General features: G+C 48.1%; 2 protein-coding genes and 1 long non-coding RNA gene across 11 annotated transcripts; 2 read left to right on the top strand and 1 right to left on the bottom strand.

The window, feature by feature from the left end:
• The first annotated feature begins 2,670 nt into the window (after nt 1–2,670).
• On the top strand, nt 2,671–19,406 carry LOC310881155 (G-protein coupled receptor 83-like). 6 transcript variants are annotated; one of them, XM_083798042.1, is made up of 8 exons: nt 2,675–2,869; nt 3,513–3,593; nt 4,079–4,266; nt 5,695–5,836; nt 6,583–6,699; nt 7,329–7,454; nt 8,560–8,693; nt 12,460–19,166. In XM_083798042.1, the coding sequence occupies exons 4-8, from the start codon at nt 5,723–5,725 to the stop codon at nt 13,052–13,054; spliced, it is 1,086 nt and encodes a 361-aa protein (XP_083654168.1). In that variant the 5' UTR covers nt 2,675–2,869; nt 3,513–3,593; nt 4,079–4,266; nt 5,695–5,722; the 3' UTR covers nt 13,055–19,166. The 6 variants fall into 6 exon arrangements, 5 of the variants coding, with proteins under 5 accessions (XP_083654170.1, XP_083654168.1, XP_083654169.1 ...); XM_083798043.1 differs by lacking the exon at nt 3,513–3,593; XM_083798044.1 differs by lacking the exons at nt 3,513–3,593; nt 4,079–4,266 and having other exon boundaries at nt 2,671–2,869; nt 12,460–19,167.
• A 6,833-nt stretch (nt 19,407–26,239) lies between these two features.
• On the bottom strand, nt 26,240–41,981 carry EDA2R (ectodysplasin A2 receptor). Of its 4 annotated transcripts, none has more exons than XM_083798038.1 (10): nt 41,716–41,981; nt 41,572–41,657; nt 36,419–36,528; nt 35,558–35,736; nt 34,578–34,663; nt 34,113–34,277; nt 33,467–33,613; nt 32,570–33,084; nt 31,731–31,779; nt 26,240–31,307 (listed from the first exon to the last, which is right to left on the bottom strand). In XM_083798038.1, exons 3-10 carry the CDS (start codon nt 36,503–36,505, stop codon nt 31,012–31,014), a joined length of 1,524 nt encoding a protein of 507 aa, XP_083654164.1. In that variant the 5' UTR covers nt 36,506–36,528; nt 41,572–41,657; nt 41,716–41,981; the 3' UTR covers nt 26,240–31,011. The 4 variants fall into 4 exon arrangements, with proteins under 4 accessions (XP_083654164.1, XP_083654163.1, XP_083654165.1 ...); XM_083798037.1 differs by having other exon boundaries at nt 41,572–41,700; nt 41,774–41,825; XM_083798039.1 differs by lacking the exon at nt 41,716–41,981 and having other exon boundaries at nt 41,572–41,692.
• A 5,425-nt stretch (nt 41,982–47,406) lies between these two features.
• On the top strand, nt 47,407–63,524 carry LOC310881156. Its single transcript, XR_014572144.1, has 2 exons — nt 47,407–54,457; nt 56,317–63,524. It is a non-coding gene; the product is annotated as an uncharacterized lncRNA (long non-coding RNA).
• The last annotated feature ends 6,408 nt before the right edge of the window (nt 63,525–69,932 follow it).

The following is a 69,932-nucleotide window of genomic DNA, read 5'->3' as shown; positions in this document are numbered from 1 at the left end:
AGAAAGCAAGTAATAATATGTCTCAGGTAAGACAAGTATGAGAGGATAATGAAATGGCTCTTGAGATGCATGGGAATCCCGCAGTCCTGATAAGAATGACTTCTGGGAAAAAAAAAAAAGAGTACAAGGTCATCTTGTTTTAATGATAATAAGTGTAGAGAAGGTCCTTTTTACACCCCTCAGGTAAGAAAATATAGTAAGTACTAGGCTTCATCCAGGTCCAGCTTTAGTTGAAAGCAACTGGAGTTTTGTTACAGCCTTGGACTGGAGCAGCACTGAGACCCTGGGAAGCAATAAATAATAAATTTTGAGCAAAGAACTGGTTCCCTTGAAACACATGTATCCAATATACACATTTTTCCTCTCACGGGAGGAATTCCTACTTTAGCCTAGTGTCTCTCTCCTCCTCTTCTATTTACTAGGAAGTTCTTCACCGGTTTCTCAAAAAGCCTCTCAAAAGTCTGATGCAGCAGAAGCTGGCATGCTCGGTCTATTTCCAACAGACATCCAAACTGCAAACAACAGTAAAAATATTTAAATGATCGCCTCTGTTTACTTGCTTTGGCAGCTGGCAGTGAGTCAGGTAGCATGTCCATGGCCAGCTTCCATTGCATGGTAACACAGAGAAAGCCTGACTTTAGGAAAGAGAAAAAGGCGGTGCGTGGTGCTGGCAACCTGGGGAGAGGAAGGTCCCTGGGCGGCGGGGGAGGCAGCAGCCCTGTGGCCAGGGCACCGAGGTGCCAGCACCAGCGAAGGACCACAGCTTCGCTAACAACCGCGTAATGCAGACCCCAAAGGGCTTGTCAGGCCCGGCTGGTGTTTGCCTTGTGTCGAGACTATTTCAGCTTCCTTCAGCTGAGATAGAAAGGTTCACCTACCGTTAGATGGCTGACATCTAACTTAATTTTAGTTTTCATGTATCTTTATACAACTGAGTGGTTTTTTTAACCTAAAACCATTACACTGTATATGACAGAAGTCTAGTGCAATCAAGGAGTTGTGTTGTAATTAAACTTCTGGACCAGAAAGAAAGATGTGTTAACAACAAAATGGTCAGTGATAGCACCAAGGAGACCAAGATGGGAGGAAAAGGGAGGTGGGCTATGGAAAGGAAAACAACACTGGTAAGAAGCAAAAATTATGCAGAGGGAAAGGAGGGAAAGCAGCCATGGACAGTATCAGATCATAGGGGAGACTGGAAGTGGACAGAAAACCAAAACTTTTTTTTTTTTAATAAGGTGTGAGCTACACACGCATACACAGGGTGGAAAATGAGAAAGACAGTAATCTCCACTTCAAAAATATGTTTTCTAAAATCTTTAACTGAAACCTCAGCTGCCTTTGTGTTTTTGCAAATCTGTGTCAAAATCTGTCAAGAGGGATCCAGGCATGGGAAAAAGCACTTGTCTAAGAAGAATGCATCAGTGCTGCAAATCCACTAAGAGCCCCACTTCAGAAATTCAGACCTGGAGATTTTTGTGATTTTTTTTTCCTTTCCCGCTAATTGCTTTGCCAGCATCTCTGCACAGCCAGATGCTCCATACCGAAAGGTCAGTGGAGGCCCCTGTCCGTGTTCGATGCCCACCCGCCGGCCCCATGCCCGCCGCCTCAGCCAGCAGCCTGGCCGCGGGCTGCGCTGCAGCACCCGCCGTGCCCTCGCCGGGACTGCACGCAGCCTGGCCCCGTGCTTCCCAGCCTGGGGACTTGATCCAGAGCCCAGTGAAGACAACGCGAAGATCCTCACTGAGCTCATTGGTCTTCCAGTCAAGCTTCTTGGCAATTTCCTTTCAGAAAGGTGCCATAGGCACTAACTTTCTGTGCCAGCTGGTCTGGGAATTGATGTGTGGCGGAGACCAGGCTTTATCCTTGGCATCAGGGTGTGTGTGTTCTGGCAGCCCACACCGAGGAGAAACCAAGGCACCGTTCTAGCTCCTGTAAATGACTTTTGAGACCAACCAAATCTCTTGGAGTAAGAAGAAAAGAATCTTGTTTTTTTTTTCACAAGAACTGATGAACAGCTTCTGTTCAAAAGGAAGTGACAATTTTACTACACGTATCAAGCATCCTATCTGCTTTTTCTTACACTTTCAAAGTGAAAGAATAGCATGAACCTTGTAAAGCACTCTTCACTCTTCTAAAATGTCATAGAGGAACACGTGAGTTGTGATTCCCATAGGGCTCTCTCTATCGGAAACTTCTGTCTTTGGACCTCTCCTTTCTGTGCCTGCAAAGCATACGCGAACCCGCGGCACAGAATAAACCAAAGAATCGCTAATCCCCGGCGTTGCTCCCTAACTCCACTCGCACATGCCGGGAGATGAATCCTGTGCCCCGGCGCTCGGGTCCTCCCGGCAGCCGCGCTCTGAAATGAATGTCAGAGCAAACCTCCGGCGAAGGCTCCGGGAGCCGGCGGCAGGGAGCCCCCCAGCTCACGCCCGCTGCGGGAAGGGCCGCGGCCGAGGGAGCTGCCCTCGGGCCGCTCCGGGGGGGAGCTCCGCGCCCGATCCGTCCCTGGCACCCCCCGGGCGCCCCCCGCGCCCCCGGGCTGCGGCCCGGGGAGGGGCCGGGGAGGGGCCGGGCCGTGGCGGCGGCTGCCCGCGGTGGGGGAGCGCCGCCCCCCGCCTGCTGCCGGGGCGGGGGCTCCGGGGCTTCGGCAGCGCCCCCGCAGCAGCGCCGCGGCTCGCGGCCGGCCTCGCTTCGCCTCCAGCCCTCCGCGGCTGCTCGGGGGCGGAGCGGAGCCCCCGGGCCGGGCCGGCCCGCACCCCCCCGGCGTGCTCCGGGGGCCGGCGGCAGGACCCGCGGGGGCGGCTGGCGAGCCCCGGGGGCTTCCCGAGGAAAGGATGCGAGCGGGAGGATGGCACGAGGGGACGTAAGTGGCGGCGGGTATTAGGTTTTGTTTCCTCCTGTGTTTTGGGTTTTGTTAGGGAACTGTGTATAACTTGTGCTTGCGACGCGCGTGCTCTTCTTTAAAGATTTATCCGGTGCAGGGAGTGAGGTGTTGATTTATATTGAGAATTCAAGTAATTTGACAGACTGTGGCTGGAAAGATGTATTTAAATTCTTTGGAATGAAGGGTTAATATTTCTGCATCAGGAAGAAATTACTGCTAAAGCAGGTAGGTGTATTCAGGCAGCCTCTTGCAACCAGATAGTAGAAGAGCCAGGAAAAGTTGGACTGAGGTGGGATCTTCCTCCCCGGTCCTTCAGATTATATTAAGTTATATAGTTGTATAATTTTCAGTTGAAAGCTGAACTCTCATATTGCATGGAGCCATAGTGTTCCAGCTCATCAGGGTAATCTGCATTTAAACACTTTCTCAGGAAGACAGGGTGGCCATCTCTGCTGCACCTGTGGTCTAAAGCAACAGCCAGTGCTGACAGCTTCAACAATCACCTCAAATAACGTTTTAGTGGATACAGAAAGATCTGAGGAGAAAATCCATGTCAGAAAATCAAGTTGTAGCTCCGTCATCTTTTTAAGCTCTTCCATTCCCCTTGTCTATTTGTTCCTAGAGCCTTCCTTGGAAGAAATAAGGTTCAGCCATGGAGTGGGCCATTTAATTTTCAGCTGGAACAGCTTCTTGATTTGTACAGGTACCGAGACATAGGCACAAAAGAAAAGTAGTAACCAAGTCCCCCTTCGTCACCCACGTTTAAGGCCGTGGCTCCCTGATCACTGTGAACTACCTAGAGTGCAGGTCGTGCAGGTAGTGCGTGAGAAATAGGCTTCTCAGTCACGTGTGCACTTCAGAAAACCTGTCTGCACATTTTTTAAATTAAATAATCAGTCCTGAGATTTTTCTTGATCTGGTTTGACCCATGTATTGTAGTAGTTCCTTGAAACTCAGCTTCCATTAAAAGCCTCTCTCTCAGGGTAACAAAGACAATTGTACACGTGAGATGCAGGGAAGGCAGTAGGTGTTTTCATCTGTCATACCACAGCATCTCTCAGGCTTAGTGATGGCATTTCATTGCAGCATGAATATCCCAGATGTGCTTGTTCAAAGATGAAAGTGGTTCTGCTGGAGCTGACTAAAATTGTCTTTCTTTGTTACACGTACACTGCGCTACCCCTACAGATCACCGGGGCTTCCTTTCATTGCCCAGCCGTGCACCATAAAGAATGATCGCCTCAGCGTATACCACAGCAGACAGCAGAGGCATGGAGAAGCATGTGCGCCTTTCCCAGATGTGATAAACCTCACAGGTCTTTTAACACCCCAAGTGGAGCAGAGAGACTGTCTGCTCTCCCCTTGCAGAAGTCCAGGTGAATGCAGTTCTGGATGCTCTCATTTCTGGTGTGAGCATCAAGTCTTTTCTGAGTTGTGCCAAGCTCCTAGTCTCAGAGATGTGTCGCTGCAATGAGTCCCCTGTGCCAGCCATCTTCTTCAAACAGAATGAATGATCCCTTCTCACTTGCAGCTCTCATTTCAGTGTCATAGCAGCACCCCAGCACCATGTCTTGTGAGAAAGTCAGATTAGGACCTGCTCTAGGGCTGGGCAGATACTGAAACAGAGAATAATGAGGTCAGGTGTGGAGACTGTGATTTTCTGCCTGTTGCATTACAGATGCTTTGCTGTAGCAGAATCCACGAGCATTTGTCATGCTTCCTGTCCTTTCAGGGTTATTTCACTCATAAATTTGCCCAGGAAACAGCCACTGCCTGTATTCAAAACTACTACTTCTCTTTGTCTCCTGCATAATGCCACCCTCCTCCCACCCCAAGTTGTTTAACATTCTCTGCTTTTGAGAGGTATCTTCTCATAGGTCCTCTGTATTCCCAACACTCACCAGTGTAAGCAGACAAGCCAAAGGAGGGGTTATTATGGGAATGTATGAGTAAGAATGCACATATGCAGTCTCCTGCAGCTTACCTCTGTAAGAAAACTGTTGATCCCTGATTCTTGCTCAGTGATATTTGCAGCTGAGGTCCAGAGGCACAAGCAGACAGTGTGTTAGAGCTCGGGATCTGCTGAAAGCCTGCTTCAGGCCCACCACCTGCTACGCAGCGAGTTCGCTGCCCTCAGCAGCCTGACAGTTTGCTGTCTGGGGAGGTATTTCAGGGAGCTTTTAGAGATCTGAAAGCACTGATTATTAATCCTGCACTCCGTATGAGGTCCATTGATTTGTGCACACAGTCATGGAGCTTGACGGGAATTGCATGTACAAAACAAACAGGCTCTCCTCTCCGAGAACCTGAAAGAGTTTCTAAACAACTTTCTCCTCCTGTATGCAGCATATCCAGAAATACTGGTGTGCGTGGTTCATAAGTTCCACCCAGCACCAACAGATCAGTGCAATCTAAAATCATCAGAAATACGTAAAAACAGTAAAAGGAGGCCTAAAAGTGAGTAAGCAGAGATTTTTTTTTTGTCTAGTGAATTGTTCTGGTGCATGTAGCATTATATACTGGTTTGTATATGGTATAAGTATATAGTCTGGAACTTGCATGCCACTTTTATTGCTAAGGCTCACCTTTTGCAGGAGAGACCATTTTCTCACTGAAAATGAAATGCTGTAAGCAGAATTCAGCTGTTGTTTAGAAGAGAAAATATGAAGTAGACCAAAGTCAACTTCTGATGTGATTTCCACATTCTGAACCACTTTGGGATAATTGCTTGGGTTAGATGCAGACAAAAGCTTCTTTTGCTCTTAAAAATGGTATCCCAAATGGCTCTGTCTTTGTTTCAACAGGAAAGAACCAGGTGTTTTGAAGTAGAGGATGAAAGCACCAACTGAGCAGCCTTCTCTGAAAGTTGGAGGAAAAGTGTACTCAGCTGAGAACAAATTAAAACAAGCTGACATGGAATTAAAACAACTTCAAGCTCCATCTGAGGTTTTCCTTCATTTACTTCATGTAATAACTAATTATTCTTTTCAGCCAACCTGTTCTTGATATATGAAGGGGTTGAGGGTGTGCAGTGCCAAACCAGCCCCTTTCCAGTGTGCCTGTTGAAAATGCTCCTCAGTGCTGCTTCTGCCCCTGAGGAACCCATCACACCTTAGAGGCTCCCTTTGGCTTTGCACGTAAAGATATTGTTCATAATGCCAACTGCATCTTCATCAGCTTCCTAGAGAACCGAGCAGTTGAAGCTGATGGATCACTTGCTATGTCAGCTAGAGCTGTGGTCCCAGCTGCCCTGAGTGATCACAGTCTGGGTAACCTGCCATGCCTCACTCCCTGCTTCGGTCGTACGGGCCACAGATGAGGGGTTTTCTTGGGGAGTTTGACCATTACTCTTCCTTGGTCAAACTCATGTCAGTCTACCAAGCAACTAACAGGACCACCTTCAATTGGACAGACAGCCGCATTGTGGAGTGGGAGAAATTTGCTGAGCTGGCTAAATATGAGCCAGAGTCCCAGAAGCCAACAGTGAAGGCTCTCCTTATCGTGGCGTACTCGGTGATTATCATCATGTCTCTCTTTGGGAACATGCTGGTGTGCCACGTGGTGCTGAAGAACAAGAGGATGCACTCAGCCACCAGCCTTTTCATTGTCAATCTTGCGGTCTCTGACATTATGATCACGCTGCTCAACACGCCTTTTACCTTGGTAAGTGGCATGCTGTGTTGTCCTTTCAGCCAGGAGGGGAGTCTCATGGAAATGCTCTGTCTGGCGGTCGCAGGCTCTCTGCGCATGCAATTCTAGGACTGAGGCATGAACCCAACAGAAATAAGTCTGATAGACAACTCTGCCAGGCAAGTAAAACTCTGGTCAGCAAACTGTGCGCTCCCCTTGCTCTTCCAGACTCTGTATTTCCTAAAAGACTCTGAAGTCTCTCCAGGTATGCTGCTGAACTGACACAAATCAGAAGAGTTTGGGGAATGGAGAATAGGTGTCTGGGTATGTATGTGATGTTAACATACATGCTGGGGAATTACAAGGTCAAACTTAAGACTTAGTGGGTCAAAACAACTTGAATGCTGGTTGTACTTAGGTAACTGGAAGAAAGATGGCAAATTCTTCAGATCTACCAGCTGGGTAAAGTCTTTAGTGAAAGCTCTCCAGACCTGCAGGGGGTGGTTGTGTGAGCGAACCATGGTCCACTTTTTCCAAATATAATTGTCAGTATAATCAAAAAGTTATTACCATTGCTCACAAATGATGTTTATGTGATTAAGCCAGGAGGGCTGCAACAGGACCACTCATTTCAACTATGTTTTTTAACCTTATAAACTCTTCTGTAAAGCGTTTTGAAATCCAACATAGCTAGTTGGGTTTCAGGTGAGGCTGCCCAGACGGCCAACCAAAAAGCATGAGCTGGCTCTGGTGCTGTCCAGGGGCTTTCCCTACGGATTTGCTTACTGATGGCTTGTTTTCCCTTCAGGTTCGGTTTGTGAACAGCACGTGGATCTTTGGGAAGGCCATGTGCCACATCAGCCGCTTTGTGCAGTACTGCTCGCTCCACGTTTCCACGCTGACTCTAACAGCCATCGCCCTGGACAGGCACCAGGTGAGGCACTGCTTGTCTGCGCTTCCCTTGCAAGGCTCCTCCCAAGCCCCTGCCAGCCTCGGCTGAGCCGGTGGTTCAGGCTTTATTTTAAATGGGGGCCTTGAAAGACAGCCGAGCCACTGCTGAATGCAACCCATTTGTTCAGCTATACAGGGATTTTTTTCAAGTTTTTCAGCTTTCTATCCCTAAAACCATAAAACACTGGTCTGTATCATCCTGAGCTTAAATTCTGACCTCATCACCTGTTTGTTGTTTTGTTCTTTTCCCACTGGGCATTTGCTGCATCATCAAGCTGCAGGGCAGATTGAGTTGGTAGCAATTCTCATCTCACTGTAGCAGTGAGTAAAAAGCAATCCTGACGTTAAAGTTCTAAAGTAGAGGATTGAAGTGTAACTGTGGGACTGATGCTGGACCATAAAGGGGAGTGGCAGAGTGAGAAACTTCTGCTGGCAACACTGGGAGGACACGTCGGAGCTGTGAGAAGACTTTTCCTGCCATCTGCCTACAGCCAAGCTGCATCAGTTGCTTACTTACTGTAATAAATACTCAATGTACTGCAAGTAGACAAAAGAGGAGGTAGACCGGGCCAGTGCTTATTTCTAGCAGTCACTCTCCTTTCCTGTATTATATATACACCTATCAGCAAAAATTATATTCTTCAGACTGAGCTTTTATAAGCTCTTTATCTTTTAATCTAACTCAGGAAATTTCGTAAAAGGTGAGTTAATCCTCAAAACATGGGAGAAGGGCTCAGCTTGATAGGTTTAGCTAGTACAGAAGACATTTCGTTATGTAATTCATATAGAATAAATGAACGTACTCATTACTGAAGAGACTTGTGTAGATTTTTTTTTAAAGTAACCTACAATTGAAAGAAAATTAGTCTCACAGAAGAAAATAGAGAAAAAGTTTATTTGAAAGCACTTCTGAAAAGTTGAAAGGTTGCCATTTTCTAGGTCACTCTAATAAGCAGGACATCTTCCTAATCATGGATGTTATTTTCTTAATAGCATTAGATCATGTGAAAAATACCTCTGCTGTGTGTACTGGTGGAGGGACTTTGCTTTCCCATGAGATAAGAGTCACTGTGAAGTCTTTATTACAGGTCATTCTGAACCCACTAAAGCAAAGGATGTCACTAACAAAAGGAGCGCTGAGCATTTCTGTTATCTGGCTGATGGCAACCTGTTTCTCCCTGCCACATGCCGTCTATCAAAAGCTTTTCCAGTATAACTACAGGTGAGTTACTCCCTGGCACATCTGACCCCTTCCAAGCAAGACGTCCTGCAGCCTTCAGCTGCAGTGGTGGTGGCTTGTAGCAGGCAGAGCTCCTGGAGGGGCTCCCAGGTTCGGGGGGGGGAAGGCAAGAACTTGGTGGAATCAGCGGGAATTTGTGTGTGAATAAAATCTAACTTCCTACAGCAGAGGTGGCTGCTGCGAAGAGCCTCTTGGCTCACTTCAGTGCACATACGTGCTCAGGACCTCGGTTTGTTTTCATCTCCCAAAAATCAGGACGAGCGGGTTAGTCTCACCTGTGCAGCCTCGTGCTGGTGGTAGGCTGTGAGGTGCAGGTGGGCAGGCGGTGCGGCTCCGCTGGGGCACAGCAGCGTGGGGCCTCCTTGAGTTTCATCACACCTTCAGGGTGGGGTCTGTCCCCAGTTTCTTCTCCCAAGGGTCTTTCCTCTTCCCTCCTCACACTTACGCAGATTTCAGTGCCAGGAAGACCATGTCTATTCAGCTTGCCCAGTACCCAGACAAGGAGGAAGTGGAGAGCAGGTGCAGCAGTTTGAAAAAGAAAGAAAATAAAACCTATCACGTAAACATCTGGTACTTGCTTTAGCAAGACTATACAGAAAACCACCCAGATAACTATTTCTAGTATGCTTCTTTGTCTTCCCTAGCAATGAAGAGGGCTCTTTGCTTGGCTGAACACAACAACAAAAGCTATTAAAAGAAGGTAAAGTGGAATTTCACACCCACGTGAAGACTTCTGAAGTATCAGAAGAAAGTGAAGGTTCTGCTCTGGAGAAAAAAAATAAAAATAAAAAATATGCTGATCTTCTCATCTACCTGTTAGTCTAGTGAGGGCTTTCATTGTTAGGAAGCCACCTTTTCTACTAGGGAGAAATAAAGAATCAGAAGTCTCGTTTGGGTTTGCCCTTGCAATCTGTTGTTCCTCCACATTATCCAATCTACTGTGCTCCTCTTGTCCTCATGAGCCTCAAGAGTGGCACTTGGCAGGAATGCCTATGGACCCATGCTAAGCTTTAGCCCTGGGTGTGTGGCATAGGTCAGGAGAGCCCACAACCCACAGCACGCCTGTGGTGTCAGTGCTACCTCCCGGCCACAAAGTAGGCCATAATGCTACACTGCGTGTGGTTTTCGTGGTGCCGCTTCATACTGCTGGTGCCTGCGTTTTGCAGGAATGCCGGGCTCAGGGCCAAGGGACTGGAATTTTCGGCTTGAGAGCCGAGTACCAGGGAGCAGAGTAAGAAGACAGCAAGAGAAGGATTTTTGTTGTAGATATTGAGCTTCTGCGTAAAGGACAAACGTCTTTCTTCCTACAGTACGGCCACTTCTATCAGTGTGACAGGGAGACCATTCAACTATTCGCTCAGGCTTTTTATAGCTGTTTGCGTACAGGAGGTTATACAAAATAGGAGAGTAATCAGGGCTTTCACAGCTCTTCCTTGCTTGTGCTTATGATTTATTTGCTGAGAGATGCCTTATGGGGGGATATAAGATCTTCAACTGCTTAGACTTTGTAAACAAAGTGCTGGGTTACTCCAGTGCTTGCATTGCTTCGCAGCTGCGCTCAGGCTATTACTGAACAAATTGCTTATGAATGAACAAATGCCGCTATCTCTTTCACTGCACCTGTCTCTGCTTGTCCTTTAGCGTGCCCAGAGGAAACCTAGCCTCGAGCTGGCATGAGGCAGCTCGGCGATATAAGGACTTCCAGGACACGTTATTCTCATCACTGTTTTCCATTGAATAAAAATCCGGTTGTAATATCGCCCATAATAGGTCCTGCGGGGCAGGGGCCCCTGCGGCAGCCGAGCAGGGAGCTGTTCCTGGGGATGGGCTCCAGCAGCGCCGGATCCCGCTGGCTGCGGCGTGCGGTGGCGCGGCCAAATCCGTGGTGACCCCGGGCTCCACCAACACACAGCGGCCTCTCCGGCCTCGCTCTCTGCCAGCCGCCGTCCTTGAGCAGGCGGGAGCTGCTTCTCACGCCTGCACCACCTGTGGGCCAGCCGGCAGCCCCAGGGCATGGCCTGGCCTCCCCGTGCCCCGCAGGAGGAAGCGCGTCTGCTCTCCTCTCCTCTCCTCTCCTCTCCCACGAGCATCCTCGGAGCCCGTTGCGGCTCCGCTCGGAGGAGCTCTGCTCCCCTGCCCTTCGTACTACCTCTTCACAGGCGCAGCTCCGCTCACTGAAGTCCTTTTCCAAGCAATCTTCTATTTGTGGCACAAAAGCCAACTCCGAGGGTTGAAAACAGGATATTAAAGATACTAATCAATACTGCAGCAAATAATGTGGCTTGAGGGAGGCTAACAAGTGAACAGAGGACAAGGTTTGAGGAGAAAAGGGCAAAAGGGAGTAAAAGAAAAAAAGCAGGGAAAAAAAAAGAAAGAAAAGGAGAGAACATCCGCAGGAAATAAATTTCTGAGTGCCCCTTCCTCTTAAGGTGTTATTGTTTCCAGTCATCTGCTGTGCCGTGTGGAGGAACGCTTGGTTCTCTGCAGGGGCTGTTGAGGTACGTGTGCTGAGAGCAGCAACGCAGTGAGAAATGCTAACAGAGCATGTGTCTGTTGTGCTGAATTTGGCAGATTAGTTAATCTCTGTTGAATTAAGCTATCAGATATAGTTAAACTACTTTTTAAAATTTGTTTTTTAATTAATTAATTAATTAATTATTTTTGTTAGTTAGCCACCAGAAGTTAAACTGTGGTTAAACCGCGTTAAGCAACCCCGTTTTCCAGTAACTGTGCCTGTTTTACGAGGCAGCAGTAAGGTCCCTGGAGGAAACACGGCGGGCAGGACATGAAGCCGTGCTCTCGGGGGTGCAGACGGCTCTGCAGGGGGCACCTGAGCGCTCCCCGGCGCAGCTCTCGGCCTCCAGCCCCGGCTGCCCGCGGTGGGGTCCTGGGCAGGAGGGCGGCTGCAGCAGTGCGGGCAGCGGCTGCAGGTCCAGCGTGGCAAAGACAAGTCAGAGCTAGGGCAAGCAGGCTGCAGCGATGACCCAAGCGTGTCCTGAAGCTCCGCTGCGTCCCAGTAGTATCGGGTCAGTTGTGCGTGGCCAGACAACAGTTTGAACAGGCCATCCGCAATAGGAGTAATGCATCCTGGGCTGGATTTCTGGGTGGACACGTTTAGGGAAACCTGGGCATCATGTGTGCCTTACCTGGGTGTGCAGGAATCACATACGAGACGGGAGAAGAGCAGGGAGCTCAGTGGTGCTCGCCCACTATCCCCTCTCCTCCTGCATTGGGATTTTCAGGAAGAGAAAGGTGACACTGCTGTGTCTGTGCCCAGGCACGCGCAGGGAAGGGGCAGAGCTGATCAGTTCAGTGCTTCTTCCACAGGAGCCCCTTTTGTAAAAGCGGCCTTCAGGAGCAACTTCTTGCCATGTTAAGGGGACTCATTCAATTAAAATCCACTGCAGCTTCAAAGAAGAAACTCCACATTGTCTTTCTAAGACTTTCTTGTATCAGACAACATGACAATTTAGGAGGAAAGGTGATACAAATAAATACACAGTAGCCAGTCTGCCTCAGTGAGAAAGATGTGGAGAACATCATGAGAGAAGGCTTTCTGGGAAACAGAAAATAGGCAATTTTGAGTAAGCTTTGGTTGAGATTAGCAATATCTGGCCCTCTGTCAGCATTACAAGCCTGAGGATGTGGTTGTGGGTGGTGTGCAAGCCCCACTATGGTTTGCCAAATTAGTAGCATCCATTTACAAAGCAATGTCCACATGCTATATACATATTTCTTTGTTTTCAAGGGAAGCCACTGTCCGGAGCTTGTGCGTCCCCGATTTTCCTGAGCCTGCAGAACTGGTCTGGAAGTATCTGGACCTGTCTACCTTTCTCCTCCTCTACCTCCTGCCCCTGCTTATCATCACTGTCACCTACACACGCCTGGCTAAGAAGCTGTGGCTCCGCAACGCCATTGGAGACATCACCACGCAGCAGTATATCACCCACCACAAGAACAAGAAGAAGAGCATCAAGATGCTGATGCTGGTGGTGGTGGTCTTTGCCGTCTGCTGGTTCCCTCTCAACTGCTACGTGGTGCTCATCTCCAGCCTAGGCATCAAGACGAAGAACTCCCTCTATTTTGCTCTGCACTGGTTTGCCATGAGCAGCACCTGCTACAATCCTTTCATCTACTGCTGGCTGAACGAGAGCTTCCGCTCGGAGCTCAAGTCCCTGCTCTGCATGTGCCAGAAGGTGCCTCCGCCTCGGGACAACGTGCTGCCGCCTGTTATCACGTCCTGCCGAGAGGCATGGATGGAGCAGGCCAGGTGCAGGAAGGGACCTTCCTCCCAGACCATTTGCTCCACTGTCAATGCCCAGACAGCCAACACCGATCTGTGAGCCAAAGGGCAGAGGTGAGTTGGTTGGTGGACATCAAAGGGCATCTCCCTGTTTCTTCTCAGGAATCCGTGTTGCTGCTCTGGTTTGTTATTACTGTTTTTCACATATTATTTACTGGTATCACAGTAGTACCTGCTTTACTCAGTGCTGTGGAAACACAGCCTTTCAAACACCCTCCCTCCAACCCTGCAGTTGAAACTGGTCCAAGGAGCAGGCAAGAATGCAGGGGACATGGGATGACGTGGATGGGGTGGTTGCTTTCCAGGAGACTCCCATCATTTTAACAGCACAGGCTGTGGGACCCCAGTTTCCTGCATTGCTGGTCTGTGTCAGAGCCTGTAATGTGTGCCGTGATACCAGCAGGGCTTTGCAGAGCTGCAGAAGTGTGCAGGTTTTGACATGTTTGAAGGAAGGACTTTGACATCCAGGTAGACTTTGTCCACAGATGATTTCGCCAGATAATTTATACCAAAGCCTCCCAGCAGAGTGAAGCGTAAGGTAAGTCAGCAGCGGTTTCCATGTGAAGTACGGCTGCTCTTCCTCCCCTTGCGCTTTCCTCCCTGGCACTGTCCTACCCCCTTGCTGCTTTGGGATCTCCAGAGCAAACAGCTGGAAACTGCCCAGGAGTGCTGGTGGGGCTGGGAGCACGCAGCAGCGTGAGCAGGCAGCGGGGCGCCAGCGGGAGCAGCGCGGGATGGCGCTGCCGGCACTACCAGGGGGTGTAGAGCTCCAGCAGGGCTATGCGGGTAAAGGTAAGGGAAGAATTTAATTTGGCTGCTAGAGCCACATGAATAACTGTGTTGAAAGGCAGGGCATGAATGCAGGCAACACTGGCTCCATGGGATTTCCAGAGGAACAAGTGGATGGAGCGACGTGCCGTGTCCAGCACACAGAGCTCCGAGCAACCAAACCTCCACCCTCGGTGGCAGCTGGGGAGCAGAGCCGGTGAGCAGGAAGAGATCGTTCCCACACTGCGGCTTAGACTGGAGCTGTGCTTCATAATTAGACACAATTTCATTTAGTCCAGTAAGGATTCCTTCTAATTTCTATTATAAATCCATTAATTCATCAAATAAACCTACACAGGAACTAAAGGCCACAAAATATTGCATCAGGGCTGTAGCATTCACTAACTGAAGAATGAAATTATTCTACATAATTACTAATTGTTGTAAGAGAAATTCATTTAGACAGCTGAATTGACTCAGAGTAAGAGGGAAAGTTTTGTTTACAATCCTGGGAAAAATATAATTTAATTTAGACGTGCTTGGGAGGTAGATGAAGAAAAGAAGATGGAACAAAGGAAAGAGAGAGAGAGGAAAAAGAAAAAAGAAAAAGACAAGGACAAGAGACAAAGAGGCAGACAGAAATCAGATTTGCTATGTGATTTTGCAAGCAGTGTTGAGCAGTGGTTGGGCATTGGGAACAGGATCTGCTTCTGACCTAGCCAGAGCTGTCCCCTCCCCATCATGCCACCCCTCTAATAAATTGTACCAAGACTGGAGATCAAGAAAGGCTGGAATAGTCCCACAAAATGCACTGCTCTAAAGTAGAGAACCTTTAAACCAAGCCTAAAAATGTGTTCATTGTGCTCTCTGCAAGTTGTTTTCAGTATGTCTTTTCATAGTCCACTTCATGTGTGCACACAAAACACATGGTTTCGAAGAGATCCATCTTTCTACATCTTCTTTCAATGTTCTTGGTATATTTCAGGCTTCTGTGAAATAACCATAGCAACAATGTTAACATGATATATTCCATGAGAAACATGGCTCTCACTGTAATTCTGTATTTTCTTGTGATGTTTGTCCAAGAGTGCTGGTACAGACTGGCTGCCCATTTCCCTAGAAAGAACCACACTTCTGGGGAGCAGCGAGCCAGCCCTGGGGTCGTACCTGCCTGGCATCCTCTCGGTACAAGAAGTGGTCTGGGAGCACCTGTCACTTCTGTTGGCTATGGGAGTATCAGAAGTCTCTCAGAAATCTCTTAAGCTTGTCTCAAGTCCATCTTTAAGATTTATTAGTGTTGGTTTTTTTTTCCTTTCTTTTTTTTTTTTTTCTTCTTTCTATCTTTAAATGGCTTCATGATCTTTTTCTGGAGGAATCAAAGACCTCAGTCCAAAGTAGGTCTCTGTTCATGCCTTGATTTCCTGCCAGTCCTCCTGCCATGCATTTAGCTGTCTCTTGCTATGAAAAGTAACTTAGCTTTTTTCCTTAGATCTGTAAACTGTAGCATGTCTTTATTGCTGAGATTTTTCTCCCCTAAATGGGCATGATGTAAGAGCTGTCTGTATTGCATCTTTGTAATGACTTTGCTATCTGGACTGACAATTATCAATGCCTGAATGAGATTCAAAACCTCACACGTTTTACTCATTACCTAGGGGCTCTCATATCACTTGAGGATGGATGCACTGGCTAATCAGCTTGCAAGGAAAGGTTAGGATGCATGACTTGAAAAAAAAAAGGAAAAAAAAAAAAGAAAAAAGAAAAAAAAAGAGAAAGAAAAAAAAAGGAGGAAAGCTGAGCTGTGTTGTTTGACTTCGGAAGGTACAGTGACTGAGGGGGAAGAGGGTGCACCTCTGCTGAAATGCAGGAGCAAGGCTTGCTCCTACCATTAGAAGGCTTACCTGGCCAATGTTCAGAAGAAAAAAAAATTAAGAAATCTGCTTTTGCTAAAATGTGTCAGGGTCTGAGCCTACTCAGCAGGTAAATAGAAGCTGAAGTGCTTAACGCTTTGTCTTCAGACACACGCTCACAGGTGGGAATGGCTTCCTGAACGGCGCCCCAGGCAGCTGCGTGTGCTGCATCACGGCCGTGGCCAGTCCTTCCCCCGGGTGCTGCTGTCCCCCCGCTGCCCCAGCAGGCTGCCGGGGGCTGGTTGTGGCTGCTGCAGGCACCTGGATGGGCAACGTAGGTGTGACCTGTGCCGTCAGTTCCCCGCGGCCCTTCTGGCCCCGCACGCTCTCATAGCTGGGGTGGTGGGGTGGGGTGGGCTGCTGTGGAGTGGGCAGAGTGGTCCCAGGCAGCCCCACCGCCGCACAAGCCCTTTCCTGTCCCTTGCCAGGCTGAACCGGCCTCTGCTGCCCTGGCTGTGGCCCTCGCCAGCACGCAGGTGACTCAGATTTATCACTGTGGGAGGCAAGATCCCGAGGGTGAGCCTGGAGGACAGAGTCCTAAGACAGCGACTTACCGGAGCCTGCTCCACAGGAACTACCCGAGCACACGCAAATCAGTATGCAAAGATTCAGCAGGGAAATGTCTGAGTGATTAACAACCCAGATTTACTCATGTTAGCTCATGCCAAATGTATCCAACTGCCTTCAGCAGAGTTGCTGATGAAGGCGATAACAGAGAACACAGTGCAGAGGATACCTGAATTCCAGAGGCAAATCCCCTTATATAGCCCCACCACATAATGAACAAAGAAACCACAAAATGCCAACTAGATGAGGAAAAGCAAAGCAGAAAAAATGCACAATGAGTCAGAAAATTAGCTCAGGAAGGAGAAGCAGAATAGAATTATTAGCAGTTAGCTCTTCAAGTTGAAAACAGTACAGAAAGTCTGTTCAGAGGAATAAATGGAAATGTTCTCAGTTAGATCCAGATCAAGCCCTGAGAAGTGGGAATGCAGCTGGGCCAGCATCAGAGACCATCCTCTTGCACTACTATAAAAATTAGCAGATTTGTTCATGCTGATACCCAGAGGGAGAAGAGGGAGAAAAACCCCCAAACCTCACACAGGAAGTTTGGATGCAAAGTGCACACCTGGAATTAGCAGCTGGAAAATAACGAACAGACAGCCGCTGCCATGGCCAGCCGAGAAGAGTTTCTCCCGCAAGTCAGGGAAGATTGCTCTACCCTCTCACCGACTGAAAAGCAAACGCCCATTTCCCTCAAGCTATCACCTCCTACATCGTGGTGGGGAGAAAAATTCGTCTGATCTCCCCAGATTTTGGATGAAGCCCAAGCAGGAATACTGAAGGGATAAGGATCTGGTTCCTATGCCCAGCAGAGCGCTGCAGTCAGCTCTCATTTTAAAGATTCAAGGCTTTTCACAAAGCTGTCCTGTCCCACCGCCGCTCAGCAGTAGTCCCTACCCAAATCCCATGGATGTTCCTACGTCCTGAGTTCGATCTCCAAGCACTCCCGAGGGCACACACCTTTCCAATAACAGCTGCTCCACGTAGCTTGTCCTGATCAGCTTCTGTGCAAAGCAGGTACGCCAGAGGCCGTACTGTTGGCCGTGCTGCGTTCCAGGTGTCTGTGCAGGAACAGGACTGCAGTCCCTGGGGTTGCCTGGCAGAGCTGTCGGGACGAGCAGGCGTGCAGGAGCAGATCCCCGGATGCTGCCGAAGCCCCGGTGAGGGTCTGCCCGAAGCACCGAGCTGCACGAGGAGGGGGGTGGCATGGGGTCAGCGTGGAGGCGGTCACCGTGCCCAGAGGAAGGCGTGCGGGCGGCTGTGCCTGACGTGCTGCGCTGCAGCAAGCCCTTCCTAAGGGGCTGCTGGATGTCTCCCTCCAGATCAAAGCCAAAACATTTCTTGCTTCACCTCCTGTCTCCCTTCTCTGTATTTACTCCTTTGCCCCCAGTAATAGGGGTTAAAGTAACACCTTTGCTCTATACAAAAAAGGTTTTCTCTTCTGTGAGTCAAGAGTGGCTAATAATGCCTTGTCTGGCAACGCTAAATCGCGTGATGGTCCTGCTCTCTGCAATGAGCCGCCAGTGAAGAGCAGCTGTCACTTATCAGAGGTGACAGGGAAAAATATAATAATAATAATAATGATAATCAACGGGCTGAATCCCACAGAAACCAAGTGCTTGGTTTTATAACAATAGTCTGTCACTTTGAGAGGCCTTTTTTTGGAGATGCCTTTTTTTTTGTTGTTTCTATGACAGCCCTCATAAAAATCTCCTTGGCAGATAAGAACAGACAAATTGCTTTATAAAATTGGATTGATGGACCATCTAATTTGTCTGCTGGAGACAAAAACAATTGCTTTATGGGGTACCATAAGAGACAATCATAGGGAGTGTCCCGTTTAATGGAATTCCTGCTTATTGACTTGAAATTAATGCTGCTTTAGTGTATATAAGTTTATATCCTCACCAAGTGTCTTGTCTGTCTGACCTATCTGCATGCTTTCCTGGTGCACATAAGTAGCTAATCCATATCATGTCCTGGCAGGCTGTCGAACATCGGCGGTCTCTTGCAGAAAGGATTTCCACTCTGGCAAGGAGCTCCGCTGGGTAGTTGTAGCTGAAAGCTGCAGTGATTTTCAAGACATTATGGCTGACAGCTTCACGCCATTCTAGCAGAACTGCACCAGATGCTTCTGCCAGACCCACAAAGTCTTGCAGCTTCTTCTTTTTTTTTTTTTTTTTTTAGTTGGTTGGAAGCAGGAGTGCTGAGATACTAACAGGCCGACTCCCGTTCTTACCCCTGCCCTCAGAGTGGTTCCAAAGAATGTTTTTCAGTGTGGTGATAGGCACTTTATGTACATAAATGTATATATATAGAGAGAGAGACTTTGTTCAAATCCCCACTTGTAGCCAGCTTTAGTATGGTAATCAGTGTAATTCCAAGGTTGCCAGACTTTGGATGTTGTTAAGGGAATAATTTATGATACATTGCAAAAATGATGGTGGGCAAGTGTTTGAGCAACAGATCTTATTCCTTTTCTCAGGAAAGAAATGATTGCTGGCTGCCACATCTTGTCTTGGGCAATTTCAAACAGGAGTTAAGTGACCAATGGCCTAAACCTTTTGCAGATTCTTTCTCCCTTCATTGCTCTCAAATCCTGTTTGCCTTGGTTCTGAAGGGGAACAGGGGGGAGTGTGTTGGAGAGGCTTGTCCCCAGCCGCTGTGGCTTTCCTCCGTGCTTTTGCAGGCATGGTGACACCGAGCTCTGGTGGAGCAGCCGTGAGCAGCAGTACAGCCGGCAGCAGCACGTGTTTCTTTCCCTCTTCTAGTCATTGAGGAAGACAAAGAAGACTGAACAAAATACAATATACTGCAGATGGAAGAAATGTACAAAGCAAGCAAGAAAGAAGTTTTGGCAAAGTTTTTTCTCCTTATGAAACAATTTATTTTCTAATTTTCTCCCCCAAATCTCCAGATAACCATCTAGAACACTGCTGAAGCCTCCTGTGGAAGCAGCTCGAGAAAGGATGCTCACAGCTCCTGGGGGTCTCCTGAAAAGAGATTTTCTTCCTTCTCCTGCTGCTGTGACTGTGCGTGGTGGTTTCAGGTTATCTGCTAACTCGAGGCACGTGGCAGGGTGGAGCTGCTGGCACAGCAAACATCCACTGCTCCTCAGCCTGCCTGAAATACATCTTTGTTGTTAGTTCAGGATTTGTGTTTGATTATCCAGCTCTGGTCACTGCCCACTGCAGTGAATGTGTAGTAAAAAGGGAGCGAGGCAGCACCGTGCCCCCAGCCTGCTTGCTGGCCTCTGCCACCAAACCATCTCATGAGCAGAGCAACTCCACTGGGATGGGCACGTTCCCCACCTGATATTCCCCGGTTTTGCTTTTGGAAATGGGGGTGGAGAGGGATTTTGAAATAAACGCGTGCTTATAGCTCCTTGTGGCACAGTTCAGTACATGTTTCAGGGGCAGCCCCTGATGAACCCCGCAGAGAGCAAACACCCTCTGTCATGGGAAGGCCATCCTGAACCAAGGCAGCATTTCCCTCCCCATGATATCAGCTGCGAGACAAATGAAATACTGGACTTTAACCCTCCTTTATGCATTGGTTCACTTGGATAACACATTGTTAAGTTCAGAGAAATGGCTGATTTTCAGCTGCACAAGCTGCCCATGGCAAAGCACCTGCTGAAGCGGCAGCAGAGGGAAGCAATGCTGGCTGCTGCCCAGCTGCTGCTCAGGCAGCCTGGACTTGGGGACCCCCCGCCATCAAGCGCCCCCCCAGCACATCCAGAGCACCTTTAGGGAGAAGGCGAGATTTTTAAGTGGGGCTGAGAAAAAGCAGCCACAGGCACTGCAGAGCAGGCAAACTGCCACCGGGCACCAGGGGACGAAGGTACCCTCTGAAACTTGGCTTATTTGCAACACCCCTACTCTGTCTGAGCTGCTTGAGCAAAGCAAACAAACCTGAAGTCTATTACATCTGTATTAATGGGGTTTAAAACTACCTGCACCAACACAGTAGAGTTAGCTGCACTGATAGCCTAAGATTCATTTTCTGTAGCCTTAGTCCATCACTCCAAGTAATTTGCCTGCAACAGACACTCTTCAGGCTTGACTCAGTCAAGCATCACTCAGCATGGTTTGTCCTCCCACAGCAAGTACAGGGTGATTTCCTTTTCCCTTGCAGCTGAAATCACTGTTGAAATCACTCTACAGCTGCTGCCAACACTTTTCCCATTGCAAGAAAAATAAAGAAGATAACCCCACACCTCCTGAACCTGCTTGGTGAGGTTGCTTCTCATTGCTTAGCACATTTTATTCCAGCACTTCCCATTTGTTATTTGATTCCAAACTGAAAAACTAGAGCAGGACAGCAATTTCAAAAACAGCAAAATAAGAATGGCACCAAGCTAAGGCCTGGCATCATGTGCTTCACCAAGCTGTTGTTTAAAAAGCTTGTTTCACTACTGGGTACCAGTCTCCCCACCTTCAATGTGTTTACCAGGGGCCAGCACCAGCCTTTGCTGCTCCGCCGAGTTGCCGCCCGCAGCCCCTGCAGCCCAGCAGCAGCTCCTGCTCAGACGAACACAGCAGGTGCTCAAGCAGCAGCGGTGGTGTTGTTGGACTAGCCAGGTGTAGGCAATTACTTTAACAGTGATGAACTGTCAGAAGCCTGGAAAAGAGAGAACAACCTTACTACTCCAGCATGGGAGAAAACATGGGTGTTGTGGTGACTGTCCCTGCAGGCTCCCAGAGGAGGAGCCCTGCCCGCTGGGAACCTTGGGGAGCTCCAGCGCCTTCCTTCCCCTCCTCCCCTGCCTGCCTGCCTCACCCCTCTCCCTCAAGCTCTCTGCCCGGCGGTTGTTGCTGTCCTCCCGGGCCGCTCTTTGCCTGTGCAAGATGAGTGACAGCTGCCGGGGACAGGCAGAAGGTGATTTACCAGTTTTTCCTGAAGCTAAGTTGTCAGTGATTTTCTTTCGCCCTCGCATTTCCTCTGCCATTGTGAAGGAAGGCGAGGCTGAGCGTGAAGGTAGGAAGACCTCCAGTGTTTTTCTGCTTTTTGCTTTACGCATTGCTAAAACGTTCTCTGCCCCCCGCCTCCTGCTATGAATTGGAGGATAGGAGCCTTTCCTCCACTACATTTTATGTATTTTTGTATACATTTTTGTATATACATGTACACTGCTGACGCTGGGCCGACCTCCTCCTTCCTAAACCCGCTCCCTGGTGCGTGTGCCAGGACTGGGCACTGTACGGGCAGCCCCTGGGCACGGCCGGGGCGGGCGGCTGGCGGCAGGGGCCCGGCGGTGCTCGCGGCAGCCCCGATGGGGAGCCTGCCCCTGCTCCTTGCTGGGGTCGCTTGTGCCATGGGTGGCCTCTGGAAGTGGCCTCTGGGCTCTCAGATGCGGCGTGTGCTCGCTGCTCCTGCTTGCTTCAAATTAACTGTAGGAGGTAAGAAATTCTGAAAGCTGGGCCTACTGTTATTGTGTTTGATTGGGGTATTTATTTGTAATCTGGTAATTTCTTAAAAGCAGCTCAGGGGATGAGGTGAGGGAGAGTTTGAAGAGGTACTGAATGGCTTGCAAAAGCACATTATTTATTTTCTAAAACTGTGCTCCCCAGTGCAGCTGCATTCCGATCCAAAATCAGCCCATTATCCAGTCTATTGGCTCCCGTTAAGGTAATAACTGCTGCACAGAAATAGGCTGGCCAGTCTCAAAAAGACTCATTTACCACCAGGACTCGGAGGAGGAATACAGGAATTTCACTGGGATGATAATGTATTTTTTATGAACAGTAATAATTACTGGCATCAGGCTGTCCCTGAAGAAAAACAGTGTTTATTTTTCATGAGCAGGGCTTTCTGATTGGAGCAGCGATGCTTTCCCCTAAAAATGAACTTCTGCTGCCAACAAAAGGCAGCGTGCCCTCGTTTTTAATCTGCTGCTCCCAGCTTGGTTCCAGTGGGGGGGCTTTGCGCTCATGGCTGTCCCCCCGTGCTCTGAGCAGTGAGTGCACTCCTCAGCCCCGGCTGTGCAGCCAGGGGGCATGGGCTGGGGGGGCTCAGGCCGGGGGGGGCTCCCCTTCAGACCAGGCTCGGCCCCAGGCCTGCCTGGGGCTTCCCCTGCGCCATGAAGCGCCAGCACTGTGGCTGCGCTCCCGGCTCGGGCAGCACAAAACATTTGGAGAAGCTGCACCCCAAACACATGAGTCATGAAGCTTTTTGGCTGCCTTTGGAAAGCTGCGTCTGGAGAGTCCCTGTGAGCCAGCCCAGGGGGTTGCGAGGTGAGTTTACCTGGAGCAGAAGAAAAATGATTTTCTGTCTCCTGGCAAGCACAGTCAATAATCCAATAATATGCTATAAAATGTGTGTTTTCATTCACATGTAATTGCCCTTATGTCCTGCGGAGAAGTAATGAGAACCACACACACAGGGGGAAAACTGTGTAAAATATAAAATGGAAAAATCAGAGAATGAACAATAAAAATATCATCTGTCGGGAAGGAGAGAAAGGAAAGAAACTTGGCCCTGGAAATTCAGTTCTCTCTAATGGATTTAAGCCTTCATTTTTAGCAACCAAAATTTAACTAACTGTTCTCTAACCTCCCCTGTAGAGGAGACAGGAACGCAGAGAAAATGGTGCAGGGCGCATTTGAGAGGTTCAGTGCCACAATTACTCTGTCAAGGAGAGCACGGACATGCACAGCTGTGAAAGATGAGCCCAGCAGGAGAAGTGGTTTATTACTGTGCTAAGTGAGACCAATTCCTACCAGGATGAGTAATTCACATGCAAGAAGTATCGGCAGACAAGAAGAGATGACAAACATCACCAAGGCCCTGTCCTTCCTGAAATTAAAAAGCACAAGCTGAAATTTAATTACTGGCTTTCTGCTTGACTTTTTCCTGTGTGAAAGCACTTCCCCCCTGCCGTTGCACCCTCACGGTTGGGGAGCGCACAAGCAGCGGGGCTGGCTGCTACCTCCCACCTGTGCCCCCCAGTGCCAAGCAGTGGCTCACTGCTAACGCAGCGATGCCTCATGGGGACACGGGGCTGGCACAGGCACTGGTGGTGGTGCTGGCACGGAGGCAGCTGGCGGTGTGTGCCCACCTTCAGGGCTACAGCCAGCCCGGCGCGGAGGACTGAGGGAAACTTCTGCTGGAAGGTGAGCATCTGAGCTCAGGTGTGGTTGGGTGCCCAGCTGCCACGCTTAATTCTACCAAATTATCCATGCTGCCTAAGTTGATGCTAATGACTTGGCTGAAGATGCCTTCAATAGGCGTAAAAATCTGATGGACCACCTTTCACCATCTGAATGTCGGCTGAGCAGGACGGTGCTGCTGAGGTTAGAGCCTAGAACCGGCACCCACGCAGCGACGGAGGGCACTGGACAAGGAGGAATCAGACATGCCAATGGCCAAGCCTTGAGGTCTTGAGAAATACTCTCTGATCATTTATGAAAGATTCTAGTGACTGTCATATAATTGTGTGTAATCAGGCATCATTGTGTGCTAATGAACAGCTGTGCCATGTTAAACCCCTGCGGAGCCACTGTTCTGCTTACCATGGGTGGTTTTGCTGCTTCTTGTTTGTGCACGCTCAAACAGCTTTGGGAGGCCCCAGGTTGCTCCTTGTCCACTTCTACCACATTTTATAAGCTCCAGCAAGCTAACTGCATGTTGCTCTTCTGCCTGTTACTACTCTTCTGCCTGGTCTTATGGTCCCTTTTCCTGCCCTCTCCTCCATTTGAGCACGGGTTTTTGGTCTGTATTTTCATGTAACGTTGTTTTTAATCCAGATCCTCTCAGACCAAAAATAGACAAGCAAACACAGGGTTTGAGGGGCAAAAATTTATTATAAAAGTACTCGCTGGGTGCATCCAGACTCTGTACACAAGAGAAAACCTTAGAAAGCTCATCTGCTATTACCATTCATAGCTTGGGCAGTCATTGTTCATACAGTAACTACAGGGCTCACTGCTGGTTGTGGCTGTAGGCTGCCAAGCAGGATTCCAGCACAAGTGTTTTGCTGATGGTAACACCTCCTTCAGCCTGACCTGACCTCTCCCATCAGCTCTCCTGTGCCACCCGGCACTCGCCGGGCAGAAGGATGTGCCCTCAGATGCGAGTTCCCTGTGAGAAAGATGCAAAGACCCCCTTGACTGGCCAGGCCACCTCAGTAGTTCCTAGGTAAAGTACATTCAGGGTTCCCAGGCCTACACAAGGACGTTGAGAGCCCCTGATCTCCATGCCTGCAGTTACTTCATCGGGGGACGAACGTGCTGTGTTTCAACACCCCACATCTTTCAGCCAGGCTCTTTAAAGCAAACCCCCTTGGTAAGGAATATTCAGCTTGGCAGGATCACTAGCTGTGCACTGGGGCTGCTGTCAAACACAGGATGCACTTTTGCATTCCTGCTTGAGACCAGCTCAGGAGACTGCCCAGTGCACGTGCTTTGCGTGGGCCAAAGGGCATTTACTGGCATCCTCCTCTGGAACTGGAGGCTTGTCAAGCAGTTGGCCCATGTGCTTTGAATGCCTTCGCAGCAGCTTTGTGTCCCAGCTGGAGATGCTCCTCCCAGAGGCAGCTGAGGTGGGGACCACGCGTACCCCAGCATCTTGATATGCTGCCAGATTCTGCAAGTCATGGCTGATGGGGCACCAGAACGGCAAAGGTAGGACTGTCTTATTCTGAACACCTAGGGGCTGGTTTTCAACCCCACACTTCTCCTTACATGGAATATTTTCCTCTTGCCAGCTCTCATCCTCAGATGTCGGCTATTATCACAGTGCTGAGAACAAGAATCCCAAGTACTTAGAGGAGAATGTGGCTTCGCATCACTCCTTAAACATCGGCCAAAAATGAGAGAGCAGACAGTGCAAATGCCCCAAGGCAAGCACAGCAGGGTGTAAACCTCTTGTTCAGAGGGAACTCCTGGTCTGGGTGTAAGCCTCTCCTCTGCATGGGAGTGGTCACCCCAGGTTATTCTCCCTAAGAGCAAAGAAAAAGGCCCAAACCACCCCCACCTCACCTACTGCTGCATGGTGTCCGCAGCCCCCAAACCCAAGAGTCACTGGAAGATAAGGCAAGGTGTATTCTGATTTTCCATCCCATCATGCAAGAGTCTGTGAACCCAAAGTCTTGCTCTCCCACTGAGCTGGCCCCAGCTTTCTCCTCCAGACCAGCCTTTCTGCTGCAAGCTGCTGGACGTGGGCTGGGCAGCAGAGGTGTTGGGATCACTTTTCCTGCGGGCCTTCAGGAAGGCTGCTTGCAGTCAGTACAGCCACTAATGCATTTCACTGTGTACTTGGAGAATATTATTTCAAGCATGTGTGAAAACAGGCAGCATACACCCAAGATGCTCCAAGCAAAAGGCTTCTTTGGAAGCCACACATGCTGAATGCCTTTACTGATTCTGTACTTTTGCATTCAGTGATGAGTGTTTTCCTGTGCCTTGATTTCAGAAGCTTCTTTATTGACACTAATTGTATTGCTTCAGTGGTACAGGCTCACTGGACAACACAGATGGGTATTCCTTATAACTCAAACAAGCTACACTAGTACAAGAACCTACAAAGCATGAGAGGGTTTGAGCAAGTATAATAACTTTAATTAGAACAGAAAGTCATATCCTACACTCTAATAATTATTTTAAAGAACAGAGTTCAGGGGCATGAACAGACTTAGTAAGGACTGTAATTACAAGCTGACAGAACAACTGCTCCTTGTTGAAGCTGCAGGAACAGGGGACTCCTTGGGCAGCATTTATGGGGTCTCTGCCTCTTCCCCCTCCCCAGGAGTTGGGCCCACAGACAAACCCCACCCAGGATTTGGCCCTTCTGAGGGAGACCAGGCCTGCAAAACAAGTAACAGCTGCTGTGTGACACCAAACACGAAAAGGATATGAGCACACAACTCCGCTTCTGCCCCCAGCCTGTGTTTCAGCAGTGTGGGCACTGGGTCAGGCTCCTCCACATCCAACAGAGTGGGACCCATGGGCAGGAAGGACAGAATTAAAACTCATGGCGCATCATCACCTCCAACTCTGGAATTTATTTAACTACAAGCACACAGCATTCAACAGCACTATGTCTGGGTGGAATGTGGGGAACTCAGACACCTCTTGTTTAACAAAACTTAGGAGTTTCAGTCACTGTTTTATTTGAATACAAACTTCACGCCAAAAAAACAATGGAAACAAACTTCAGAATTACAATGCTAATGACAAAGGATTTACAAAAATATAAATAACCTATTCATAACCTTAAAGAAAACAGAACATCCACCATAAAAATTATCATGTATTCCCAGCGGTAAACTATGACTACAGAAAAATTATTTTTTTAGTTTTAGAAAAGCACCAGAATTCGCATTAAGTAATCTAAAACACACAGGGCATCTCCCCCTAGCACTTGCAGACTTTTCAGAGTGTGCCCATATTGTAAAAAGTTTTCTTCAGTACTGCCCACTTGTGTGAGAGTGTAGTGAATTCTTATAAGCACCCTGTTCAAGAATAGCACCCAAGGATGTACTAATTGCTTCTTTATTTTAATAAGATTTAAATACATGCCTATTTTTAAGTGTACGCCTAGGAGCTTTCAGAACAGGGCTGGACTGAAACCCACCACAAATTCTTCTGTAAATCAGACTTCCAGACAGGACTGGTGTCAAAACAATTGCTTGTAAAAAAATAATAAGAAAAAAATCTCACCACCCAAGAGTATTTCCATTGTTCAGTCACAGCTAAAGTTTGCATAGATACTGGATTATTTTATTTCTTTCAGTTCTTTTTGAACCATGCCAGCTTGGCTTTGGTAGCTTCCTGAAGCTGAAATGCACTATGAGAATTTCCTTCCCTTACATTCCATTTATTGTGCTGAAAATACCATTAAGAAAAAGCAGAAAAGTCAAGTACCAAGTCTATTGGTTCCCAGCTAAAGAAACTCAAGCTTGCCCAGCTGCCCAGTGATGGCCACCGCTTGCCAGTGTCCAAATTGCAGCACCAGAGCCTGTCTTTCAGACTCTTGTGGTCCCCCTTCTTCCGAGGACTTCAGCTAGACTTGTGAAAGATCAGCCCAAAGTGCCTTGAGCTGGCTAAATTAAAGGCCATGTAAACACAGCTGATTCTCAGACTGCTGACAGCACAGCTGGATGGCAGCTGCTGGCCACGGACATCAGCACAGGTGGGAGCAGCCCTGGGACATGAGCTGCGGTGCCCACTGCCATTAAAAAGCCCACTCCACAATACTACAGTGTGGGACTGAGCACCCATGAAGCACCATCCACAGAAGCTCACACTGAGACTGTGTAAAAGGCTCCGAGCAGGCTTGAGACTTCTCAAGAGCAGTTAAAACAGTTAAAACACAGCTACCCACAGACCTGCCGCAAGGCGGCCACCCCAGCGCTCCCACTGCGCCAGGCAGGGCTGGCGGAGCAGCCCCACGTGCCGCCTCCTCAGCACCACGGCGAGGTAGGTTTTGAATGTGAACAACATTGCTCAAATGGCTAAAATATAAGTTTCCCTTAAAAACTGTTAGGGGAATGGGGTTGATTCCTTAAAAGAACAACAACAACAAAAAACCAACAACAAATGCAGACCCCACCTACACCTACAGGAACACCCAGCAAGAGCAGAAAGGGACAGAGACCACTGGCCCCCAACGAGGCTCTGCAGCACACAAGTGATGACATCCTTTTTATTCACTCCATTTCTAGTTTACCAGGCTGTTGCTAGCCACTGTTTGCTCCCAATCCCACGGCGTTGCACTGGACAGGAGGAGCCCGCTCCGCCATCCTGCACCCCACTGGATGGGCAGGGACACACACACAGGGACACGCAGGACAATCCACCTACACCTGCTTCAAGTTCAAAGCCATACCTGATTAGTTAAGCTGCATGGATGTTTTTACTTGTACATCTGTAGGTGAATTAATCTTCATTCCCGTTGGAAGTGTGTCCATAAAGAGATTAAAAATGAGATTTTGTTACATGATTAATCCGAACACACTCTCCCTGCCACAGATAAACCTCAGATGGAAAAACCTTATCCCCAGGCTGCATTTACACTAGAAATACTTTTTTCTGACTGCTCCATAACAGACCAAGTACATCACCCCTGCCAAAAACGGGTACAAGGTCTAACATTTCTGGTTCTCACAAAGCAAAGAGCAATAAAACGACCATGACTCCGAAAGAAATAAACAGCGGAGGAGATAAAGTGTCACATCCAGTTGAAGCTGTCCATGCCTCCTGTTATCTGACCACATCCTGAGTGTGTTCAAGTCTTAACTGCATTTAGCAGGAGAAAAGGGGGGAAAAAAACAGAGCAGCTATTAATACTGCTGTTTGGGCAGATCTGAGCAAAGGGCTGTGTTCCCAGAAGGTCGGTTGCTTTTTCCAAGTACTGTGGTCAGATAAAAGGCAAAGCCTGGGGATGCCCTGGCGGTGGCGGGCAGGGTAACAGTGCCGCTTGCTGGCAGCCACCATGCCGCCAGGGTCGAGCACAGCGCGGCCAGCCCCGGTGCAGGAGGAAGAAGTGCTCAGAGCCAGCCGTCAGCTGCAGCCTTTAGTAGGGACACACACACGGCGAGCACCGTGGCTCAAACCTCCTGCGGGTCCTGGGGCGCAGGCACTCAGGGCACTGAGCCCTGCGGGAGCCACGCCGCGTACAGGGGCTGGGAGTGGAGGCTGCGAGGGGACAGCAGCACCAGGGAAGGATGGAAATGGCATGAGGTGTCCAACAGACCCCAAGGACAGGGCAGAAAAAGCTGGGCAGTGAAACTAACTCAGCAGGCACAAAACGGCGTAGAAAGAGGGGAAGAAACAAGACAGACTTGTTCTCCCTGACACATGGCAGCAGAGGCAAAAACCTGCCCCTGCTGACCTAAAGGCATTTTTGACTCTGATCTTCAGGGGGATCAGGCACTGTCCTGGTTGAGTAAGCACTGTGGGTCCATTCCAATGCTCATCTGAGCTCCTCAGAGGAGGGTGTAAAAGGCTTTGGTAGTCCTGGTGCAACAGGCAGGGACAAAGCTGGGGGCTGACACCTCCTGCCTTCCTTGGCAAGCAACCAGCTCGCACCAGGCCTCCTGCCCCGGCTGCAGAGGCAGCGAACACCCGCTGGAGCCAGGCACCGGGCAAGGACCGCTCAGCTGCTCCGCGCCATGACCTCAGTGGGACAGGCATCCCCGTCCCGGGCGCGGGAGGCGGCGGCGCAGCAGGGCCAGGCGCGTGCCGGGTGGCCGGGGCAGCTTCCCCAGCTGACGGCGGCCCCACATTCCCATCCGCCCCCGCAGGGCCGCTCCCTGCGCCTCGCCTGCTGCGCAAGGATTCGCCCCCGACAAAAATCCTGGAGCGGGAAGCTTGCAGAGACACTGCTGCCGGCAGGCAGGGCACAGCTTCCCACCGCAGGTCTTCTCCAGCCTCATGAGCCACTCCACCACAGACCCGCAAGCCCCACTTGTCAGACCGCCCGGCCAAACCCCGTGTGACACGGGGAGACCCTGAAGCTGGTGGCAGACGGATGAGAACAACAGCACGGCAGCCACCAGACCTGCAAGCTGCCCTGAAGCTCCACAACAAAAACTGAGGGGAGCCTCACACAGGCGAAACTGCTGCAAGCTCTGACAAATCCTCCAGGAACAAACTAAATGCAGAAGGGTGTTCCCTGCATAAGAGCTACTCCCAAAAATGAGAAAATTAGCTTGTTTTTAGGCAGAAAAAAAAAAAAGAATATTCTAAAGCAAGCCTGCTCTGCCACAGGAACTTCAACACTCACTGCAGCACAGTCGCAGTCTTCAGTCTGTAGATGACCCCTGTATGCCTGGCACTGGCACGGCACCAGCTGTTCCGTGCAGAAGGCAAAGGAGGGTCCCTGCCTCTGGCACTCTGTGCTGCACCCCACATCAGCCTGCAATGCCTGACCCACACCGAGGAGGCCGTCGGTGGATGTACCAACACAGCTGAGTAGAGGCAGTCACCAGCAGACCAGGGAGCAAAAACTGCCCTGGGCAGGGAGCAGCACAGCACCGCACCTAACACAACTGTACATCAAAGTACCCTGGTGATCAACTTGGAACTTCTTTAAGAAAACTATATAATTTCAAGTAAAAGAAATGAATTTAAACATGCCACATGCTGCACTGGCACAGAGACTGACTGCTCAGCTCTCCCTGCCACAGCAGCAATGGTCACACAGGTCCTCCTTCAGGAGGAGTGCCTCCAGTACACACGGAGGAGCAAACAAAATTTCAACTCGAAGTAGCAACAGGAACCCAGAAAAAAAAAAACCACAGTATTGGCCAAAGGAAAACGTTCTGAAAAGCTGGAATGGGAGAGAAGTGATTATTGGCCCTATAAGAGAGTGGCACACAACCAAGCCCAAGCCCCTGCATAGCGTGTGGCCAGGGACCTCACAGAATTCATCCCGATGCCAGCAACTCGCAAAGGACAGGGCTTATTACACACTGATGGGCAGCACAGCAATTGTGACACCGCTCTGCTGCTGGACATGGGTGTAAGTACAGATGAAGAAAAATGAACTCAGAGGTGCTGAGCACAACCTGCCCCAAAGGGGCAGGAGTGACAGCTGTGAGAATACACAGTACTACTGTCACCTCCCCAGCTCCTCCACTCTTCTCCAAGGAGGGAGACTCCTCATGTGCTTCTATTCCACAATGCAAAGACCCTCTCCACATACTCTCCACATGCACATTAGAGAGATTGCGTGACCACAGGGCTACCAGATCCTCTCCCGTACCAGTACACACAATGCTTGAAGTTTCCTCCGTCCCTTCCGTCTTATCCTAGCACTGGTGGCCCTGAATCTGGCTGAGAGCAAAGTGGTCACACAGCAGGAGCAAGGCATCAAACCGCTGCAGTCGCTGCAGAGCCTGGGCCAGATGAGGGACTGTGACCGAGTCTCCTGAGTAGGTGAAGTGAGCAACGAGCTGCTCAAATCCAGATATCCGTCCCAGCAACTGGGGTGTGACCCCCAGCTCCAGTGCCACGTGGCTGAAGTTCTTCACACCGTTCAAGGACGGGTCTAACAAGAAGGCAAGTGACTGCACCAAGGAATGGGGCAGCTCTGCAACAGGGAGACCTGGGGGCAGCAATACAGTAAAGTGGGGTTAGAAACCATGTCCAGCTTGGGTGAGAATAAGCAGTAGCTAGATTCAAACCCCCATCCCTGCCAAGCTGGTGAAACATCTACTTGTCATGGCACGGATCTCCTCCAATATTGCTTTCAGAGCTCAGCAACACAGAACTGGATCAGTCCTGGGACGGCTGCCAACAGGCGGTAACTAGGGGTCCATTCACCACACACCCTCAAGCCGCTTAGAACAGTACTGCAGGAAATCTAACCTGGAAATTAGCACCAAAGGCAGTGAAAGTTCCCACATCCCTGCAATGAGTGGCACCTCCGCACAGCCAAGGTAGGCTTTTGAAGGAGCTCCTTTTCAAAATCTGCATCTTTGCCACCCCAATACATGGTGAGCAAAAATGAAGCTGGGAAGACACTTACCCTTCATTGTGTTATTGATCTGAGTCACAAGGCTCTGGGCATCATTCACCTGGCAAGATAAAGGCACTGAGGTTGGGGACAGTCTGACAGCAACAATGCCTGTCAGTCCTCCCAGGGCCACCACAGAGGTTCAAAGCAATGGCACTTGTCATTTCAGCATTACTACCCCAGGAGCTAACAACCGCCTAGGGCCTCCCAGCAAACTACTTCCATGAACAGAGACCTGGAGCTAAGTTAATATATATATTACCAGGCATTTTCTGAACCTCAATTATGTTAATGACTAGGTTCATTACAAGCAAACCTGGGTGGGAGTAGGAATCACTGCCTCCTGGTGCCAGGTCAGCTTTCTAGATGAGCAGGAGTCTGAGAAACACCCGCAGAGTACATCAGCTATGCGTAGCTAAAGGTGGGTTTATACACTGAATAAACGGACTCCAGTCTTCTTAGCATTTGAAACCATCCCAGCAGGTCCTGTCTCAGTGGCTGATGGCCCTCTGTGGGCTGGTGACCTTACGCCACCTGCAGTGATGGCCAAATCCACTTCAAAAAGACACCTCCAGGAAGAACGCTAATCCTTTCCTCTGGGAGATACACTGGACTTGTGCTGGCTACCAGCTGCTCCAGGGCTCTGACATGACCCATGGAAAATGATGCTCACCTACTCCCACCAAACACGCCATGAAACATCTGGCAAATCATTTTTGGTAGTTACCAGGTCACCCTGGACATTAATGACCCTAAATCTTAGGAACCCATGTCCCTAACCCACTAGCCTTCTGTGCCCAAGGCCGAGGACATGCGATGGTGTGTCAGAGAGGCAATGAGAAAGAACTTACTGGCCGCTCCCCGCTCTCAGCAGTGGGGTTTTGGAAGGTGGGGGACAGGCCCCTCGCTGGGTCCACCACAAGGCTGCTCCCAGCCTCCAGCGCCGCACTGCCCCCCTCCCTGGGGACTCCTCGCATTGCCTGGCTCCCCACCTCCTCCGACCTCTCGCTGCCCACAAACTCCACCTGGGAGGAGAACTTCTGCAGGTCGAGCTCGGTGCACTCCACTGGGGCATGGGGCCACTTGTGCTGCATCTCAGAGGCGCAGGAGGAGAGGGGGGCCAGCGCCTCCGCCACTCCCCGCTGGCCCGGCCTGAGGTCGGAGGGGGCCAGGGCGGTGGCCAGGCGGTCGCTGCAGCCCGAGCTCCTGACCAGGGGCTGGCTCTCCAGGACGCTCCTCACCAGCTGGCCTTTGGAGGCAGGGCTGACTGCCACAGCCGACGGCAACTCCAGCTCCGGCTGTGTGGGCGGCAGCTGGAGGCTGATGGCTTCTCCCTCTGAAATGAACTGAACCGCTTCCACTGGACCTGGAATAAGAAAGGGCCACAACTCAGTGCAATGCAGGCCTTGCCCCATCCCACCTCCCACAGCCTTCTGCCCTTGACCCAACACCACGACTCCACAACCCCCCTGCAAAGCTTTGAGTCCCATCTGTGCCACCCCCACCACAGCGACAGCTAGGACACGGCTGGATGGAGGCTTGAGAGCCACCAGAGCTGAGTGCAAGTGTTTCTGGTACAAAATCCGCAAGCAGTTGTTAACAGAAGACCCCAAATTTCATTTTGGTGGAACCTGGACACTCTCCATCTTCCCTCCTCAGAAAGTCTCAGATTATCTTCAGACTGTGTGAACTGGAGCCCAGCATTGTCCTCCCTTCCCCCCCAAGAGGAAAGCGAGAGGAACGGGTACCTTCCGCCTGCCTGTAGCAGGGGCTCAGGTTCTTCACGCCCAGGCAGCAGGGACCAGACATCTGCTCTTCACACAGAAACCTGCCAGGTGCAGCCGACGTGGGGAACATTGCTCGCTGACCTGAGAAATTCTGAGTCCTCAGGAAGACTTGGAGGATAGAGAAGAACCAGTCTGAGCAAAGGCTTGGCTTGGGTCCCTAGCATGGCCTCAGCTGCATGGTATGTCTGCTGGCGAGAAGCTGGAAGACAGCAGCTCCTCGGCCCACCGTCTGGTGGACGCCAACCTGAATGCACCCCAGCCCGGGCCATCAAACATACTCCTTCCTACCTCTGCACTTCCAGCCCCACTGGTCCTGCACTGCAAGAAGCCACTTAACATCTGCCTGCCCTTGAGAAACCCCAGCAAGAGAGAATGCCAACTTTGACAGCAAAATGACATTCTCCTCCTACTAATTCTGGTACTAAGGAGGAGGGAGGCTCCTCTGTGTCTTCGTGCAGATACAAAAGCAGGACGAGCCATCTATTCTCTACGAATAGAGGAACGTTTGACTTTCAATGCTCAGGACAGTGCTCTACCAGCAACAAAGGGGCCAGAAACGTGTAAACAGCAAAGGGAGAACAGAGAAATGCTGCACGCACTGACTCACCTCGCTGGCACTGGCTCTTCCAGAACCGCTTGCAGTAGATGATGGAGAGAGCCAGAAGCACCAGCACAATGATGACTAGGGCACTGCTGGTCAGTGCGAGCAGGGCTGTGTCCTGTGGAGGTACCGTGGGGACTGCTACTTTCACCAGGTTTGTTCTGGATCGACCTGCACACACACCAGACACAAAGTATTGGAACCTGACCCAAAGGCTTTGGGCCACCCCTTCCCTCTTCACATATAACAAACAAGCTTCTTCCAGCAGGCCCACATGGGACAGGGGTTCAGTGTTGTGGAGAGAACAAGCAGCAATGGCTCAAGGATGGTGCAAATGCACATCCGAGCACATGCCTTCAACATGGTCACGACGACTTCACGCGCGCACCATGAAGCTGCCCTGCCCCGTCCCCCTGCTCCCTGCGCCCAAGGGCCACGCCACCCACAGGAGGTGGGCTGTGGGGCACCTACACTGGGGCTCAGAGGAGGGCGTCTGCTTGGTGCACGGGATACACTCCCAGCCCAGCTGCCCGCTGATCCGTGCCTTGCGGTAAAACCTGCAAGAGAGCAGAGAGGGTTCTCAGCAGCGCGGGGCCAGGACCCGGCCCGTGCCCACCCCACCACGAGAAGACGCGCCCGCCTCCCTCAGCCGGCAGCAGCACAGAGGCAGCTGAGCCTCCTTCGTGCCACAGCACGCCGAGAAGGCACGAGGCACCACGTCTCTCCCAGATGCCGGCTCACGCAGTGCTCAGAGCTACTTTTTCACTTCGGTAGCTGCTTTTGCCAAGGAGTGACATCACCCAGAAGCAGCCTCCCGCCTCCCTCCTCCCCCTTCCCCGGGTCTTGCTAAAGGAGGGCGATGGTGATTAATAGCTCCACAAAACCACAGAAAAACTCCAGCTAGCAACTTGGTCTGGGAAGAGATTCAAAAACCAGAGCTCTGACATTCCTCTGTCACAAACCACATTGCTTGCTAAGAAATGGTCTGCAGCTCTCAGGCGTTTCATGGGCTGTATGTAGCAGTCTTCACTTCAGGAACTCCTTAAAAAATTAGCTAAAATCAACAGTTAAAGAAACCACAGCTTCCTCCACATGACTGTGCTTGGAAAGAGGCACCCATCACTCGAGGTATGGTCTCTACCCTCCTCTTCAGGGACCGCTAATTGTAGCGGTCTACAGACACTCCTCCTTTGGGGCTTGGCCACCCTGGTGTCCACAGGAAGAGCTCAGGCCTGAAGTCCTCCACTGCTCATTCGTGGGAGCTTTCAGGTTCCCTTCTGATGGCTCTGATTTGTGTTTCCTCAAAGAGGCAGCTCTGGACCACCAGGGCTCATCCTAAGTACCGTGTGAGAAGCGGCCTCAGATGAAGCTCCCTCTAGCCAACCCCTCCCCGCGTGCTCCCAGGGGTAACCACCACTGCTGGCCTGGAGCAAGGATCCGGCCCTACTCACCCCGGCAGGCACTCCCCACAGACCGCGTTGGTCGTTGCTGTGCAGTTGGACTTCTGGATGCGGTTGATGAGAGCGCAAGACAGGCAGGGCTTGCAGCTGTGATGGCCCCAGCTATCCTTAAACTTCCTGGGTGGGCAAGGAACGCACTGTGCATCCCCTCCTGTACCATCACCACATTCCTGCAAGACACGAGGTTGGGCAGCAGTGAGAAGCCACTTCAGAACCTGAGGTTATGCTGAAAGAAATGGCGTCTCTATTTGGAGGCAAGCGGTGAAAAGGTCCTCCAAACACAGCCAAAAGCAGAGAACCTTAGACCTGACCTCATGAGGAAGCCGTATTTTGCCCAGCAGCAGCCCACAGGCTGCCTCAGCCGCTGGAGCACGTTTTAGACAGGAGACCCCTGCAGGGCTGTGCTCCAGGAGGGAGCGCTGGAGATGGGGACTGAGCATGACTGCCATGGCCAAGGCTGGGCCAGACCCAGGCGCTGCAGGAGCATCCTGCTCCTGCTCACCCAGCCTGCAGCTTGGCCTGCATGGAGAGTTCAGGAAGGAAAAAAGCTTTCTCAGAAAGGCTACAGTGCTGCAGCTTTACCTAGGGCTACTGACTGGGAGGAAATTCAGATTTCCTTTGGCAAAAAGAGAACCACCTGAGCAGAAACCTGGAATTCCTCCCCACTTTTTACTTCTGTCTTCTTACCCTCCTATGCAAGGTGAGTGAAGCCGCTTATCTTCCCTTCCCAATGAGGATCAGCTCTTTCTAATGTATGGGATCATCCTTCTTAATGACAATTAGCAGAGGATTCATCCAGCAACGTAAATACCTTGGTGCTAGATGATTCCTAGTCCTTCCAGAGCAATTTACCTTGGAAAGCTCCTGCCCAGGCATGCAGTTTCTACATGGGGTGCATTTTCTGTGCTCATACGGGTCCTCACTCTCTTTGCAGTCCATCGAGGCTGGGGAGGTGCCGGAACCTGAAGAAGGGAGGCAAAAAAAAAGCACAAAGGTCATAGCAAGTCCCAGTACTTAAGAGGAGCAACGTGCCCTTTTCTGGGCAAAAGTTTCCACACTGGCCAGGAAGACAGCCTGCACTTCTTATGCACCAAGAATGTCACTTTGGCAGGAGCCAGACTGCCTGCTCTCACCCACGCGGCAGCCTGCACAGACAGCTCATGAAGAAGATGCTTTCTGAGAAAGGCTGCAGACAAAGTACCTGATTTTGCTGCCATACCGCAGCCCTCAAGGTAGAAGAAAAGAAATATTAAGCTAGACACAGTGACCACTTGAGCCACTGGTTCAGCAGGCAGGCAGTGGGTTTTGCTGGCTCCAGCTGTATTTTGGGGCACCCCAGACTGTCAGCCAGAGGGATGAGTCCCAGCTCAGGGATCTGGCAGCCACGCTCTGGCCAGTGCCACGACAGGCAGTCCCAGCCAGGCAGGACACGCGCCCCCACCCCACAGCCACAGCCCAGGGCTGTATGGGGTGCTCGAGCTCCTGCTGCACTGAGCTTTCAGCACGACACGGACTCACTCGCAGCTGTCTCAGAGGGCTGGCAAGACAAGCAGCCATCTCCCTGCAAAACACCATCCAGAGCCTTTCCAAGGGGAATGAATGGCTCAGCTGAAATTAACGGCAGAACTGCCCCTGGCCTCAGTGGAAACATGATTTCCACCTTCAGTGAGCATGGCTCAGGGGAGAACACAATACTGAAGATTCACCAGGAACAAGCAACAAAACCCAAAGCTACAAAACCAAGCGACTTGTTTACAGTTTCAGGGTTGTCTGTGCTTTTCTGTATATTCTAGGTGGGTTCTTATCATGACAGAAATGGAATAAAATCCACCCCCACTGAACCACTCTTCTTTCCACTTCCCTCCAAACCTCCTGCAGCCAGCCAGTAGAGAAACAGCATTCCTCCTGCCTCGACAGCAAGACCCGTTAACTTCTGAACACCCACCAGGAGCAGGAAACACTTGGAAATGCTCTTTTGAAGAGCACCACTCCGAACAGTCTGAAACACCTGGGAAACTTGGCATTTGAGCCGGAGCTGTCCTGTTCAGGGCCCCAGGAGGCCGGCTCAGCCGGGAGGACAGCACCCTGCCAGACCCCCGCGCAGACCAGGGGGACAAGAGGACTGCACGGCCACCAAGCTCTCCCCGCCGCCCCCTCCTGCGACAGCCCCTCGCATCCTACCTGCTCCACCAGCAGGCGCGGATACAAGCGTCCTGCAGCCTCGAGTCTCTGCAGGCTGTCTCTGGACTTTGTCTAATCCCCCACCACTCCCATGCAGACTGCCTTTAGGAAGCAGACGTTTGGCCAGGCTCCCCAGTCTCTGAACCATCAGGATTCATTTGAGATGAAGTCTGCCCCGGACAAGCTTAGAAGGTGAGTCACTGCTTACTGCAGCTCACGCACATGGCCAGCGGCTCACTTGCTACAAGGAAAGGCAGCGAAAGCCAGCGAGGATTGGACGTGAAGACATACGGCAATGAGAAGCTAAGGGAGCTAAATTTATCTTGCAAACATCTCGGGAGGGGCACGATCACAGCCTATAAATAGCGTAAAGGTTACTGACACTATAGAATAAATAAAGGAAATTTGTCACCATCTCAGAAGGTGGTGAAGAGGGACCTCTGTGCCACTGTCAAAGGACAAACATTCAAGTTCAGCGTTAGGCTCCTGCTACGGGCTGAATGAAGGAGGAGAAATAAAAAGCCAGGAGACAGGCCGAGCACAGGCGATAGCCACCACGCCAGCAGGCTGGCAGGCTGCTGCTCCGAGCCCCAGGCCCCCAGGCCTTGGTAGGATCCCACCACACCGGGCTGCCCAGCCAGCGCTGCCGATACGCCGGTACCTGGGGCTGAACTCAGAGAAAAGAAGGCAAGACTTCAGGCTGCCTGCCTATCAGCTCTCCAAAGCGTCCTCGTAATACAAGAAAGAAATACAGATGACAAAGAAAGTCTTGGTGAAACTGTAATGCAAACAACTTCTGCTGACATGACCTCTTTCTCTTGTGAATTTACAGACTTTTCTGCACGTCAGAAGGGTTTGCAGATACGAACACATCCCTTCCAGACTATCTCCCCAGGAGGGGCACAGCTTAAAGCAGTTTGCCAAATAGAGAAAGTTACACAGGCAAAAGGAATCTTATGCCAGTGCAAGTACGCGTACATTAGGACACCTGCCAGCATGACGGTATCGCTGAGGGATGGTGGGGGAAACATCACACCACAACCACGCCAGCAAAACTGTGAAGCATAGACCAGGCCTGCTGTTTCTCAAGCCACAATTTAATGATAAGTGGAATGAAAGCTTTCTTGAATATCTGGCATGAAATTCAAAGTGATGGTACTTCTTAAAAAAACTTATTTTAACAATACCAGAACACCAAGACATTTAATTTGTAAATGAAGCACACATCAAAAACCACATAGCACTGCCCTGGAAAAGCAGCAATTTCTGATTGTCTAATAAACAACAAAAATGACTAGTCCTAATTAGCTGAAAGTAAAAAACAAAAACAAACAACAAAACCCTCCCACCTCTCTGAAAACTACAGAGGATCTAAAGGTGACTGCCAAAGAGGAATACAAACATGGTATGGTATCAATGTACTTGTCAGCTGGAAGGCAGCAAAACGTACTGCCATTGTTTCAAGACATGCGAAATCTTCTAACTTAAAAGTCATAACTTGTTAACGTACTTTTTTATCGTCTTAACGGGACAACTTGCCTGAGTTGGGCGAGCAGGGTGTGCTCCCTGCTGCGTTATTACTGAGACAGCAAAAACGTGAATTGCTGAATGAATTTCATCAGATCATCATCATCAGATAAAAAAGCATTTCCTCAAAGCTACAGTGCGAGTCCCAGATCATTTACCTCAGTGACAGTTCTGGAGCTCTAATTCTCTTTTTCCAGTGTAAACTAAGTTTTCAAAAAAAATTAAACTATATGGGAATCTGGACTATTTATAAACTCCCTTTTGTGTCCAGCTAACAGATTGTGGTAGGGAATAAAAAGGAGGAAATAAACGAAAGGGTACACAAAAAAAAAAAGTCAATTACAAACGATGTTGCTCCTGGTCCCTGCCATGTCACCACCGCAGCAGGTACAGAGGTTGGGCAGGGCAGGACCTGCAGCAGGTCAGCCCCACGAGCCCCTGCCCTGGGCCACCCCTACGTGGGCACACAAGCCCCCCCCGAGGAAGGGGTGGGGGTCTCTGCCTGCCCCCGCTGCTGGGAGAGCCCTGAGCCAAGACCCCTGCTTCAGGCGCCCTTGTGTCCGCGCACAGGGAACAGCTCCTGGGCACGGCTGCTCGAGCCAAGGGGCCGGCCAAGCAGATCCCTACGGGCGGCCTCATGAATGAAGTTACCGCCTAGCAGAGCCAGGAGGCACCAGCAGGAAGGACCTCAAAAGGAATGTCGGTATGTATTGAAAAACAAAACTAGAGAACAAATATCCCAAATAAAAACTGCAAAGGAAAAGGAGGGAGGAAAAAAGAAAGGTTATTTGGAAAATATGACTGCATGTCTTGCATATGGCAATGTCTACCCCCAGCCTCTTGCTCAGTTATTCCTCCACTCGCGTTCATTAACCCGGAGTCCTTTTCACCGGGCAGCATTTCTGTGTGCCTTCCTATACTAACCAGCATGCGGGGAGTGACCTGCCACCCCTAGGGGATGCCTGGTGGACCAGAAGACTGCTCAGAGAAACAAAATAGGGGGAAAAAAGGACTTACTCTGGATCTTCCCATGCTCTTTTTGGAAATCAGCAGGTTTTCCAACACATTTGGAAGTTCCGATCACAAAATTGTCCACTAATTACTTGGCATGGAGTGGCTGGAAACTTATATTTGCTTTAGAGGAAAGCATCCTAACGGCAGACGAGAACGGGAGGTACCCTGGGAGAAGCTGCATCTCTCTTTACTGCCCTGCAGTAGTCCCAGGGCTGCAGCGTTCACTTTCTGCTCCTCGCGTTCCAAGTGCAAAGGGAGATATTTGAAACTCTACCAAAACCACCCACAATACAGGACACGGTGCATCACTCCTGTTTCCGCTGTTGTTCCCATTCAGTTTTAGAGTCCCACAGAGCACCCCCCCGGCCACAGCCTCATCCCTGCCCACAGCGGCTGCTCACCAAAGGCCCCAAGGAAGGGCTGCCCACACCAGCAGGAGCTGCATGAGAAACTGCGGTGGGCAAATGGGGCCTGGGAAAGAATAGAGCATCCTAGAGGAGCAGACACCCTCAGTAGCAGGATACCTTCAATCACAGGGCCCCCACGTACATATGTTCATATAAACTGAATGAAATTCTGGTCATCCTTCTTGGGTGTCTGTGGCTCATGAGATATCTCAACTAAGACTTCCAAAACTCCTACCAATTTACATGAAACCTTTGATTTTTATCTTTTTTTTTTCTTTTTTCCTTTCTTTTTTTTTCCTCCCCACGTTTACTCATTCATAACCATCACCGTCTTGCTTGCAATAACAACTCCGGTTACCTGCAGCGTCTATTTTTCCCTCCAATTCTTACTACAACTGTGAACATCCTCGCACAGGTACGGCGAGAGGGAGAAGGGGCGCGTAACCCGAGTACCAACCGCTGCGCACAACTCGCCAGCGGTACTCACGCACCCACGCGCGGCCGGCCCGAGCCCGGCCCGAAGACGGGCCCCGCCGGCGCCCCCCGCCGCCCACCCTGGGGACGGCGGCAGGGCGCGGGGATATGCCCGGGCACGCCCCGCCGAGGGGCCCGACGGCTCGCCACCAGGTCGCCATCGGCCCGCCACCGGCTGCCCCCGTCCCGCCGCCCCCGCACCGGCCCCCACGGCCGCGGCACCCCCGGCCCCGGCGCCACGCGCCCGGACACGGCGCCGGGGGCGGCCGCAACCGCGCGCTGCGCCGCTCCCGGCGCCGCCACCCGCCGGCGGCCCCCGCCCGACGGTGGCACCGGCACCAGCGAAACGCCGGGAGCCGCTGCCGCGGGCGGGCGGGCGGCTGCGTGGGCTCCGCCACTCACCTGCGTCCCGGCGCGCGTGGGGCAGGGCTCCGCGGGCAGGCTGCGGGGCTCCGCGGGCAGGACGCGCGGCGTGCCGCGGGCAGAGCTCCGCGGGCAGAGCTCCGCGGGCAGGACGCGCCGCGGGCAGAGCTCCGCGGGCAGAGCGCCGCGGGCAGGACGCGCCGCGGGCAGAGCTCCGCGGGCAGAGCTCCGCGGGCAGGACGCGCCGCGGGCAGGACGCGCGTGGCTCCCGGGCAGGGCGCGCGGCGCCGCGTGGAGCGAGGCGCGCCGCGGGCAGCGCGCGGGATCCGCACCCGGGCGGCCCCGCCCCGCCGCCTCCCATTGGCCGCGCGGGCCGCCTGGGCGGGGCTATGCAAATCGCAGGTCCCGCGAATCCGGGCGGCCTCGCGTGCGGGGTCCCTGCCTCCCCCCCTCCGGCTCCGCACCCCGCGGCTCAGGCGACCTCTCTCCTGCGGGTGCTTTTGCTGAGTCTCAGAGCTGCCCCCAGCAGGGTGTAAGGAGACCTCAGGCTGGGACAGCCCGACGGGGTTGCGTGAGATCCCACGCAGCAGCCACCTTCCCCGCTGCGTCGTCCCCAGGCCCTCTGATTTCCCACAGCTCCGTCCTTCAGCCAGCTGGAAGATGCAATCTCCACAGGGAAAAAGCTCAGCTGGACTCGTTCTGCGGAGGGATGGGGCTGGCTTCCCTGCTCACACGGGCAGTTTGCCTCTCGCAGGTCCGTGTCTGTGCAGCCGGCCCGCACCGTGCGGCTGCTGCTGCTCCTGCATCGGTCAGGCAGCAGCGGAGTGCGAGCGGGTGCTCGGCTGCAGGGCTTACACACAGCCAGGGCGGGCAAGGACGTTACCATCAGCTCCCGCACTTTGGAGAGCTGATAAGAGAGTCGTTTAACTGGGAATAATTAAGTCAGCAGAGGTCATATGTAGAATTATTTTCTGCTCCGAAGCTGACTGAATCGAGATGGAAGCCTTGCAGGCAGAGCATCCAGCACACCGCACTGTGCCGACGGGGTGGGTTATCCGAACAAACCGCCCCACCTAGTCAGAGCTTCCCCGAGCCGCGGGGTTCGTGGTGGTCCTGCTGGCAGCCAATGCACAGCTGCTGGGGCGCTGGGAAGGCGCGTTTCAGTGGTCAGCATGGGCCCTCCAGAGCTGGGGCAGAGACTGAAACCTCCCTGTCTTGAGCTCCTTTCAGTGAGATTATGCTGTCCCCTTTGTGGCCTTATGTGAGCCAGAGCAGAGTGCTAAGAGATCTGGAAATGTTATTACCCTGTTTTACTTTTCCCCCATTCAGATCACCGACTTGACCCATCTCACCTTACAGCCGCAGGCACGAGCAGCAGCGCTGCCCCACGCGTGTCTGCAACTGCTTAACAGCCACCTGGGGAGGTGCAGCACTGGCCTTTGGGTGGCAGCACAGACTTAGGCTGGCTGTAGTGGCTCATGAAACTGCACACAGGAGTGACTGGCTGCGTGATGTTGGCCAGACACCTGATATTCCAGATGAAGGGATCTGTTGGGTAGGTAAAGTGCTGTACATCCAACAGATTTGGATGTATTTCACAGCCTAAGGCCTTTCAGATGTTAGCTTCAGCCTACAGAAACATGTCCTGAGACATTTAATGGTGTGACTCTAATTACCTGATATGTTCGGGGTCACGTTCTCTTCATTGAGTTATAATTATGAAACATAATTGGCAGCATTACTGTATTACAATAAAAATTAGCATAACCATGAATCCCGAAGAAGGGAATCTGTTTAACAAGCTTTTCTTATACACTGGAATGTTTACAACAGTAGAGGGCCCCAACTCCAGGCACGAATATATCGTGGGGGCAATTGCAGACCATAAACACCCCACCTGCATGCAGACACACACAAACACACAATCCCCCAGCTGAAACAGCTTAATCATGCACTTGGCACAAGATGTGGTGAAGAAATCACAGCCATTTGGACACCTTACACCTTTCCCTCCACTTCAGATCAGCAGTCTGCCCAACCCTGCCTAAGACTTCACAAATCATATTTTAACCACATGGGGAGGTCATGAAATGCAATGGGAGTGGTGCAGAATTCCCCTCTTTGCACATGCTGTGATGCACCTGGCATCCAGCTGAAACCTGGAGGAGGTGCTCCAAGGGAAATGCCCAGCACAGTGTTCAGGTGAAGTCTCATCCCTGCCAGGCCGACATTTCTCCAGTTTTAGTTCTTGTTTCGTGGGCAAGGCCACCTTTTCAGAAGCACCTTTGGTTGCTTACCTTGTGAGAGAAGCTGCTTTGGGCTGAGATCTACTGACTTTTCTCTATGAAAAATCTTGTGATTGCATAAGATATAGCTGAGCAGTAGAGTTTTCAGGTGATTTGTGACTTATATGTTCTTTGATTCAATGCCTTTTCCATTTACAGTGCTCAAAATAATAGAGCACGTATTCAAAGGAACTTACTCTCTTACCTGGTTGTATGGTGTTTCCTGCATCTATCCATCTAGCTCAGTGAGAATGGTTTCTTTTCTCCAAGGCCATTACATGAACTAGGTTTTTCATGTGATCACCCCATGCATGCTATGACTTCTCTGTACACGTCAGTTATGATTTGTTGCTGGCATTTTTTAAAGGTGCTTAGAAGGCATTTGGCTTCTATAAGATACGGTATTTTGGTTCTCTGGGGCTTGAGTCGTAAAACTAGGCAAGACTTTTTCAAGACACGACTGTGCTTCCCAGTGCTCACAACATGTTCCTAAACCTGGGACACTGAGCTGCAAGTCTAACCATGAGCTGGACGCTACCTGTGATGTACAAGCCAGAACACAGGTTTCGAGATTCCACCTGAATCCAGGTTCCTCCAAAAGAGACCTATGCCTCCAAACCCACCCAGACTGCCCTGTCCGCATGGGTTGACAATGACAGCTTGACAATGCTTTAGCAACTTCATACCACTCTCAACGCCAGTGTAAGCATCCAGCAACCAGGCTTTCTCCTCTTCACACCCATGGGATTCAACCTCATGGGGTGCACACTGAACCCACCTTACCCATGTGGACAGGTTCGGGTTAGGGTTAGAGGCAGAGGCAGCCATGCTCACTTTCTGCACACAGCCTGAGGGAAAGGGGTCGATGGCACTATCTGCTTTTACACAAGCACCCGTTGACTAAGTGACTTTCCTGGGAAGCGGAAGAGGTAAAGTCAGTTCCCCTCCCAGCATGAGAGGTCACAAAATCCCCTGGGAGCAAGTCTGGCTGGCCAGGAGTCAGCTGGCTGACAGCCTGCCTCTGGCAGTGACCACAAGTGTAAGGACAAAGCTAACATGATACCTCTCCAAAATAGCCTCCCAGTGAACTGCGGTTCAGGGACAAGAGGTGTATTTGCACTAAACAGTGCAGATAGCTTATTTTCCTTGTGAATTTGTCCAGCACATAAGAGCCATGCAAGTTTTTTATCCCCAGCCTACCCAGGAACAGAATCCAAACTCAGGTGGTGGCAGACAGTCAGCTCTCCTTTTGAGCCTCTTAGGTATGGGCCAGTAAAAAGTAATATTGCATCTCATTTGCCAAAGCTTAAAGTTTTTTCTGTACCCATACTACCGGTCACAAATCTTTCCTGGGCATTAAAATGTCTTTCCAGGGCGTTAAAATGTTCAGAATCTGTTCATCTTTACATTTGGAAAACGAACAAGCAAGCAAACAAAACAAAAACAAAACAAAACAAAAAGAGATAACAGCCTCCAAAAAACTAGTGTCATTTCTGTGCCTGAAAATCGTTTGTTTGTTTTTCCCCAGCTATCTTAGACTAACAAAACAGCCTATCTCTTTCTGTAAGCCCTGCCTTTTGTAACGCTCTTATATGACAGCTTTCCGTCCCGTCTCGTGAGGCTGGCTCAGGGTATTTCCACGCGCGCTGGGAGCTGAGGATGCATGTTCACAGGCAGGCACGGGCAGGAAAGAGGAGATTGCCCGCAAGCACTTCGGGGAGGGTCAGACCAGCTTTTGTTTCAGCGTTTCTCCAGAGGGCCCCGCGAGTTGGGTTTTCCTGCTGCCGAGGGAACGAAGAGCTCAGAAAGCTGCCGCGCGTTTGCTGAGCAGCCCGCCGCAGAGCTTGCGGGCTCGCGGCACCGGGCTGGGCTTGCCAGCAGAGGGCGGTCAGTGCTTTCGGACAGACACCCGGCCCGGGCTGTTCGCCTCTGCTGCTCGGAGCAAGTTGAGAGTAAATTATGCTCTCGTTTCCAAGTTTAGCTGGTGAAGGTCACGCAACCACAGGCACAGATTTAATTTCACTTTGCCTTAAGTTTTCCATTCCTTTCTTTTTACTCTCTGACCCAGTTTTGCTCGCTATCTCCAGTTTTTCCTTACCACTCCTCTGCTACGTTTCTTCCCAGCCATAAAATACAGGGCTTTCTGAGCAGCCGAGACCTCCTCCCCATGACTCCACTGACCAGGATTTCACCCCTTTCGGTCCACACAGCTTGCCCATGCCATAGCCAGCATGACAGGCTGCTCTGGACCTCCCTGTTTCATACAATTACATGCAAAACCCTGCAGTTTTAACTGTAAAATAGAAGCCGGTAGTACTCCTGACAGAAGAGGTGGTGTGTTTGAACTCAGTATTGTGCAACCAAGTGGATCTTGCTTTCAGGCTCTACTTTCAACAGCGAGACCCAAATGAGTTGTCCTCTGCCTCATCCCACTGTTTCCTCTCCATCTCATTGCTAAATGCCCTGTTTCTCCCAGCAGGTTTGCACCCTTCAGACAGCTAAAAATGACTCAAACACCTGTACTTAAAGTCAGCCTGAGGCGAGAAGGGGGACTCAAACCCCTCTGTCTCTACTTGGTTTCACTCATAAGGCAGCACAGTGGAGCCCTGGGGCATGGTCTTCATCTCACAGATGGAAGACACAGGTTGGACTTTTCCAAAACATTACATGTGGTGTGAAGACTGTCACATCTTCTGGAGAGGGGGCTGGGGAGGCTTTGGAGGTTTGGGTGACCCAGGGATGCTGCAGATCTCTCCCCCTACTCCTTTATAACTCACAGCTCTCCAAGTGGCCCAAGAGAAAAGAGACTGGGATCCCTCTGGGGAAATCGGCACTGCCCCTGCAGCCATCCTGCTATTGCTTCCCTCTCCTCAGCATCCATTAGCTTCCCGTGTTGCTTTCTTTTACAGCATTGAGATGTTTTGCTCCTTCCCTGCTGCATCTCTCACTTACCTTGAGTAACTCACTCAAAGTAATTCAGTGGCTTCCAGGCTTCATTTATTTGCTTCCTTCCTCATGCTTCATTTCAATGCTTCTTCTCCCCAGCAAGGTCACAAGGCAGCAGTCGCACGGTCACTGAGGCACTGGCCTTGACATTCAGGTTTTGATTTCCAGACAAGGTTTTAACCCATGTCACGGTGATGGCACAGAACCATGCAAGGCAGTTGCCACCTTGCACTTCACCGGTTTATTACTGGCCTGTGGCTCCTGCTCCTGCACCTCTTTGGCAAACTCTTTCTAATTAGCACTTTGAACTTGCTGGGCTAGTGTGACAATTAATTACCACGCACTGTAGTTTTTATGCAGCCTCTCATTTTCTGGGGTGTATTTTCAAAATCCATTTCATACCAGCCACACAATTTACATGGCAGCTTGCCCTGCTGTGACACTTACATCGGAGTCAGAAATCGTTGGATGTTTGAAGTGGGGCCCTGCCCTGGAAATGTCATCTTTGCCTTCTGCCCCTTCTCCCAGTGGATCCATTTCTAATTTGTTCAGGTTTGGGAGCAAGGGGGTCATTTTGGGCTCTGCCTTAGTGCAGGTCACTGCAAAATCATTGTAAGTCCTCTATCATATGAATTACTCTTACCTTGCAGTCACGTTCTGAGCAGCGTAACTTTGCACAGTTTTTCAGTTTGATCCAATTCCAGTGACAACAGTGGAGGTAGGATCAGACCTCTCTGGAACAATGGGAAGGTCTGGATTGTCTTCATGGGCTGAATATACCTGTCCCAGAGCAACACACAAGAGCCGATTTCCTGCCTAGAGGTGGTAAGATGAAAATGAATGCTCTCAGAGGTGAAAGCACTACTCCTGTATGACCCTATTGCCCATGTGAATCTTGCTGGAATTATGTGCTTGCCTTTGGCTCTTTCCAGTGCTCTTCAGGTGGTCTTTCTTAAAAGAAAGAAGTTAGGAGTACCCAGTGAACTATTGTACTTTTTTCATATTATTACAGCCTACAACAAAACTGAATCTACAGCTGCATAAGAGAAACAATCACAAGTATATGGGCAGTGCAGCAGCACTGTTTTGGGTGGAATTACTCTTATTTTCATCAGTTGTCTGCCACTCTCCCAACACAGCAGCATGCTCTGCACCTCCCTGCACTGCCCAGGCTGGAAAAGCCAAGAGGCAGTCAGTCGTCCTCAGACTTCTCAGCCTCCTCCTGTGCCTCTGCTGCCTTTGTCTGGGGCAACACCACCCTGCAGAGCATGGTCAGAGCTGCAGGGAGGCCTGGAGATCTTTGGCAGCAGGGAAGAGAACAAAAAGATACTCTAATTTGAGAGAAAAAGGACAAGAGATGATTTTAGCTTTTTTCACATTCCCAATGGAGAAATGAAGAGCTCTAAAAAGTAGAGATGGCACATCAGCAAGTCACAGCTCCAGCTAGCTGGGTCATGGAGCAGCCACAGCGATTAGGAGCGTTAAACATTCAGTTTTCATACCTGTGCTGCAATTAAGTCTGGAGTTCAGATTCTGAGTCCTCTATTAGAAGCTGGCGTTTACTTAGGGACCACAGCAAATAAGGGCTCATTCCAGCTACTACTGTAAAAGTGCTTGTGCACAGAAACCACGTCTGCAGTTGTATTCCCTGAGCATCTCTGGTGGGTCATTGCCAGGATACTCTCAACTATCCAGAATCCTAACTGCCCCACCAGAGGAAAATGCCTAAATAAACAAACAAACAAATGCACTGAATGATCAAAATGAATGAGTGAGCAAGCCCCAAGAAAGAAATTTAACCTGGCGAAACAAGAAGCACAAAATATTCCTTCAATAGGGGATAACTTCTCACATTGTCTTTCTTTCTTACTTTCTTTATTTCTTTGGTTTTGCTTATTTGTTTTTGCTGGGGGTGTGTGGGAGGGCTGTGTATTTTACGTGGATGCCTGACGCAGCCTGCCTGTAATGGAGGAATGCTGTGGAGACTGACTCCCTGCTTGCGTACAGAAACAGGGCTTCAGATGGGGATGGGGAGCACTGACGTGGAGACAAAGACCTGGCAGACACTGGCAACGCTTCCTTGGGGCCCCACCTGCAATTAGCAGAGCAATTCAAGGGCTAGAAAAGCTTTCACAGCATTTAATAAGAGAACACTTAAGGAAAACAATGTGTAAATGATGCACTTGCTGTCTACAAGCAACCACCCAGCCCAAGCCCAAGAGCCACCTTTCTGTGCAAAAGAATTTTGAGCTATTTTATTTGAAACACTGTCAATGAGCAGGCCTCTAGGAGGTGAATTACTGATGGTAAAAAGATCTATCTGAGAAGAAACAGTAAATAAAAAAGAAAGGAAAAATGCTGAACAAAAACACATTGAAAACCAGAAACTGGAAATCTTCTGGCTGGCATTTTAAGGCTGTCTTGGAGTCTGGATATGCAACTCCTCATTTTCATGGGAGTGGGACATTCACTACCCTCCTGCAGCTTGGCAAATCTCAAAATTATCACCTTCCTTATTCTGTTCAGAGAAATCCCTAAATATGTCAATAGACTTAGTACAGATGAAAATGAGAGAAAATAAGAGGAGAAAAAATGACAGAAAAGAAAAGAAACCATGTGTTGATTTAAAAGCCCAGAAATAAAGGCCTTCAGCGGCTCTCCAGCTCAGGGCTTTCTTGCAGCCATCCTCCTCGTGCCTTTCCAGCCCTGCCTTTTGCAGGCTCCCCTCCTTAGGATATTGGCCTACCTCTGTGCTGAGCACTTCAGGTCTGCAGCACAAAGACAACAAGCAACTACTATCCCCTGCCCAAACACTCCAATTCTGAGGAACAGAAGGTATGTCTATGCTGGATGTCAGCCACCTCCAAATATCCCATACTCTCTGTTTCCCAGAATCACAGAATCATCTAGGTTGGAAGAGACCTCCAAGATCACCGAGTCCAACCTCTGACCTAACGCTAACGAGTCCTCCACTAAACCACATCACTAAGCTCTACATTACACAGCTAGCTCCCCTGCACGCAGCCTGCACTCATTTCACAGCCTGTATAGCACTGCATAGCAGGTCAAACCTTTGTTAATTCGTGCATTTGCAGCAGCTGAAAATCTGGACTTCATGTGATAAGAAGCCATGTGGCACATGAATTGGCCTCAGTGTTACGAGGCTTTAAGTGTAGCCTTGCAATATAAGGCACTGGCACTATGGTGCAGCAGACTCCTCCATCCAGAAAACTTACTTTAAGGAGCTTGTACTGTTGACCATGGCTGATGCTTGTTCACGGTCCCAAAAGGTATGAAAATCACTATATTAGATCCCTTTTCATTGGACCTGAGAAGAAAAACAGGTGCTCTAAAGCTGTCTTGGTAAAGTTTTTCCAAGGCATTCCCAGTCCCCACTGTCAATGTCCATCAGAAATCATGCTGTCCTTTCACAGCTCTGTTCCTGAGGTACTGAGATTTTCCTAAAAGCTTCCATCCGTTCCCTTAGTACCTTCAGGGCAGTACGATTCTCAAGGATTGCTTTGGTTATCTACCAAAGCATATATGTTAGAATGAGTTTCATCTAGGAGGACACCCACCATTCTGCTTATCGTGAACATCACAGGGATCTAGCTGTACCAGGGCATTTGGAAAAAGGCATGAGCTCAGAAGACTCTCTGGAAATCTTTAAAAGAAGTAATATGGGAAATTTTCTTTCATCTTCAAACACTTCTTGTGTTTTCTCTCAGCCTTTTCAAAGGTAAATGCATGTTTGTTTTGGTTTATAATAAAATGAATTTTAGCTTGTATGTTGATTTTACTCTGTTTTCATGTTGAAGAAGAAAAGCAAATATATCCAGTGTCCATCCTTTTGACTGCAGGATGCAAAAAGAAATTCGTTTCATTTGAAGTATTTGATTTTGACAAAGCTATGTGGAAATGGACATCTTGTGACTTCCGTGCTTCCTGGGATATCAAATTCCCAGTGTCCATGATCAGTTCTTTTGAAAAAGACCTATTTCTCCAGATGTGTGAGAAACTATGAGGCGTGCTAAAATGAACGCTGTCCCAGGAGTAGTGGGAGACTTGGCAGCAACCATCAAATACACCAGTTGAGAGCAGTACGGTGCTTTGTCTTGGAGCATAAGAAGTTTCCTCAAGCTTTATCAGTTTGCTGAGCAGTTGTGTTTTACGGGCACTGCCACAGGGGACTGAAGTAGAGGTCATCAGTGGGCTATATGTGCTCCACATTACAACACTGCAGTGCAAAGTACAGATAGGAACAGGAAGTTACTGCCCCAACAGCACCTAAGAAAATCTACTGCTGGTTGCAATACCCCTAGCTATGGTTTAGGATCCCACCCTGCCCTTAGACAGCAGTGAATCAGTCCCCAAGCGATGGCAGTTTCTGTGCTTGTTTGTTTGTTTGGTGGTGGTGGTAGTGTTTTTTTTTGTTTTAAGGTGGAAGGTACTCCTCTGGTCATGCCAGCTCAGGTCGGAATTGCTGGAGGATGATCCCCAGATAAACAGGGGCTGTGAGAAAGACAGTGCCTTCTAATTTCAGAGGGGAAAATGGTAATCAACAGATGAATGGAACAATTGGCTGGATGCTTTGCTGTCTTTTGCAGAAGGAAATAACTCTGCAAGGTTGGCTGGCAGCTGGTTAACATTTTCCAGCTGTCTTCTTCCACGAGCCTGAGTTGTACAGTGAGGAAAAGAAACCGGGAAGGATGATCCTGCCCATGACGAAGGTTTGTCAGCCAGAAGAAGTCTGGTCCTTCACTGGCCACTTGAGGAAATACACCCACAGTTTTTCATTCTTCATTTTCAACATTTTAAGGAAAGTCTGATGGTAACCAGAGTCTTGAGTATTTAGCAGGAAAAAGGCTTTCATTCACTTGCAGAGTGAAAACAGTTCTGCATAATCCTTAATGTTTTTATGGCATCCATTTTTGGCCACCTGTTCTTTCAGCGCGATTAAAAGTAAAAACAGAACAGATAGATTTTTTTTTTTGGCACATATCCTTCCCTGCAGCATTTAGAGGACATTACAGTGTATTTCAGGAGCTTTCTTTTGGCAGGAATGGTAGAAAGTTATGGACAATCTTTCTCGAAGTCCCAGTATGCTGCAAGAGAGCAAACAAACATATTATTGTTATATACTTCTAATAATTACGTATTTGAGAAAAGGAGGAATTACGTACTTAAAAGTCATTGTTTGCTGTTCCCTTGTTAGAAAAGGATATTTGGATATTGCATTGTTTGTTCTTTACAGACTCACCATCTTAACAAGTGCGAGCTGCTAAGCTAGCTAGGGTGAGCTGGTTTCACCCCCAGGACAGAGCCCTGATGGCAGAGCTGCTGAAAGAGTTTCAAGCTAGCCCTGAGCTGCAGCATGGGTAGCTGTGGGCTGCAGGCTGCCTCTGTTTCCTCTGTGCCCTGACTCGGTTTTACAGGGAAAATCCAGTAGACGATAAAAGCTATGAACTCCCCCCACGCTTTGATCCAAGCCGGAGCACTTCTGTCACTACTTGACCTTCCCCATGTGGCTCCTGCAGCTTGTCGGGCCGGGCTTCTTTGTTCACTGCTTCTGCTGTTGTGAACACGGGGGGCATGGCCAAGTGCCTCCTCCTTGCTCAGAGCTTCCCTCTTTCGCTGATGACACAAGGAGACTCCCTGCTTTCTTAGCCCTGATCAACGACTATTCTGTGTTGTCAGTCATATGCATAGCACCCAGAAGCAGAGGTATTCTTCCAAACGCAGTCTCTGCTTTGGATCTCTCAGTTCAAATTTCAGTGGCAGAAGAAAAATATCAGAGCACAGGGAGTCTGAGCCAGGCTCAGGAACTGTCTGGGAGGGACGGCATAAAGCCTTCGGCGTGAAAACCCGACTGACACTGGGGTGAGGCTGAGAGCAATGGCAGAGAAAGGAGGACAAAGTGACTTCAACATGACAAAAAGGACCGTATGCAGATGTAAAGCTTTGCAGGTAAAGAAAAGGACCTGATTTAATAATGGAGGGAAAGATTCCAGAAAGGGAATTAGCTAAGAATGTAAGAACAAGCCTCCCGGGCCGCACCAAAGGACCCTCTAGCCCAGTACCCTGATTCTGATAATAGCCAGATGCAGGGATGGGGGAAGGGAATTAAAAAAAAGCACATTTCCTTATGAGACCTTGACAGAGTTCTCTTCCTTGAACTCTCTAGTTTGCTCCCAAACCCATGCATGAATGTGGCATCCACAGAAGCTTTTGACATGGGGTTTCACAGCTCATCTACCTGTTGTGTAAGGGAGCACTTCCTTTTATTTGCTCAGAACTGGAAATCCGTAACTTATTTGACAACTGCCAATCTTGCATTACAGGGGAAAGTGAGCAATCCATCCCTGGGCATCCTGACCAGTGAGGAACAGGGAAGAAGCGATTACTTCTTCAGGTACACTTCAGCCTAGCCCCATTTATTCTTCTCGATGTATGGCTGGTGCTGCTAGATTGCAGCTGCAAAAACAATATTGCTTTTTATATATATCTTCCAGTCTGCTCACAGTACGAAGAGCTTAAGCTTTCTGCAAGGAAAGATTTCACATGTTGCCATTGAGTTCATCTGATTCCATCTGTGCAGATGTGTTTAACTCCTCTGACTTCAGTAACATGCAGTCCATTTGTAGTTGAACAGCAGTCAACCCTAAATGTGTCTATACATCAGGTGCCAAAGCTGGCTGTCCAGAACAAATAAATAAGCAGGAACTCAGCACTGGCAGTAGCAACCTACTGCCAAAAGTGCATTTGTAGGCATTAATGCAAATTAACTGTTCTTAACTACCTGGCAATAGCTATGACTGATAAACAACTAAATAACATGTCAGCCTCTGCCAAATGAATATTGCAAAGAACTGTTTCAGAAGGCCAGTCATAGCATGAAGTCAGCTCAAGTCAGTCTGATCTTTTAATGTATCAATGTCTTTGGGCAACCTTTTGCTTTCACTTGCACACACAACATCATTCTATATCAATTGATTATATTCTTTGAATTGATTCTTCAAACTTACTTTCAGATCCACGACAGAGCTTTCTCTGTGCAAGTGACTTTGTGGTGTTCAGGGTCTGCAGGCACTACTTATTACTGTTTTCCACTAAAATTTAAGTCCTGACCTTGCATATTAATGTTGACCAATGGAAGCTAAGAAAAGCAGGTTAATCTCCATCAATCACTAAAACATCGCTGTCAGAAAAGGCAAGCTCTTTTGTCAAATAAAAAGTGTCATTAGCTGTACCTAATATGACTTATTTCTAAGGATAAATTCAAAACTGTTTATAAAAATGTCAGAGAACAGGTCCTGGCCCACGCTTAGGGAGCTGGATGACACAGCAGTTTAATTCTTTGAGTGTCCCACAACTGTGTGTGCGCTCAGCTCTGAAGGTGTGTTGCTGCTGCTTTCCCTGTAGCACAAGCATCGTGGTATTAATGCGCATACACAAGACAGTAGCTATCCATCTGTCAGTGTTAGGGAACCGTTACATCCAACAAAAAGCAGATCCTGCTTCTGACTTCCTTAAATATTCAGTTATTTTCACATACACTAAAAGGAAGCCTTAGCTTTCCATTTTATCACATACACAGAACCACCAGAGTAAATGAATGTAAGAGCAGAATGTCTTTTAAGAAGAACTGCACACTGCCAGCTCCTCTGAAAGCCACTGGCAGCAGCAAGCTTTCAGTAAGTAACATTTTTTGTTGAAAAAGTATTGTTTTATTGAAGTGAAAATACTGCTGGGAATCGTACTGATTTAGGAGTTTTTATCAGCTTTCTGAGATGCTCTCTTCCAGTGAGGGATTGGCCCAAATTAAGATGATAGCTTTTTTTCTTTTCTGTTTAAAAGAGGTATTTAATGTCACAAAACACATTGGAGAGATTTTAGTCTCAAATCTGGAATGGACTCCTGGGTTCCTGGAAGGTGGCCATGCTGTCACTCCAAAGCTTGGCATCAAAACCTGAAAGTTTCCTTTTCGCATCACACGCAGAATGAATTTACATTTATGTATATTGGAATAACGCAGTGAAGATTCATCTTCACTTGCAGGGCAAGCAGGCGATCAGGCCCAGTCAGCATGGGTTTATGAAGGGCAGGTCCTGCTTGACGAACCTGATCTCCTTCTATGACCAAGTGACGCGCTTGGTGGATGAGGGAAAGGCTGTGGACGTGGTCTACCTTGACCTCAGTAAGGCTTTTGACACCGTTCCCCACAACATTCTCCTCGAGAAACTGGCTGCTCGGGGCTTGGACTGGCGTACGCTTCGCTGGGTTAGAAAATGGCTGGATGGCCGGGCCCAGAGAGTTGTGGTGAATGGAGTCAAATCTGTTTGGAGGCCGGTCACTAGTGGAGTCCCCCAGGGCTCGGTACTGGGGCCGGTCCTCTTTAATGTCTTTATTGATGATCTGGATGAGGGCGTCCAGTGCACCCTCAGTAAGTTTGCAGACGACACCAAGCTAAGTGCGTGTGTCGATCTGCTCGAGGGCAGGAAGGCTCTGCAGGAGGATCTGGATAGGCTGGAGCGATGGGCTGAGGTCAACTGCATGAAGTTCAACAAGGCCAAGTGCCGGGTCCTGCACCTGGGCTGCAACAACCCCAAGCAGAGCTACAGGCTGGGAGATGAGTGGCTGGAAAGCTGCCTGGCCGAGAAGGACCTGGGAGTATTGGTGGATAGTCGGCTGAATATGAGCCAGCAGTGTGCTCAGGTGGCCAAGAAGGCCAACGGCATCCTGGCCTGTATAAGAAGCAGTGTGGCCAGCAGGTCGAGGGAAGTGATTGTGCCCCTGTACTCGGCTCTGGTGAGGCCGCACCTCGAGTACTGTGTTCAGTTCTGGGCCCCTCGCTACAGGAAGGACATGGACGTGCTCGAGCGAGTCCAGAGAAGGGCGACCAAGCTGGTGAGGGGTCTGGAGAACAAGTCTTACGAGGAGCGGCTGAGGGAGCTGGGCTTGTTCAGCCTGGAGAAGAGGAGGCTCAGGGGCGACCTCATCGCTCTCTACAGTTACCTGAAAGGAGGCTGTAGAGAGGTGGGGGTTGGTCTATTCTCCCACGTGCCTAGTGACAGGATGAGGGGGAATGGGCTAAAGTTGCGACAGGGGAGTTTTAGGTTGGATGTTAGGAAGTACTTCTTTACCGAAAGGGTTATTAAGCATTGGAACGGGCTGCCCAGGGAGGTGGTGGAGTCACCATCCCTGGAGGTCTTTAAAAGACGTTTAGATGTAGAGCTTAGTGATATGGTTTAGTGGAGTACTTAGTGTTAGGTCGGAGGTTGGACTCGATGATCTTGAGGTCTCTTCCAACCTAGAGAAATCTGTGAATCTGTGAATCTGTGAATCTTTCTCTGTTATAAAATACCTACTTGGGTTCTCTTTGTTTTGCCTCTCAGTGCATTATATCTTGGCTGGTAGCATGTCTATAGTGCCCTTCCTCAAAAGCCCCAGCACCCAGATGAGGGGTTCCATGCAAATGTGTATCTCTGTAAAATCATTCCAGAAAAATCAGATTTTATCTAATTTGCGTGTCTTTTCTTTCTCATTTAAAAAGGCACATCCCAGCACGATCATGCCATTTATGCTGATCTAGGGTACTGGCACACAGACAAAGTACTGCAAGAAGCAGGGGTACATACAGCTCGACAATTCTTGCGAAGGCATGAAGGGATGGAAGACTCGCCAGTTGGGTGGCATGGGTCAAGCTGCTTCAATACAGAAGAATACGAGTCCACACAAGTAAACAGAAAGCCACCTACAAGCTTTGTTTTTACAGAGCAGCTTTGAGTCATTCTAACTCAGGTATCAGTGCTGGTGCTGCCATTCACCAACTGCTCATGGCAGAGATCGCTTTGTTCACCATTTTTCTGAAGGCAGAGATGTTTTGATGAGCTATCTTTAAAATACAACATTTAAGTCAAGAAACACCAAAGCAAGGGCCCTACAAAGTCCACGTTTCCCAAAGAAAAGGAAAATGCGCATACGGCATCAAAGCTGAGTACAAGAACTAGTTATAGAGGTAAGCAATTTCAGGGGCTCAGGGAAGGGTCTCTGGTTGTAACTTGCATGGATCGCAGATTCCAGTGACGCCCTCCGGTAAGCTCATTCAGCTCCCACTGAGCAAGAGTATTCATTCTCCAACAGTGAAAAATTAGACAACATACAGAAAAAAAAAGGTAAAACAGCAGCAAAGCTGAGATTTGCAAACGAGTCTCCTGACTCCAGCTCATTCCCATATATACCGTGCAATTGCCTTGCAGGAGGACAACCAAAACTAATGTGCGGTAGCGCTGGATATAGCACTTCATTTAAAGGTCAGCAGGAGTGCAAGAATTAAGCCTTTTTTTTTTTTTCTGCTCTTCTTTGTGTTATGCTTCTTAAACAATTTTGCTGACTTTTTTGAACCCAGATGGGTTTGCAGTCTCGACAGCAGTTCTGCTCTCCTGTCCCACATCTGCTGCTGCTGGGACACACCGGCTGTGCTGAAGCTTCACTGCTTGGGAGCCACAGCTGAATAAAGGATTTATGAAAAGTGAGCTATGGTCATGCTGCTCCGAGATGTCACCCTCAGGAAGGGGGCCACCGGCACACCAGGTGGGTGGTGTAAATCAGCAGCTTTTAGAAGCCACAGCGAGGGACAAACCTTGCTTCATTCAGGACTTAGAGCACAACTGGAGAAAGATTTCCAGAAACGAGATAAAGATCTTCAAAATGTCTGCAGTCACAACAAGACCTCCTTTCCAAGTTGGATACCATGTGCATGAGAGAAAGCCTGTGGTTATCTTCCATCCATCTGCATGCTTATAGCCTTTATTTATGGCCGTGTTATTGTTTGGTGGCCTTTTGTCTTTTTTTGGCAGTGACAATGACTTTTCTGCTGCAATATAAACCAGGAGCTGTGTCCATGAGAGAATTCCAGGTCATTTTCACAGCACAGTGGTCACAAACACTGGGCAGACTGCCTGCCAGGATGTCTCTGCTGGCCCACGGAGGGGCAGGCAGCTCCAGCGCTGCCACGCATGCTGACATCCATGTCTTCAAACACAGAAAGCTGTTCCAAGGATGGGCCTCGGCCATAACTTCTCTCAGTGTAGGAAGCTGGTAGAGCACGACTCTCCTCTGGAGGGTGGTGGAGAGTGCTGAAGGGAGACATTTGCACCAGTATCTGGTGTACTCACAGCTTAAAATATCTCTTGGTCCAGGCTGTCGGAGTTCCCAGAAAAGCTGCATAGGAATCAAGGCAATTTAACTATTTAATTTGTTTCTTCCTAGTCTCACTTCTGTTTGAAAGACAGAAGCAAACCCGATGATCCTCTTTCCCTTCTGCCTCCAGCCTCTCCTCTTGCTAGCTTAAATTCAGTCATTTTTGACACACCTCCCTTTTTTGCTCACTTAACCACAAACTTCAGCTTTTCAAAGTTCTCTGTTGTCCTCAGAGGATGAAGTCCATCCATGCACAGCCATGACCTCAAAGACTCCCTAGAGCACAAGGATTTCGACAAACCCAGTAAAGCAGAGGCCAGTGGCCAGTGCGGAAAGACATACGTGTTTCTAGTTCGGTCCCCATTTTCCTGCCTGAATCACCATGCCAGGGCTGGGGTGGGACCCACATCAGAAGACTCACAGGGAACAGGAACGTAAAGGAAGGAGAGCGCCAGCACTGTCGAGCTCCACGGGGATCAGTGCGGGGTCCAAAGGAGGGAGCACTGCGACCCGGCGGGAAGGGCGCCGTGGGACTTGTAGTCTGGTGCTGGCACGGCTCTGCTGCACGCTGCGGCTCAGTGCTGCAGGCAGGCACGGGTCTGCCTGTGCCGCAGCACTGTGCTTGGCATGGGGAGCAGGTGCAGGGGACATCGGCCTAGGACCCTCACGCCCAGCTCTGAGGGTTTGTTGCTGGCCGCACGGAGGGAGGCATCCTTCCCTCGCCAGCTTGCATGATTCTGGGCCCTGCTGGCATAAGAGAAAACAATGGATGAATCCATCATGTCATTCATTACAGGCGTTTTTGCCCTTGACTCTGTTGATCTTTTCAAGGCAAATATCAAATAAAACCATTTGGGCCTTTCAGCTGTGGTGAAAACAAACTGCCACAGATTTATGACTTCAGTTCTTAATTGAAGCACTCTTTTGTTACTGCTCACTCACATGCAACATTCCTGGCTCCGAGGTGGACTTAGAGGAAAGTAATAAATACAGCCTTGCTCTCCTGAAGGGGAAATCTCCCTTCTGGCTATATAAAAATATATATATAAATATATATACATATATATATATTTCTGCTAGAAGGAAAAAGGATAACAGAGGCCATGCTGTTCACGACTGCAACTAAGAGTCAGCAGGGTGTTTTTAGTCCTTTGATCCTGACTCAGCTGCAGCTCAAGGTTTTCCAGCTTGGTTTGACCTCTGCTACCAAGTGAGTCATGACAGGGAGTCACTGTATGACATCTGTTCAAATGAAGGATCTACCCCTTTGCACAACAGATGCCCTCTGCATAAAAATTGCTGGCAAGAAATGGCAGTCTGGTAGGGACTCTTGTCCAGCGTGAAACATTTCTGGTCTCACTAGACTGCATTCAATTTTAGGAGAAGCACAATTATGAGGTAGTTCAGAAGACACTTGTGGAGCAGCTGTTCATGCCACATTTACTCTGGGTTTTAGCTTTGCACATTTCCTACATGCATTACAAGAAGAAAAACAAAGAAAGCCTACGGCCAAACTGCCTTGTCCTGTCACCCTGAAGAGCAGCTCATAGGAGCTTGAGTAACAAGCACAGCAGAGAAAGAAAGAAGTGCAAGCACCTTTTTCTTGTCAGCTGCTGAAGAACAAGATCTGAGGCAGACTCAGAATAAATGCCCCAAAGAAATGGAGAAGAAAGTAATAGATTCTGAGGGAACAATTCTGACCGCCAAATAATTTGTTGCCGTAGAAGTACTCCAAAGTGCTCATACTTGGGACTGTGTTTTATTACTTGGATATTTCTGTGGTTGAATCTCCTCCATTTTGTGATTCTAGGCACAGTTTCTCTCCAAGTGGAAACCTCTCAGCATCCCTGAGAACTCCAGCTATTTTCTACACACAGAAATAGCATTGGAGCAGCTAGCTAGCTGGATGAGAAATAAGAAAACGATTTTTGGAGGATAATACATGTTGAAACTGATTTGATTTATATGGGTACAATATCATTTAAAAATGACCCTCTGTCAATTTTTCACAAAACTCCATACCATATATTTCCAGAAATGTTCGTGAATCCAAATTGTAATGAGGTGTTTTGTCTTAAAAACAAAATAAAACAAATGACAGCAAAAACCATATAATTACTCCTATGTTTAGAGTAATAAACTTTCTCATTGTGAATTAGTAAAATAATAAATGAGATAACGAATTTTGAAAAAAATGTATTTTCAAAGAAAATTTGGCAAAATAGCAAAATGCTTTACACAATACTGCAAACTCTTTTAAGGTAAACAATGTCTAAAATACTTGCATAAAAAATTATTTTTATGATTTTTCATTCAAAAAAAAAGCGTGGAAAAACAGAAACTGCTTCCTATGAGAAGTGTGTTACTGCCTCTTTTTATTGTGATATAACAACTGAAAATCAGCAGAAAAGATAGCAAAGAAGGAATTTCTCCTTGTCATCTATTTTCTCCTGCTATAGGATACCCAAAACATATTTTACTTGGCCAAGATTTTCTCTGTTGCCATGATAGTATCCTTTCAGGCTCCTGACTTCATACCTGTATTTCTTCACCTCTAAACAGATGCCCTTGCACAGCACTCCGAAATGCTCTTACCTGTATGCAGCACTATTGGGGTAGGAGTGCTTTGGTAGTTAATCACAGGATAGTGCAATTATCCTGGTTTACTCTCTGCAAAGGACAACATGCACATCTTGCGTTATGCATTGGCTACATTTTGAAGTTCTGCTGCACAGGGAATGGAGGGGAAAAAAGTAAGAGGGAAAAGTGCTCGACATAAAACAATGTGTATGTGCAAGATCAAAATGATGTACACAGACATTCATGGAAACACGGAGATGCTGATAGCATTTAGTGGTAGGTAATTATTTCAGGTCTATCCTAGCTAGTACCTCGCTAGTCAGGATTTCCATCACACTTACGATCTTATCCCAGGTTATTTGGTAGTTCATTTCCCTTTCACTATTTCATCTGGCTTCTGTTGACAGCAGTGAAGGTTGCATTCAGATGTATAAGATTATTTTTTCAGATTAAGAAACCCAGCAAAATAAAATTTATTTTCTAGAAGCCCCTAAGTGCTGGTATCTTTCATTCTTTCCATTCTGTCCTGCCTGTCATACCAGGGAGTATGTGCGGAAAGCAAAGTATGATTTACTAAAGGGAAAAGGAAACAAACCACTGTGTTTGTATAACTAGCAACTGATCTTCACCCCACTGTAGAGTTTTTCACTGCAATTCCCCAGCTGTCAGCATAATCTACAAGTAATTAATATCTTTCAAAGGCCACTTTAAATGGCACTCCCTCTAGCCCCCATCCTGCTACTGATTTTCTTGTAGGAAACACAACTTTGCTCAGAGGATGTACCTGGTCTGATAAAATGCTGCCTGCTTTCTGCAAAACCCACACCCTACGCTGATACCATTGCCCAGGCAGCATCCAACACCCTGTCCAGCCCACTCAAGAGTGAGGTGCTGCCAGTGCAGCCCGCTAATCATCTAGCAATGTGGCAAGAGCTGTGGCATTGTGCTATCCTCATGCAACAAACTGAAATGAAGCATTACCAGAACGGTCCCTCTGGGAGGGAAGCTGTCAGTCATGCAAAGGAAGGTCTGTTCCTTTCTTTTTATTCCTGCTCTTTAAGTGAGCAATAGCTGGTGATAGGAAGCATGTCCCCTTAAATACTTCTGCCAGCTTGTTCTGGTAATAACAACATCTGCGTAACAGCAGCAGTTATAGGAGGAAAGTTAAATTGATTTCCCACTGCATTTAGTCAATTAAAAAAAAAATCACTCCTGTTTATGATAATTCCTTTGAAGACAAATGTTGCTGTTTCCAGTTCCACCTATTTTTCTCTTCTATTTCCTCAGTAAATTTCCTGAAGACATGCATATTACTACGGCACTATCAGTTGTGTCTGTGTTTGTGTTCTAAACTCCTCTGTTTTCCTTCCATTATTTTCTCTGAAGGAAAAAAAAAAAGGCAATTGTTTTGAAAATAAGAAACTGCATGTAATGAGTTTGATTTTCTAAATAAATCTACACATAAAGAATGGGCCAAATTTGTAGCTGTCTTAATGTCAGCAGAATCTCTATGAAGTGAAAGTGATGTTTCCTTTTGTAGGAGACTAAGCTAAATTTTTCTATGTCTTGTTATGCAGCAATAACCATGACAGATACAAAACAATTACCTAAGCATTTACTTTTTCTACTCTTTTTTTTTTTCCTTCCTCAAATTCCATCCAATACATAGATATTACTGGTAAGAGTCATACAAGAAAATATACCAAAGCATGAAGCATAACTGGCATCAAAATATGTTAAATGAACAAAACACGAGAGCTGAGATACTTGTGGTATGCATTTAATCAGAAGGCCTTTTTTGGTCATACCTAACCCTTTAAATAGGAAAGTCTGAGACTGATGATGCACAGTGTGCCTTCTACAGAAAAGCTTTAAATGATCCAAATGGCAGGTTTTGCAAAGGATGCTTTAAGTCGAGGTTGCTGACTGTGTATTCAGATCATTTACTTTCATAATTAGCTCATTTTTCTTCTATCCACCCTTTTGCTTGCATGTTTTAATCTACAGGTTGTACCCAAAATAAATTAAATTGACAAATAGAACTTGACCCAAGTATTCAGTTAGTGCAACATTTCCTTATTAAGGAACAAAAAGTGAAAATTTAGAACAAATTAGGCAGATAAGTATCAGAAAAGTTAAAGCTAATCAGATCTCAGGACACAACTGCCTGTTCAAGTGAGAGTCTGGCACAGAACGCAGTCTCAGTGGACTGAAATATCATACTTCTTTGCAAGTTTCTATCCTTTTTCTTCTCCTTTATAACAGTTAAGGATCATGATTGCTCTTGGAAATAATGAGACACTTTCTATTTTCCAGTTGAGAATACCACTGCTAGTACTTAATCAGGTATTTAGCTCAAAAGCTAAACTCAGGCTTCAGGGGAGCTCGTCTGTTGAAACCACAGCTGAGGGATCTGTGCACCATGTGTGACAACAGAGGGAAACTTACCAAGCACAAAGGGGATCTGCTAATACCATATATAACATGATAATAAGAAGATTTTAGAAAGCAGCCCAACCAAATGCAACAGAATATCCTAGCAGCGTACCCCTACTTCACAGGTAAGGACAATGACTCACAAAGTTTGAGTGAGTTTTAACCTTCTGAAGTATAAGAATCAAATGAATGTCACCTGCTTCAGTCATGTGCCTTCATCATATAGGTCAGAACAAAGGCTCTTATTATCCAGGGTAAAGCAATCTCTCTTGGCTAAGGTACTGAAGCATGCTTCTGTGCTTTTGTTGAAAAGCTGTTAAGAGGGGATGTGGAACTTAACTTGAATTCTAAGTAGACTGGGTTACTGTGTATCTTATTCAGTAACAGAGGTAATTGATAGATCCTTTGGTTTCCAAAAACCACCATCAGCTTCCTTAGAACACTATTCGGTTTTCAACTAATGTTCCTCCTAGCGCAGATGCCAAGCTAGCTTGAACCAAAGTTGACAGACTTGTAGAGGCAAGTAGTTGTAGCAGAACATTACAGCGTGAAATGAAACTGGTGTTTACTTCCCACTCACAGAGCCACTGCATAACGAGCAGCCTGAATCTACTCTTCAGGCTCCAAAAACCTGTACATAAAAAACTGATTTCCACTTTAATTCAGGTGTTGAGTGGATGATGAGACCAACAGAATTCAGACATGCCCTGAAGTTTCTTAAGAGCCCTGCATGTCCCTGCCAAACCATGGGATGTATGTGCGTTAGTAGCAGACCCACGAATGTATGAACTGAATTCTTATACTAAGACTAGAATGATCTTGCATACTATTGCCTCTTTGTTGTCAACGACTAAGAAGAGGCAGAAGAAAAGCTGGTTGAAATAACATCTCTGATGTCTTCAAAGTAATGTTTTCACACCTGTTTTCAGTAAGGGTTAATATGGTTTTTACATTTCGCATAAACATATAGATAAAACATCTCTTCTTTGATCAATAAATGTTTAAAACACTCCTTCTTGTAAAATAATTTTAAGTGATATTAGATCCTTTAAGGACAGAGATACATGTCTTCAAAAAACACCACTAGTTTGGCACTTCAGATGGTACCCCTTGCTGAATCTCTTAACTTGAGTCACCAATAAAAAAATAAAAATCTATTCCCTCACTTTCTGTTTTACTTTTCATCCAAAGTCAGGCTGAACTGAAACTTTGCCAAATTTTAATAGCTAAATATCATTTTTCCAAATATGTCTGGCCCAAATGAAAAACACAAGTGCCAAAATATTGCAAGGAAGCCAGTTTGCATGTGTCTGTGACCCAGCTGGAAGCAGGAAGTGCGAAAACACAGCAAGAAATCCTTTTCACAAAAATTCCCAGAAAAATTGTGTGACACCAGAAGTACTTGGAGATGTCTCTGGCCTTCTTAAAAAACAACCTTTGGAAAGGTCAACCATCAATAGCTCTCATCACACCCTTCTATCCCTGGTGATTTAATGATCTTGGACATATAAACAGAGAGTTGATGAATGAAAGTAGCTTATTGTCAAGATAATAACACTGGCTTCAAAATTTTGCTGTTTTGAAGAGAACTAATAGGACCATTTTGAATCAGCTTGGTCAGCAAGCAAAGAGTGCTGCAATGTTCTTGGACCTGACCTAATATATTCCATCCATTTCAGGAGAGCTGTGAACATGCATAAGAACTGTATCCTGACCTGCACCCAGCCAGCTGATAATTATCAGCCTTCAGCTGTTCATAGGTAGGCTCCATGACAACATCAGTCCTGATGAGTTTGGCCAGCCAAAAACAATTTATGATCCACACTGACAAGCTTCCCCACCAATGTGCTACATAACGAAGTCCCACGAGCAGCTCTTTGTCATTCATGTCTTTCTTCACTTATCAGTGATCTAAGCTCCAGTTCCTGGTGTAGTCTTGCTCTGCTGGTCGTTGGCTGTGTCGTGCGCTCTGGCCAGGTGCATCCATGGATTTTTCCACTTTCTGACACTACTTCATCCTGACCTCAGGGTTTGGATTCACCTTTGATCTCCGTCTGTCCACAGCCATTGGGTGTGAGGTGTGATTTTCCACATCCCCATATGCAACACATGGCATATCTAAGCAGTCTAAACTGGGATTTTGTGTTATGCTTGACATCAAAAACCTTTTATATCATTTCAATTGGATGTGATGTGGCATCCTGTAAAAGAGGACTGGAAGCAGATAGGTTAGCTTGCGGACAGGTGCAGGCAACTAGCAGCAATATGATAGTAGCAGAAGGGTCTTGGAAATTCACTGATGAAAGAGAAGTATAGATATTGCTCACCACAAACTTTTCATTTCACTCTCTGAAAGATCTAAATTTTGTGTCTCTGAGTGATCAAGAGCTGGGCAAGCCAAAGAAGAAGCATCCAGAGACGTGGTTCCCTTAGAATCACAGGAACTTCTGGCAGCCAGTCAGCTACCTGTGCAGCTGGAACCAAAGTGATGCTGTACTGCTGGTAGTGAATGGCCTCCTTTCCTCCTCTGGTAGCAGAGGGATTCCCAGGATTACCCTTTTAGTGGGAGGTGCACCAAAACGAGCCTGACAGAAGTAAGTACACGAAAGGGAAGATAAGCAGTGAAGGTACCACGAAGGAGAGTTTTTCACTCATCCTGTAATAGGATGAATTAACACCTACACGATTTGTTCTGATGGCAGTCACTGATAACGACAGTGATATGGGAGCAGTAAAAGAAAAACACAAAGCAAAAACCATAACAAGGGAGATAATTCCTGCAACTAAGAACAACAACAACAAATTCAGAACTGACATTACCTCTAAACATTTGCCCCTGCATATCCTCTGACATAGTAAAACAAATGACATAGACCTCTGAGCCACCAAACTTTGGGACATATGCTACCACCACATGAGGGTCAGAAAGAATATTTGGGACAATATTGTACAGATGTAGCAAGATGACTTTTTTTTCTTCCTGTGCAAAGGATTGCACAACATCCTAATAACTGTCTCAGTGAAAGAATGATTCATTTAAGAGGCTGAAACTGCTACAGAGCTGTCTGTTGTGAACAAAAGGTCCACACAGCATGAAGCCTTTTACAGATAGCACCATTAAAAATGTGTTAATTACTGTGAGTGTGCTCCCAAAATCACCGGGGGTATTCCTGGAACAGGCTGATCATGTGACTTCCATTATTTATTACTAAACACTTCCAAAGTCTGCTCCATTAGACATGCATGCTGGCATCTGACGCAGTTAGATACACATGCAGTATGCTGCTTGCTGTAGAGTACAGTGGTGAGTATATGCCAGAACAAAGAAAGTCAAGGAGCGGTATGAGAGAAGGTGCTCCTAGTACTTTACAAAAAGTATGTATCTGTAATGAGTGCAGTGAGGGTCTAGACACTTGGGAGATTATCCTACTGAAGATACTTTCTGTTGGCCAAACCTTTTTGATCCTTTACTGAAGTGCTAGATATCTCTGGCTGCAAGAAGTTCAGCAGTATCAGACAATCCTGTTTTTCCATGCACAAAGGTGATCAAAGCAGAAAGGTAACTAGTATGTGTCCAGGGAATGCCACATTAGAAGCTAACATTAGACTGAACGCTGGATTCCACTTCATGCCCTGTGCCAGGGCTCATGCCAGTCTGACTGCTTCACTGATCAAAAAGTCTGAAGTTGTACTTTTACCTTTGACCCAGTGATTCCTAAGTGTAGCTAAGATTTCAGCCCTGTCTGTTCAGAAGCACCAAGTACTGAAAACTTCCAGTGGCCATAAGGAAAACAACTTGGTTTAAAAGTCAATGGGGAACAGACTTTGAAAGGGAGAGGTCACATCCCAGAGAAAGGAAACCAGCACTGTGCATGGTGTTCGTATGTCTGCAAGACTGGAGGCTCTCTTCCTCATTGCCCTCTCCTCCACCTCTGGCAAGGCTCTGTTAGTTTTGTTTCACAAAACCTCACTGGGTCAGAGAAATCACTTTTACTAGTCCAGAAAGTGTAGTTTAGAAAACTTCTTTTTCTCGGGGACAATTGCTATGTAGCTTAAGTGATTGACGTTAATAGCACTATGCAATGAAGAAAAAAAACCCCACACAGACACACATGCACACACACACAAAGAATGTAGGGAGGGAGGAGACTTCAAAAACCAATTTATATATATTTAATTAAAAAAAGTTTGTCTGGGCATGCTGTAAATTTGAAGCAGAAAAAGAGAGATTCCTCTTCTAGCTTTGGCACATCTATAGCATTCCTGTCTCTGTCTCCCTCTATGTTGGCTGTCAAGGGTACTTAACAAAACTGGGAACCTAACCTAGACACTTGAAGCAGATCAGGGAGGTGTAGGGAGGTGATTCTTCTCCTCTGCCCTGCTCTTGTGAGACTCCACCTGGAGTACTGTGTTCAGCTCTGGGGCCTTCAATATAGGAAGGACACGGAAGTGTTAGATCAAGTCCAGAGGAGGACCATGAGAATGGTCAGTGGGCTGGAGCACCTCTCCTATGAAAACAGGCTGAGGGAGTTGGGGTTGTTCAGCCTGAAGAAGAGTAGGTTCCAGGGAGACCTTACAGGGACCTACGGGAAATCTGGGGAGGGACAATTTGCCAGGAGGTGTAGTGGTACGACAAGGAGTAATGGTCTTAAACTAAAAGAAGGTAGATTTATATTAGATATAAGAAATTCTATACTCTGAGTGTGGTGAGCTACTGGACCAGGCTGTTCAGAGAAATGTGGATGCCCCATTCCTGGAAGTGTTTAAGGCCAGGTTGGATGGGGCTTTGAGTGGAAGGTGTTCCTGCCCATAGGAGGGGGTTGGAACTGGATGATCTTTAAAGTCCCTACCAACTCAAACCATTCTATGATTCTATGATCAGATTTTAAGTCCTACTTAAGGACACTGAAAAGCAGGATAATGAGCTGGTTTGTTTCCATCATTTAAACACCTAGGAAAAAATAAACTTTAAGTTGCTGAGATAATTATTATTTGAATGATGAAACAGGAATATCTTGGCTTCTTGGATGGTGGATGAGTGTATAATGGAGATCAGTTCTACACTACTTTTCTGTATCATTTTTCTCTACCACTTCTTTCTCTAGAAGTCAATTTGTCTTGAATACAGAAATAACTGAGTCCGATAATTAAATCTCATCCTATCAAAGGAAAGGGTTTAACTGTGAAGATTCATGAGTGACAGTAATACCTTGAAATAAAAAGTTCCATCACTATGGAAAATGTACATCCTGTATTTAGAGCTGCTATTTTGAATAATGTCATTTCTAGCAATAACTAATAACCACTGGAATTACTTTTGCAGATGTAGAACACAAAATATGATATGCTCATTTCCATTTGCTCATTAAAATATTACAAACAAAAAATATTATACCCATATATCTCCTTGCTACGCACAGAGTGACAGTGATTGAGCTAGTAATATCTAAAACATCCTTATCTAGCTTTAAAGTAGATAAACAATCATACCTCATTTTACATTAAAAAAAAAAACAACACAAAAACAAACAAAAAACCAACCAAACATTATTACCATTCTACAAAATTTTATCATTCTACCATACTATAGATTTTAGTTTTCTTGGTATTATAAAGGTAGAGAAAAACCTAGAATCACAGTTATATACTTAGTATAAAACAAGTTTTCAAGGAAAACAAAACAAAACAAAAGCCATTTTCTGGTAGCAATGAGATGTTAGTAAAAAGCCCAAAAGGTTATTCTTACCTAATATCACAAGTTGTTTTGTACAGAAAGAGGAATTAAATGTTTTGCAGAAAGAAGTAGTGAGTTTCTTCAAAAAGCAGGGGAAGCACATGGAGGTAACTGTGGGAAACCTGGATTTCAGTTGGATTGTCACTCACGCAGTGCTGCCAGAATTTCATCGTTAATCTTGCAACATTCAGATTTCATAGCTTCAGCTCTTAGTGCCAGATGACTACATTCAAACATCAGTCTCATTGTGTTGTTTTGTTTTGAAAGCAGAATTTTAAAACAAGGCCTTCCCAGTTGCACAGGATAACCAAACAGAACGGTCTGAAAGTTCAAAAACATTTTTTTTTTTTTTTTTTATCCTCCACAGTACTTTATCAGCAGTATGGATAATAAATGACTTTAAAGTATTGCCTCCTCACATTTTAGAGCCTCACCTGAGGTTTTGATAGACTAGTTAACAGCATAACTGCTACTTACCCTGAAAGATCATAACAGCTACTGTCTGTGAGCAGCATCTCTTTATAACATGGTTTCCTAAGTAAGGAAGGTTTATATAATTATATCACCTCTCTGTCCTTACATCTATTTATTAATAGCCTCCTTTCTACCTTTTGAAACCGTTGCTATCTTCACTCAGATGTGGCTCAACAACTTACAGAAACCAAGTTGATGTAAGCTTTGTAAATCAGTGGTGGCAGCAATAGATAAGAAAGAGAGAGAGAGAGAGAGGGAGGGAGAGTGAGACCAAGTAATTAATACTCTCCTGAAAGTAGAAGACATAGTGTGAGCTCAGGTGCTATCCTGTTTTGTCTGTTGGCTGTCTGGGCAGCACTCATCTTAAGCCAACTGGCTGTTTTGAAGCTGCCAGGGTGCTGGTTAGGAGAAAGAGGGAAGCAAGGGGGTGGAAATACAGAAAGGGATTAGGCAATGTGGATGGGCTCTGCACCAGGACATGTCAGGATGCTGTTGGGAGAGTTAAAACGTGTTTTGGATGAACACTGGTAAAGAAATAAGGTGGCAGCTGGTTTTCAAGCAAAATTGCCTCTTGGTCTACATGGCTAGTACTTGAAGCCTTACAGAATTGTTTCTGTTAAGAGGTGAAAATGATGATATGAATCAGATCTTTTTTTCAGTTCATTCCTTCCTATTTACAGGTGTCAAAAGTTCTGCTTGTGTAAACATGGTAAAGGTCAGCAATAGCTAGAAGTTTCCATGCT

Source organism: Anser anser (genome assembly GCF_964211835.1).
Source record: "Anser anser genome assembly, chromosome: 13".
Classification (NCBI taxonomy): domain Eukaryota; kingdom Metazoa; phylum Chordata; class Aves; order Anseriformes; family Anatidae; genus Anser; species Anser anser.
The sequence above is the reverse complement of the archived record's forward strand: the minus strand, read 5'-3'. Positions and strand labels throughout refer to the sequence as shown.

Coding starts and splice junctions, on each gene's coding strand:
- LOC310881155 (XM_083798041.1), top strand. CDS start 6,170: ATGCCTCACTCCCTGCTTCGGTCGTACGGGCCACAGATGAGGGGTTTT. Junction 6,554..7,328: donor TCAACACGCCTTTTACCTTG/GTAAGTGGCATG, acceptor TTTTCCCTTCAG/GTTCGGTTTGTGAACAGCAC. Junction 7,455..8,559: donor TCGCCCTGGACAGGCACCAG/GTGAGGCACTGC, acceptor TCTTTATTACAG/GTCATTCTGAACCCACTAAA.
- EDA2R (XM_083798036.1), bottom strand. CDS start 37,895: ATGGTTCAGAGACTGGGGAGCCTGGCCAAACGTCTGCTTCCTAAAGGC. Junction 35,737..36,418: donor CTGGGCAGGAGCTTTCCAAG/GTAAATTGCTCT, acceptor CGTGTCTTGCAG/GAATGTGGTGATGGTACAGG. Junction 31,308..31,730: donor GATCAATAACACAATGAAGG/GTAAGTGTCTTC, acceptor TGCTGCCCCCAG/GTCTCCCTGTTGCAGAGCTG.